The 52,500-nt window shown below is 44.0% G+C and overlaps 3 protein-coding genes across 4 annotated transcripts in view; 1 reads left to right on the top strand and 2 right to left on the bottom strand.

Moving 5' to 3' along the window:
* Nucleotides 1-4,579, bottom strand: part of CLIC2 (chloride intracellular channel 2) — a 10,837-nt gene extending 6,258 nt beyond the window's left edge. Inside the window, exon 1 of the mRNA XM_063313791.1 lies at nucleotides 4,101-4,579. Coding sequence (XP_063169861.1) covers nucleotides 4,101-4,157 — 57 coding nt within the window. The 5' untranslated portion in view covers nucleotides 4,158-4,579. The remainder of the gene's footprint in view (nucleotides 1-4,100) is intronic.
* A 3,782-nt stretch (nucleotides 4,580-8,361) lies between these two features.
* Nucleotides 8,362-23,152, top strand: LOC134504533 (protein eva-1 homolog C-like). Of its 2 annotated transcripts, XM_063313789.1 has the most exons (8): nucleotides 8,362-8,505; nucleotides 9,526-9,725; nucleotides 12,488-12,611; nucleotides 13,560-13,712; nucleotides 16,054-16,197; nucleotides 17,021-17,095; nucleotides 19,184-19,276; nucleotides 21,632-23,151. In XM_063313789.1, exons 1-8 carry the CDS (start codon nucleotides 8,406-8,408, stop codon nucleotides 22,015-22,017), a joined length of 1,275 nt encoding a protein of 424 aa, XP_063169859.1. In that variant the 5' UTR covers nucleotides 8,362-8,405; the 3' UTR covers nucleotides 22,018-23,151. The 2 variants fall into 2 exon arrangements, with proteins under 2 accessions (XP_063169859.1, XP_063169860.1); XM_063313790.1 differs by lacking the exon at nucleotides 19,184-19,276 and having other exon boundaries at nucleotides 21,632-23,152.
* Nucleotides 23,153-35,236: 12,084 nt separating this feature from the next.
* Nucleotides 35,237-49,081, bottom strand: NHSL2 (NHS like 2). Its single transcript, XM_063313760.1, has 7 exons — nucleotides 48,772-49,081; nucleotides 45,102-45,238; nucleotides 43,541-43,736; nucleotides 41,334-41,465; nucleotides 38,793-41,036; nucleotides 37,952-38,084; nucleotides 35,237-36,084 (listed from the first exon to the last, which is right to left on the bottom strand). Exons 1-7 carry the CDS (start codon nucleotides 49,079-49,081, stop codon nucleotides 35,781-35,783), a joined length of 3,456 nt encoding a protein of 1,151 aa, XP_063169830.1. The 3' UTR covers nucleotides 35,237-35,780.
* Between the last annotated feature and the right edge of the window lie 3,419 nt (nucleotides 49,082-52,500).

The following is a 52,500-nucleotide window of genomic DNA, read 5'->3' as shown; positions in this document are numbered from 1 at the left end:
CCTGGAGGTTCATGCTAGCATTTCTTTTCTGTTTTAATCAACTCAGCAGAGGGATGACACCTTGAAGATACTGGAGCTCTCTCCTCCGTTGAGAATGCTTGGACATTTGAAACACTGAAAAAAAAAACAATCCTTCCTGCAGGTGTTTGTTTACTAGGCGAGATAACATCATCAATGCATGGGGGAGTGGGGTCTGCTGCTGTTTATACATGACCGCTTGTCCCACCTGCCTTAATTAACTTGATGGAGAAGTGGAATTTTCTAAAAAAAAAAAAGGGGGGGGGGCAGAAAAAGCAAGTACATTCATCTGCATTCCCTGCTATGCCTTAAGAGCATTTCCCCATCTCGTCCTGGGTACAACTTCAGAAGGCTGGTGGGACAAGCTACCATCTATAAACAGCCAGCAAAGGCCACTGTCCCTCGCACTGATGTTGCTACCTAACCTGGTAATGGAGAAAGACAAGTCAAAAAACACCAAGAACCCAACAATTCAACCCTGAGATACATATTGTAAGTATACAAAACAAACCCTGGATGGGAATTAAGACACCAGTGAGACTCCATATTTCATACCTCCTTTGGTCAGCTGGAGAGTTCATTCTGTCAGCCCCTCTAGGTAGACCAGATCAAGAAAGAGATGCCACGTAGGTCTAACACTATTTTTATTAGAATGGCTAAAGTAACAGAATCTTGCAAGTCTGAACATGCTTCCCCTCCTCCCTCTTTTATCTTCATTAAGGGGGCACCTGTCAGGCATTTTCGTAAATCTCTTTCTTCATATGGGTTTAAACCATGTTTAGCTGTTTGTTGCCTTGGTAATGGATCTTCCCTCTCTCCTTCAAGGCCATCCTCTATATCCGTGTTTCTCAACCTCGGCAACTTTAAGATGTTGTCATGAGTAAGGATGGCGAGCAGGGGGCTCCCATACAGGCTGTAAAGCGCATGCGTAGCACTGAGGAATTAGGTAGCCATTCCAAGAGACACCGATCGGGCCCGCCTTAACCTTTGGGGTTTATATGTCTGGGTTTTTCCCACGCTTCTTCAGTTTGTTAGGATTTCCCTGTTATGTAGCAACAATAAAACACTAGAGACCTGTTCCTTGTCTCAGCGTGGTTCCTGGCTGTTAGGACAGATGTGTGGACTTCAGCTCCCAGAATTCCACACAAGTCCACAGGTCTTAAAGTTGCCCAGATTGAGAAACACTGCTCTATATTCTCTACACATTTGTTGCTGCATTTCAGGGATGTTAGCAGTAAGAATGTCCATGGGCTGGCTTGAACCTACTTCTGAGGTTTGGGAGCAAAAGTTATGGCAATGTATAAGGGACTGAAGCCTCAGCTATTTTCTAGCACACAGTGGTAGGCTCAGGGATCTGGGGGCTAATGGTTTCCCTAACTGGTAGATTGGAGTTGGCTCACTGAAGAACAAAGCACCATTCTCTGGCATCATTTCCATCCCCTGAAATACCTCTGGTCCTGTAAAAAAAAAATGCTGGGTGATGGACCCTGGTCCTGAGAGTCCACCCACCTACCCAGAAACAACTGTGGGCAGGGAACATCTCAGGTATTAGAAAAAAACAGTAAGACGCAACCTCACCAGTTTCCTGATTCATAAGTAGATGCTTTGTGATGGCCACACCCATGAGGGCAGCCGTTTTATGAATCAGGAAGCCCTCCCCCCTCAAAAACAGGGCAGCTATTGTGTGACAGTCCCCCCCCCCCCCACAACAGTTACCAGCCCTCCAAAGAACCCCACAGCACCAGAAGATTGTGAAGCTTGGGACGGTGAAGATCTGTGGAGGAAGGAGATATGATGGCTGTGTCCTTGACAAGGGAAGCCCTACAGGGGGCCATAAAAAGACTCACTCAGGAGAACATGAAATCTAGGTTTCAAATGACCCAATTGTACCCTTGAAGGTGAGAGCTGGATTAGGGACTTCTCACTCCTCTCTTGCTCCTGCATTGCCCCTCCTGCAGAGGGTTGGGCCAGCCCTGTTTTCAGGCCAACCCCTGCTGCTGGAAAAGACCCTTCCTAGCTGGACACAAACACGATTGTTTTGTTTTGTTTTGTTTTCAAATAGCACACAGTTTCCATTTCCTTAGGCGTGGGCTGGATCAGAGGTGAAAGCAATACCGAAAACTCCCACTGTGGCTTGCCAGCCTATTGTAGCCATCTTCATCTTTGGGGTCTACAGTTGTGAGTTGTTCAGGAAATGAGATAAAGGATTGCTGAGCACAGGCGGTCCTCCCAGTTGGGAACCTTAGATGTAACACAGAGTGCTGCTGTTGTTGGCTTGCAGCAAAGTGGGGGGGGGGGACGACCCCAGAAGGAAATACACAAATGTTTTCCCTAAGAGTCATTGGAGACTTCCTTAATTCTTTTCCTTTCTATTCCTTTTGATTAGATCTTTATAAGGAAGCTGGGTTTAACTAATCAGAATTTTCCATGAATATCCCCTTAAACTCTGAAAATACGATGTGGAAAGAACTTCTCACAAGCTTGCTTATTTCCCTTTCTCTTCCCTGTACAACCCTGAGTAATAGATGCCTGTTCTAAGGAAAAAGAGAGATTCTCTCCCTGAATAAGGTCCCAGTTTTAGCCACTTAAATCTAGGAAGACTTCAAGTTCCCAAGTCAGTTTTTGTCGCAGAACTGAAAACTGGTCCCCCAGCTAGAGCTGAGCGCAAAGTTGCGGAAAATGGAAGAGAATCAAGGCTCTGAAGGCAGAGTCATTCGTCAAACTGCACACACGAGGAACCATAGATAGTTCGCGCGCTGCGTGAAGCCTTTGTTTGTTGAATGATCTTTTTTTTAAATCAATCACATTCAGCTCAGTGCTCAGACATGCTAAAGCACAGAGCCTGGTTTGCAAGCCATAGTCTGGGTTCACACAAAATGCCATGCCAAAACAGCACGGTCTAGCAGTGTGTTGCAGAAATCCACAGTAGGACGAGCTGCATCGATTTTCTGAACCGGTTGCTCTTTAGATTGGTTGAGGCCAAGTAAACTGCTTAAATATTTCAGTGCAGATTTTGAGTAACAGAAAAATTCCATTGCTACAAATACAGTATCTCCCTGCCCCAAACTCTGATCTAGAAAAAAAGAGGAAGAGGCTGGAGTTGAAGGGAATTTTAGTCCAAGATAACTGATGTCATCAACAGGGTGAAAGGTGAATTATATCACAGCCACAGCTATAGAAAGAATGAAGATGTCTTTAAAAATAAGAGAAAGGATGGAATCTTTTCTCAGCATGATTGGAATACCACCAAATTTACTGTTGCATCAGTTTTTATGGATATGAATTCATTTCATCAGAACCATACTAATGCATGGGATATTGTACTTGCCCACAGTTGTTTTGGGAAGGGAAGAGAGAAAGGAAAGGGAAGAATAACAAAAGAGCATTAGAGAGAGAATTACTTCTTGTTAATCACTAACTCGGGCACACTTGTCCTGTGAGTCGGTTAACACTCAGAGAAAGGAAACACCATCTCTGTTTTTCACCTCCATAAAAGGACAGTGTTAACTTTACTTGTGTAATTCGGTGTTCAGGGTTACTACAATGACACAGCAGTGCAGAGACACTGTTAAGTGTAAAGTGTGAGCTCTGGCAAGATCTCACAGGACTTTCCATCCTACCTCCTCATCTCACCCATGCTTCTTTTACCTTTCTGCAGTAGTGAGAATTAATTCCCATGAGATCCCTAGGGCTCTTCACCCAACCTGTGTTGATGTCCAAAGAAGTATTTTGATCAGCAATTTGAGCATCTGGTCAGCTCTAAGCAAGAGGCTGAGCTCTCAGGCAGGGTTTCTTGAGGGCCACACCCAAGCCCTTAATCAAACAATTGGCGAGATAGAGCTCATTAGAAACCAAATGCCCAGACACCTTAATTTAATCCATCAATATAGTCATATAGTTACATAATTTTAGACTCTAGACTTAGAGGTCTTAGCCACCCACAGTCATGCACATTATGTTTATGATTTCCTGTTGTGGTCTGCCAGTCCTGTGGTATTCTGCCCCACAACCTGCTTATTCTGCTGAACGAGGCCCCTGACATCTGCCCCCAAGTCCTATCCTTGCAATGAATAGGAACTGACCTTGACAAACAGCTCAATCTCTGGTTCCTTTAGGGGATTCCGAAGCCAACTTGCCATCCTGTCTTTAGCTGGCCACCAGCTGTTGCTGAGAACTTTCTTCCACCACAGTCTGTTTGCAACCAGCCTTCACCACCAGTGCCCGCCGGTGGATAATTTTTCAGGGCAAGGCCTCTCTAGGAGAGACGGTGGTCCTGCATGGCTGAAAGCCCCTTGGTTGGAAGCGGCTTTGCTTTTCCTGTTTTCTTTCAGGAGGCTAAGTCAGAAGTTGTGGCGAGGTGTGCAGAGCAACCTGCTACAAACGAGAGGGGGATCTCCATAAAGACTTCCCAGCCATGACTCAGCGACACGGTTTATCAGAAAGCCACAGACCACGTTCTTCTCTGGTATATCAAAAGAGCCAGATGTCTAATTCTCAGAGAAACAAACCAGAATAAGTCCTTCGCTGGAGTGCCACCCCACAGCTGCCAGAGTTTCCATAACAGGAAGTGAGCCGGGAAGCATCTCATACCTCAGTAGATAGAGTGGTCGCTAACTTAATATATTCCTGCTGCATGAGAATTCCTCCACCCTGGGACATCCTACATTTTACTTACAAACTCATTTCCCATATAATGAACTTTTATGTAGCCAAATGGCACTGTCCATATATCAAAGGAATGATGTGACAGACCTGGGGCAATTCCAAACTTTGCAGAAATAAAGAATATAATTTGGGGGTAGAGATCTCTGTTGAGACGAGCTGCCAAATGATCCCATTTCCCAACCAATTATAATCATGCTCTGGGAAAAGAGAAGTTGGACTGTTGAACTAGAAGTGGTAGAATGGTGTTCCCAGGAAGAGAGCATGACTGGATATCTTTCTGAGTAAAGGTTTATAGGTTTATTCTATAGCATTCTGTTACTATTTGCACATGCACAATTGGATGGATGCATGGATGGAGGGGTGGGTGGGTGGGTGTCCAGGTAGGTATGTAGGTGGATGGGGGGATGGATGGATGGATGGATGGATGGGGGGATGGATATAGATGACAGTCAGACAGATAGATAGACAGACAGACAGACCTGAGGGGAGGGGGGATGGATTGGACCCTGAAAGGGAGTATAGCTTCCTGACTGGCTGACATTCTCTATACCACTTGTCAATTCACTAAGTCAATTTACTGCACTGTTTGTGTGTGTGTGTGTGTGTGTGCATGTGTTTTAAAACTCAAATACAGCAAAATCTTTCCCTTTCCTTTGAAAAGGCAGAGCTTTCCTTCTGAAGCAATTTAATAGAGCACATACATTGGAGGAAATCATGCTGCTGGTGCTGTTTTTTTTTTCTTCCCCCTTTTCTTTTCCAGAGCAAACCACGAGGAAGAGCTGGTGATATTTGTCCCTTTGCTTTGCATTTGGAGATAATAGCCTTCTTTCACAGCTCTGCCTAAAGAGCAGCATTGGCTCTCTTCTGAGAATCATTTGCCTCTTGTTTTTTTGTCCTTGTTGATCTCAGTTTCTTCACTGAACAGAGTCAGGGAGAGGGGGCAGCTAAGACAGTACCTTCAACTATAGTGCATTGGCCCAATATATTTATTTGCTGCTGAAAAGTTCAACTTTTTACCTGTCCATTGTACTTTCAAACTCTGTATCGCTTTGCACATTATTAAAGAACTGACACGTCTGTGTTTTGCTATAGTGGAGTCTTTCCACTTTAAATCATTCCTTTTTGCAGGTAATCTCTATTTTAATTTTCATTTTTTGGATGATGATTGAAGAATACAGTCATTTAAGTAAAAAGGAAAATATAGAATTAATAGATGCTCTACTAGAGGCATCTGTGGCTTTCAGATGTTGCTGAATTTCAACTTCCAGCTCCTCTAGGAAGCAAGAGCAGTGGTGCAGGATCTTGGGAATTGTCTTGCAGCAACATCATGCCTTTCTCTGCTCAGCTGGAAATAGAAAAGTGCCACCGTCAGGAAATAGAACCAGTTTGATTAAGGAATACCCAAAGAGGGATGTTACCATATGTGTGAATAGGAATGATCTAATTAATGGGGTAAATGCTGTTGTTTAAAAAAGGGTAAAAACAGTTAATTAAAATAACAGTTGCAGGAAGAAATTGGGTCTCAGCTAAATGAGCTTTTACTACTGAGCAAGAATAAAATAGGATTTTGCTGGTAGTGATGGGCATTTCTGGATTTTTAATGGAAAGAGCATTGCTATTTTAAGTGCTGCATGGAGCCCCCGTATATGTTCTGCTTCTAGCTGTGGCAGGAAGGCAATGCCTCAAGAGCTCTGAACAGTTTCAATATAGAATCAATGGAAAATACACATCTGGACCCAGCTGGACATCTTCATCCTCAGAAAAGAGCTGGGCTGATAATTGCATTTTGTGCACCTGTTATGGCTCTCCTGGATCAGGAGGCATTGTGCACACTTATACATGTCTTTGTCATCTTATGGCTGGACAATTGCAACTTGTTCTTCACAGAGCTGCCCTTGAAGACCATCTGGAAGTTTCAACTGGTGCAGCATATGGTGGCCAAGGAATTATGGTTCACTAGTATAGCATCTCTACTGTGGGACATCCACTGGCTGCCAGTTAGCTTCTGGGTGCAATTAAAGTTGCTGCTTATCCCTCTAAAGCCCTTCACGTTTCAGGGCTTGGATATCTCTGAGATTGCCTTCTCTGGATTGAATCTGCATGTCTGGTAGGAACTGGGAGAGAAGTCTTGTTAAGAGTCTCCTCGCTAAGAGAACACTATCTATGGAGACCTCCTAGATGTACTTTTTCAGTGATGGTCCCTCTTTGATGGAACAACTTTCCCTAGATATTTCAACTGCCTCTTCCCAGCTGGGCTTCCAAACAGCTGGGAAGACAGCTGTTCAGGAAAGTGCTTGGGCCAATGTGGATCACTCTACTGCTGTTGGGTAGCACTGTCAGTGAATTGTTACTATAGTTGTGGTGTCTACTGTTTTTAACCCATGTTACTGCTGATATGCTACTCAAAACCTTTGGGAATTGAACAGCTTAGAGCAGTGTTCCTCAACCTTGGCAACCTTAAGATGTGTGGACTTCAATTCCCAGAATTCCCCAGCCAGCCATGTATATTTGCTATTTCATATGCTGAGAAGCCCAGCACTAACCTGAATGGCCAGATGCAGGCCCCATCTCTTCCAACTCTGAGACTGAAGACTTGGACCTGTAACTAGACACAGGTTCCCAATCCTTGAGAAAGAGATGGTGACGGGTGAGAATCCAGAAGATAGCCAGGCAAAGAAGCAGCTACCTACTGCAGAAGGTGTCCAATGAGAGCTGAAGCTTTGTAGGACTGAATGTAATAAAACCAAAGCTGCATAGCCTCAGCTGCATCTGGGTAGGGAATATGAAGGAGACATTATTAAGCCTGCCCAGAAGGTAGATGCCTAGCTAGGATAATGTTGGCAAAGGTGTTTTCTTGGAGATGAGAACAGCTTGCCAGTTGCCACGACTGTTTGGTTGGATAATCTACTGGCTGGAACCTCGGAAACTGCTTGCAAGCTGCTACTGCCTCTTATGTCCTTGACAAAGACTAGCAACAAATTGATAACTTTTTGACTTAATCTGATTGAAAGTGGACTCATGCCCCAGTCAACTCCTGTAGCGGGCAGAGAGCTCCCTGCCAGGGTTTTGTTAGGTTGTGAAAAAAACATGGATTGGGCACAGTTGCATTAGGGGTCACACTGCCAAGGATTGACTCAAAACGAATTCCAGAAGGGGAGAAACACCGTTTTTCAGACTTCATGTCCAACCTCAATTTTTGTGTGCCATTAAAAAGAAGTGTGGGGAGAGAGGGCGGAAGTGGTTTTGCATAGTATACTAAACTAGTCTGAAAAAGGGTTGGATAGTGTGTTGTTCAGCGTGTTGTAGGAGATGCAGACATTGCCTTAGCAGGCTATGTGGACCAAGCCATTGCATTAAGCCATAGTATGATTTATTTCTTCGGGCAATGCATGGTAGGTGAACACAGGAATGGTGGTTTGTCAACCTGAACTCAGCCAGAAAGAAAAAGTGTATACACCAGTGGAATGACAAACATTATTTTGATTTTTAATTTTGGGCACGATGATGTCTAAAGCCTGCACCAGGTTTAGTGCAGGAACTCTTTTAGTTAGCTAGGCACACACACACACGCACACACCAAACACATACGGCTAGCCATGTAGAGAACTAGCTCATTGTTAATGGACAATAGGAGTGTTTACTTTCCAGCAGCAGAAGGAGATGAGAGATACCAACAAATTGCGCTGGAGCCTGGGCTACACCAAGGCTGAGTATACAATGCAATGTCTGGATCTTGGCTGATGGGTTGGCTTTGGCTTGTTGGAACTGTGGTGAGCTTGTCCTGCTTTCCAGCATTACTGGAGGCAGCTCCTGAGTTTTCAGGTAAGCTTGTGAGATGAGCTAAAACTGGGACAAAGGAGTGTCCTGCTTCAACATCGACAGTTGCTATCTTCTGATTGGTGGTGGCTGAGGATGAGAGATGACCAGTTGTAACTCACGTTCTTAAACTTCTCTTATTCCTGCAGGGAAAACTGGGGAGATCAAAAGAAAGCAAGATCATTCTGAGAGAGATAGGGGGAATGACAAATAAAGGACTGTGTGTGTGTATGTTGGTGTGTGTGTCTTCTTTTGAACGGCGACTCCAAACTTTAAAAAAATCAAGGGGATATTTTGATTGTCCATTGACTTGAATTCACGTTACCCTAACAGAAATATTTCTATTTTAGAATTGCTTGCCAATAATGCTTGTGTTGCTTCTATTTATTTATCTGGCTATGCATTATATTGTCAGATCTAGTAGTATTTGTAGGAGTATATCTAGTAGTATCTTGTAGGACTCCTACAAATACAATAGATCAAATCTATAGTATTTGTAGGACTCAAATCATTCCCACAACGAAGGCTGTGCTACTACATCAGTAGAAACAGCAGCAACTTAGAAAATTACTTCCCTGCAATTAAAAATGCAAAGCTACACTAGGGTCTGTCAAGTAGCGACTGATACCTTCATCCGAAATGTTCAGTGCTGTCCAACTGGTTTTTTACTTGGTGACCTTAAGCCAAAGCCCACAATATTTAATAGTAAATTTGTGCTGGAATAGACTAGTCCTAATGAAATCCCACATGATGCTGGCACTTTCTGTAGAACACCTTGAAAATTCACATTTGCTTGCGTAAAGGAAGACTTCAGAACCTGCCACATTCTAGAACAGGGAATAATGGGAATGCTAGTGAGTGTTTGGCTGGAAAAGATGTCTCAACTTTCCTAAATATCAGTCCTCCTGATCTTTTGGGACTTGGGTTCTAGAGTCTACAGTCCTAGGTAGTTACCCGTACATCTAATGTCAAGTGCAACTAAGACTTCCAAGGTTTCTGATGTCTATTCCCTTCTTCTTTCACAAGGTTATTTGCGGAAGATTTTGAAGAATCACACTATCCATGCCTGTGATGGGGAGCAGCTAACAATACTCTGTCCCCACAAGACCTCCATTAGCATACTTTCTGCTTTTTATGGGCGCAGGGTACCCAGCCCGAACCTCTGTCCATCCTCAGGAGAATTCTTCTTGGAAAACATTGATTGTTCGTCTGCCACAGCCCATCAGGTAAGAGGCTCTAACACAGAGAAGAATGTTTTCTGCATCACAAACCTAAGCGTTGGTACTATTTTGGTCTTTTCTTTAAAAAAAAAAAGCCACAGTCTATTCATAACTTTACTGATGACTTAATCTCATAAAACAAGAAGGATCCACTGCCACCCAGCTTACGCCATGGAAATTTGGTGGTAGAATATTTTGCAAATGTTTCTCACCCAGATTTCAACCTTGTCATCTCTGAAGACATTATTACATTGTCATTGCACCTTCTATGATGGCTCATGCACATAAAATTGCTCTCCTGCACCACATGATCTGTGCTATAAGATTCTTAATGTACAGTCTGGAAATTACAGTAGTGAAAATGAAAGTCAATGCAGAACAAACATGACCAGAATGAAGGGTATTTTCCGAATCCAAAGCCAGACTTCCCCCAACCTGGATCCCTTTACATATCTTGGCTTTCCAATACCCAACATTCCTGGAAATGCTGGCCATGGATGATGAGAGCTGAAGTCCAATATATTTGGAGAGCAGCAAGTTAGGGAATGCCTCCATTAATGAGGTTGAATTATGGTTTATCTAAACAAGTCAACTTCCTACCCTACTTTTAAGCTCTTTTTCCCTTTTAAGTGTGGAATCATTAAGCAAATAAACCAAAAGACAGAACTGAAAAGAGCATCAGAAAGATGCTGCTGCTCCTGAAAGTCTTCCATGCTGCAGGACCAACAGCTTCTTTGAGAGCAAAGGAAGAGCAACAGAGATTGAGGAAGGGACGTTCTGGTGTAAGCCTTCGCAACGTGGGGCAACTCAGGCAGAAGGCAGCCTCTACCAGTCACAGCTGGAAAGCCCATTTGGGCTACCTAACTCTACAGGTGACAGCTAGGGTGTTGTCAGACAGCACGTTCCCTGATTTGGCTGTTGAGTTGTGTCAGCCAAGAAGCAAGACAAATTCCCAGCTAGGAGGCTTTCGGGAAGGATACCTTGCCATCTAGTGGCTAGCGAAGGGATGCATTTGGATGCTGCCCAAAGACTGGTTGGTGTTGAGATTTCTCCTGTAGGTGGATTGAAAGATCCAGGAAGGAATGTGCTGGAAAAGTATTTTCCTGACTTTTTCCACAAAGAGCCAAACCAGACTTAGGGCACATCTAGCTAGCTGGTTTAATGTGCTTTCTCCACAGTCTATGAAACAGCACAAACGTTTGCTGGGATAAGTTGCTCTGGATATGTACAGCTAGTCCTTGACTTATGACCGTTCGTTTAACAATGATCCGAAGTTACAACAACCTCAGAATAGGTGCTTTATGGCCTGTAAAGCACTTCTGAGCATCACAAAACATCACACCACCCCCACAGTCACATGATTGCATTTCAGGCGCTTCGCATTTACGACCAGTTGCAGTGTCTTGTGGTCATGTGATCGCTTTTTACAATGTTTTTTGCCATTTTCTGGCAAAAAACCAGCACATTGGGGAAGCTAGATTCACTCTAATGACTGCAATGATTTCCTTAACAACTGCTGTAAAAATGGTTGTAAAATCGGGTCCGGTCACATGGTGACTCAACTTACGACCACAACGACTTATGATGAAAATTCTGGTCCCAACTGTGATTGTAAGTCGAGGACTACCTGTGGCTGGTAATGAGGCTAAGGTACTGTCCTAAGCAATTAAACAATTGATGGCTATCCCTGCAGGGGGATAAACATCCACCAACTGATCCCTCTAAGATGAGCTGGGGGAACAGGTGAGTTTGGGCAGATACCAGAACCTTCAAATGTAAGTCCTGCTTGAGCAACCTGCTTGCCAGACCTTTGTAGCCACAAATGTCCCCCAAAGCAGACCACATGGTAAGTGTTGCAGTGCTCCACAAAGCACCTTTCCTACCTCAGTGTTTGTTCCTTCAGGAGTCTGAAGGACATGTCACTTTAGATCTAACAGTTTCTCCAGAAACCTTGGAACTGCTGTTCCTCTCCCGATGTCATGTCAATCCAGCAGCACAAGCCCGAATGGCTGGGGAGTGCAGTTAGCAGCAGCTGGAGAGAAGGGGGCATTCACCCAGCAACCCAAGGCAGCCAATAGGAGTTAGGCAGATCCCAGCCCTTGCCACCACTTTGCCTCTGCTGCTGCCGAAGTGATGCAAAGCATGCGTGACACCAAGGTTGTGGCAGGAGAAGGCAAAAGCATTATTTCTGCAGTAGACCAGAAAGATGCAGAGTTGGCCTTCGCTGTGGATAATGAGATGGAGGCAGCATTAAGGAGGCATCAGTTGGGGAATGTTTCAATGTACCCTTAGGACAGCTTCGCATTCAACACATGGAGTTTTTTTTTAATGCAGCTGTGGAGAAGATTGATCACAGCAACTAATCATTTAACTGTTTCTTGTCTTCTTGGGTCTTGTAAACCACATTCTCATCTGAAGTGGTTACTTGGTTTGCAAGAAAATTGGAGATCTACAGTCCCTTGGTGCATTGCATTTACAAGTGATCTTTGTCTACTTCACTTAAAACCTATTAGGAGTTTCAAGACAAAAAATGAAACAGGTTGGGAAGAAACAAAGGGGGGACATGAAGCCTGCTTTTTCTATCCTGGCCTTCACCAGACTTTCCATCCATCCAGCTGGCCACAGTTTAACTGGGAAAAATGAAGCTTGTGGTCACAAAATTCTACAGATTGCTGGGTTGGGGAAAACTGGTTTACACACTTCTGGGGACTAGTTATGGTCTTTTTAAATAAGACTGGGCTACACTCAATGCTTGTCCTTTCCACCAGAAAATGATGGACGAGTGCCAGGACCAACGATGGTGCCATTTCCTTGTCCACAGCCATGTGTTTGGGCCTGATCCATGCCCAGGAACACACAAATACTTGGTGGTTTCGTACAAATGCAGACCTGGTGAGTGAGTTCAGCAAGGCATTAATGCAGAAGAGGACAAGACTTGTAGGATCAACTCCACCCTGTGGTCTTCTGGAGAGCTGCAGGAGGCCATCCAGAGCTGCTATAACATCATTGGTGGAGGCATGGTCAAAAGTTTCAATCTCTCTGGAGGGCTTTGGGGAAGGGAGCAGTGAAAGCTGGTGGTGGGGATTGGAGACCTCCCAGAGGAAAGCTGAATAATTGCATCCACTCTAGGATTCCTGCCAACCTAGCAGTTCGAAAACATGCAAATGTAAGTAGATCAATAGGTACTGCTTCGGCGGGAAGGAAACGGCGTTCCGTGTCGTCATGCCGGCCACATGACCCGGAAGTGTCTATGACAACGCCGGCTCTAAGGCTTAGAAACGGAGATGAGCACCGCCCCCTAGAGTCGGACACGACTGGACTTTACGTCAAGGGAAACCTAGGATTCCTCAGAGATTCGTCAACAGTCCATTTGTTAACATAATAAGAAGTGACCTGTCCTTGTTTGCATACCACTAGGTTTATCTGATCACCTCTTAAATTGCAGCTGAAAGCACATTTCAAATGAGGAGAGGTGACTTTGAAGCTTTATCTGGAAGCACCTAGAGATGAAAACAAAAGCAGTTGACTAAAACTTTTGGGGCTAAATCATACTAAGCTGTAGTTTGACTAACTGTAGTTATTGAATTATTGAATAAACCACAGTTGCCCCAGTCTATCCAACACTTACAACCATTAATGGCTGGGCTAAGCCCAACAGAATTCTTCTTCAGGTTTAGCATGTTGTTGAACTCATTCTGAGAGCCAAACTTGTACTGATAGTCCCTTACCTCAAGTATGGCGCTAATAAAAGGAAGAGAGATTTTAAAACTTAAGGTTTCAAAATATTATGGGGGAGGGAAAGGGCAGGGACTACAAGGAATGATTTTGCTTCTTTCCCAGCCAATTATCGTCTCAAGACTGTGTGCGAAAATGACAAGATGAGACTGCAGTGTCGGAGCAAATCAGTTCTAGCTATTTATTCTTCAATCTATGGACAACCGTTGCGAGGGAAGTTGGAGTGCAGTTCTATGAATGGGACAGGACCTGAAATAGGTACACAGCAAGCCAGCATCTGCTAAGGAAATCCTAAGCATTTCTGCACTTTGTGAGGCTGTGGGCACTTCCACATCAGGATTTGGCGCTAGTTTGAAGGCAGCTCTGGACCGCTATGTTTCCATTATGGCAGCTGGTTGGAGAAGTTTCCCCATGGAAACTTGCCTCCCTCCCCAACAAGCTCACAGGTCCTGAAAGGGGAATGCTAGTTGGTTGGTTCTGCAGCTTCCTCTAAGCAGCCCAGCTCAAGCTAATGAAGGTGAAATGAACCAGAGTCCTATCAGTTTGTCACAGGGTGGTGTGTAAAATGCCACACTACTCTTTCTTTCCCCTTCTTTTCTTTCTTTCCTTTGGGTTGAACTGGAGATGAGGTGACCTTTGTTGCTGCAGAACCAGTCGTGATGGGTTTCAGCCTTTTGAAACGCTGGGGTGGCCTTCAAAGGAGAAGGAAAACCTGAAGATTGGAGAGGAAAAATGGTGGTGCAGAAGTGTTGTAAGGGAAAGAGATCCATTTTTAGTGTCACCTCCTTCAGACACCCAGTCCTGGTTCCTCTTCCTTTTGGGATAACTCATGGATGTAACTAGTTCTGAGCTGGGGATCCATTGTTGTTTATTCGTTTAGTTGCTTCCGACTCTTCGTGACTTCATGGACCAGCCCATGCCAGAACTTCCTGTTGGTTGTCAACACCCCCAGCTCCCCCAGGGATGAGTCCGTCACCTCTAGAATATCATCCATCCATCTTGCCCTTGGTCGGCCCCTCTTCCTTTTGCCTTCCATTCTCCCTAGGGATCCATTACTGGACTCAAAAAGTCAGCAATTGGTATATCTGGGCAACTGCCAAGAGGCACACTCCAGCAAGGGCTGATGCCAACTTCTGTTGTCCTAATGACCTGCAGCTCCTTTTGTTATTGCCTGTTGTTGCCTGCTCAACTCTGGCCCTTTCCCCACTACTCAGGTATAGTACTGCCTGTACACCCAGCAGAAACCAACATTGGCCTGAAATGTGCTCTCCACATGACCAACCACTATTCTCCCTTCATTATTAATTTCAGTTGAAAGCTGGACAAGAGAGATGTTAAGCTCAAAAGCAGTACCCTTCACAATGACACTGTTGTGAAAGTCAAATGTAAGGAGTTTGGGCATTGTCCAGGAATATTCTTTAGAGCAGTTTTTTTCCCCCCAACTGTGTTCTGCAGGGTTCCCAGAGAGACTAAGGACAGAAAAGAGAAAAATGCATCCAGGGGCATCCATGATTAGAAATAGTGGATTTGTTTTCCTGCAAAAGAAACAAAAAATAAAACCACGTCTGCCATTTTGTGGGTTCTGTTTTTCGTTTTTTTGTTTTAAACTAAAAGCTTCCATGGCCTGGAAAAGCATGAAAGCCCCTTCTCGAGGGCAGCAAATATAGTGAACTGGTTCTCTCCAGATCATCATCATGTTTATTGCAGCCCTAAGGCCAGACACAATGAAACTAAACAATAGCAACAATCTTGCATTAATACATATATATAAAAACAGCATGACATGTATGACTCTCCATGTATATGTATATACATATATATTCAATAATATATCCATTATTGAAGAAATGTCCAGGCAGGGAGAGTGACTTCTATCTAATGCTACTTCTTTTGGACAAGGACCCAAAAATATCCTCCCAGGTTGCCCAGTTTTGTGCTACCATCTGCACAATACGCCGCACCATCACTTAGATTTTGAATTTCTTAAGATAGTATTTTATTTCAATTCATTCTAGTATTTTCATTCTTAATTAATTTTGGATCATAGTATATTAATTGCTTCTGTTTTTGTATGTATGTATGTATGTATGTATTAATGTAAGATTGTTGCTGCTGTATAGTTTTATTGTGTCTGGCCTTAGGGCTGTGATAAATGTGATGATTCTCTCCAGATATTTTAAACTCCAGATCCCATAAGCCTTGAGACCATTGGCCATGCTGATGTGATCTCTTGAGCAACGTGGTCTAAAATATCTGGAGCGTCTCTTGATGAACAGCTGTTTTTGCTTTCAGCATCTTGACAGGATGGAACAGATTCACCCATGCAAGGCTTGCATTTTACAAATGAAATGAAATGAAATGAAAGCCATTTCCAAATGGGCTGCACCAGGCTGGTCTCTAACTCTTCTCTGGGAAATATTGTGACTCAGCTCTAACAAAATTGGTGGTCACCCATTTGAGAAAGGCTGTGGTAGGCACTCTACCTTTGGGGTCTTTTTGGAAAGTTCACAACTGAGCCAACATCCAGAATCTGCCATTCCTCCACACACACACACACACACCCTGGACTGACTGTGTTGTGCATGTGTGTGATTTGTAGAATGCATAGCTCCTGATGCCTTGAGGAGAGTGTCCCAGAGGTGCCACAAGAAGGAGAATTGCACCATTGTTGCTAACAAGGCTACATTCGGAGATCCTTGCTTCCCTGGAGTGAAGAAACAATTGAGAGTATCCTATACTTGTGGTAAGCAGAATAGCAAAATAACCTGCTGACATCTGCATTTGAGGCGGGAAGGACAAGGAACAGACAAGCTAAGTGATCAGGGGTTGACTTCTCCATTCCAAGTTAAACATGTTTGGGACTTTGGCATATCTTCTATAAACTAAGAAAAAAGCTTGTGTCTGTTTGATACTTTGTAACCTTTAACTGGGCAAAACGGTGCATCATAGGGCAATAGTTTTTGAACCAATGCACCTCAAATGGGCTAACTTACAGAATGTGTCCAAAATCCAGGACACATGACTCCCCTGGAATTGAAATTTGGCAAATTTTTTAAAACACTTTATGACATAAAACAAAATGCCATAAAACATTTCCTGTGGTCAGCTCCTGAGGTTTGACTGTGCTATACAGTTCAACATCAGCTACTTTCAAAGCAGATACACCTCTGAACATCTCCCTGAATTTTTAAGAACTTTTCCAGTGAAGGCAGTACTTTAGAAGCTCTGCAGTTGTTGAAGGCATTGCGGAATCTGGTAAGGAAATATCTCTGAAACGATGACCCAACGGGTCATGGGTTGTCTAGTATGAAAAAAAATCCTTGTCAAATCAAAGCCACTGCTTAACTAGCCTGGCATTTCCCCGCCCCTTAATTGTTGAACCAGTGATCTTCCCCAGGACCAAGCCCTCTCTTAGTGCTTGTATAACCGATGGCCTCATTTTAGCAATTCTGTTTTTCGTGTACATTAACCACAAAGCAAACATTGCCCCTGGAAACGGTAACTGTTAAACCAGCCTTTGTTTGCCTCTGCCCACCACCTGCAAAGCTTTCCTGTTTGTTTTTCAGTGCCAAGGCAGTTGCTAGAGGAGGCGACCCGTGACTCCCGAGAAGATCCCTTCTCAATCTCGGATTACACGCATGGTAAATATTCTGCCTTTATTTTAATCCACAGGACTTCTCTGGATTGAGAAGTAGCTGGGAAAAGACCTGCCCCCCATCATTCTCCTATCTCAGGTGGTGTGGGGGTGACAGTCCTTGTATTTGCAAATGCCAGGAGTGGGTGCCAGGAGACCTGGGGCCATGACATGGCTGCAGAGAAAGAGGAGAGAACAGCAGTGTGTACATGGAGCCCCAAAGTTTGCGACAAGGAGTTAAACCCCCATGTCCAAGAAACAGTTCCATAAGGACTGAGCTGGGCAAGTAGCCACCCAAGGCAAAACAAGAGTTGGATATGAACAATAGAACATTTAGGGAAAGGGAGTGGAAAAGAAATCCTTGAATGACACGAATGACTGGCTGGAAGCATGAACAGGATCAATTGGTGTCCAGAGGGATGATATTCCTGTGATACTTTTCCACAGGTCCAGTTGGACTATCAAGTTTTCTAATGACAGGCCGAGTTTTCACAGCCTGTTTTGCACATGGAATGGAAAGTTGTTTCTGTGGGTACCCTTGGGATGGAAGTGGCTTTTCCCAAAGGGATGCATTGTTGGAATTCATCGTGCATGTTGTTTGGGAATGCTGGGACTCAAACTCCCAGCCTAGCAGAGAGGATGTCAGCTTCGGCAAAAGTTGCTCTGGAGGAAAACCTGGAGGCAAACTCAAGGGAAGGAGGGAAGATGCTTCCTTGTGCCTCTTCCACAGGGCTTCTCATCTGTTTTTCACACCCTCTAAAGAACATCAGCCACCCTCCAGATGTTACCATGTTACACCTCTCAACGTCAGTTGGACTGAACCAGAGTGAGGGATTCTGGGATTTGTAGCTCAGCAATATCTGAGGGATCTTGGGTTCTCCACCCTTGGTCTGCAAGATGGAGGGAGGCCTTCCACCATGGCAGCACAGAGTGTAAGAGCATACAGGCAGCATATTGTGTTCTCCCTCTGTGACATCCATACTTCAGCTTTTGAATCTGGCATCTCTTTTGCCTCAGTTGTACTGGGCGCCTCTGCCTGGAAGAGAACAGGTCTCCCAGTGGGAATCCATTCCCCCTCAGCGGCTCTTTTCTGATTTCCCTCCTGGCGCAAGGTCTCAGCTGGGCTCCCCAAGGGGAAAAATGCATTTCCTTGAGACGCCAGTTGTGCTTCCCTAGATAATAAACTTGTAGCAGCCTGTAGGACTGACATAGCTCCCTTCAATTGTAACTCAATCCTTTCCCAAGGATTTTGCTACTGAAACTTGGTGGCACATTGCCAAATAATAGCAAGATGATTTCCTGCTGACCTCTGATGAGAAAGATGTTTGTGAATTCACACAAGATAATACGCTTGGTTAAGGGGTTTTGTTCTTTTGTTGTTGATAGATAGCACGTTGCACAAACCAAACTATTTGGTTAAATACATTGTGCCAAGCCAGAAATGCATCAATTTGGCAACCAACTGAAGCATATCATGTCAACGTGGCTGTTATGATGGTGAATAAACATAGCAGGGTGTGTTGCCTGAGGCCGCCTGCAGTCCATCTGTGGGCATAGAGTCATGAATATCTCTTCCATTTTTGCATGGTTTGGAAAGTTGGGGTGGGTGGGATAAGAAACAAAATGGATGCCTTAATCTTTCCTCACTCCCTCAATAGGACCTGGCTCCACCCACTTTTGAAGCAGTCCTTCTCCTACCCTCAAGCTGACCAAAGTTGTGTATTTCTGGCAACATGCATGTAGAAAACCTTGTATGAGGTCATGCACAACATGACACCATCATGAAAACTGCATGATGTCATTTGCATGATGATGTCATAAGCAAGAACCCTTACCTCCCTGTCTGATGCCATTTCGCCTCCCTCTTCAGCCCTTGACCACGGAATCTAGTGGCACAGAGGAAGGCATTGCTTTTGGTTGTCAAAAGTCACTGACCCCCATGGGAGAGATGTGGCCTTCAAAAGATGCATGAGCCAGTGAGTTTGTGCTTCTCCCTTAAGCGATCCAAACTAACCTGGCCTGAGAAAAGGAACTGTCTTCTCATGGTTCTGGAAGCTTCATCAGTAAGACCATCCTATCCCCTTATTTGCTACAGGTGGCTGGTACACCGGGCCGAGGCTGTCCAGGCGGTTCCAAGAAAATCTGATGATATTTACTAGCTCTCTGGAAACATTAGCCCATATCTGGGGTACGTGTGATCATCCTTGGCCCTACAGGAGTGGATGGTGTGACAGGAGATCAGAAAAGACAGCTGTGCTTAGGACTGAAGTGATCGTAATATGGCAAAATGTCCCAACATTTTACAATGCAACCACTGTGGGGTGGAGCGTAGATACAAATCTTCCCATTTCCATTTCCTCTTGCCTCTCATTTTTTACCCATAAGTTACATTTTTTCTCCCTGTCAAGCTTGGTTTCAAAGTTTGCACTAAGCTTTGTCTTTGGGTTCTTTTTGCCAGTTTTCCCTGCAGGTACATCCTTTTCCATTCCCAAATTTGTCTAATGCACCATGTGGCAAATTGTTTCTCCGGTAATTTATCCATTTATTAGATTTGTATCCCACCTTCCATACAGGGGGTCAAGGGGGTGTATGCCGTGCTTCCTCCTCCTATTTTGCCCCAAAACATCAAACGTATTTTGTACATCAGCCTCATTCGTTCAGACTTTTCCCTGATAGGTTGTTGGTTTTTTAGAAAAAGAAAGGGATTTTCTGGAAAATTTGCGAAGTGAAAATTTCAAAAGGATAACTTTTTTGTTGGTGTACACCATACTTGTAGAACTTGACATCTGGTGACTTCATGGACAAATACAGGTTGTTTCCTTGGGAATAATAGGGAACTGGTCTCCCCAGAGTGCCCCTAGAATGACAACAACAAATTAAATGTGTATGCTGCCCAATTCTCAACAACTCTGGGCAGCTCAGAACAATTTTTGTTGACTTCTCAATCTAGTCTACTGGTTTGAAAAATCCAAATCAGATGCATTTGGGTTCAAGGCAACAATCCTTGATAAAACACAAACTGCTCAGCAGCTTTGGAAGGAGATCTAGAACCCAGGGTTTTTCAAACGGTGTTCTGTAGAACTCTGGGGTTCCGTGAGAATTTGATGGGGGTTCTACAACAGACTACATGCAAATTTTTTTTTAAAAAAAGTTCACCCGAAAACAGTTTTCTATTACTAGAACTTTGCCTCTTGCTCAGGAGTTCTGGGATGTTTTTTCTTTTTTAGCTAACAGGCACCTTGCAGCCTGAAAAAGTTTGAAAATGCCTGCCCTGAACTAAGAAAATTATGGAGGAGAAATAAAGATATATTCCTCCATCTGATATGGAAGAGAGCACCAATAGAAGAGAATCTCTGTAGCTCAGGGCTGAACTGTGGAGTCCTTGGTGCTCTCTGAGCTTGGTTGTTTGCTTACAGATGCTTCATTTCTGGACCGGGCAACGAAGTTTTTAAAGTATTTTAAAAATGAACAGTGTACTAAAGAATCTCATGTTTTGTTTCTCGGGGCCCAAATGGTGGGTGCATCTTTTTGGTTCAGGACCCTGCAAAAACGGGAGGCTCATAAACTAAGCTAAACTGGAGGACTTGGTTCCTCCCCTTCCTTTGAAAGTTTTAGCGCAATGCTGAGAGCACCGGGTGGGCGGAAGGTAGTTGCCCAGATGCTGGGATCGGTTTCCTTGAATGCAGCAAGTTGAGGTGATCCTCTTTGGTGAGAGGAGCTGAAAATTAGAGTTGTGTTCTTTCTGCCACTGAAAGCAAAACCAAATTAAATGTTGTGTGATGGTGAAAATTCAACTGTTAAGCTGGAATCAATGGTTTGGATCCGTTTGCAGCAGGAGTTCATGCTGTTTCGCTGCTTAAGGCAAAGGATGAGAAGACCCCTAGTATTCTACAGATGACAAAAGACTCCTAGATGAACCTTATACATGGCATTTGGTGTCAGGACAGCTTTCTTCGCCCCATCTGATATCAGGGAGCTAGCCGAGGGGTCTCAAGGAAAATAATCTCACCCCCAGGATCTGTGACCTCTGGTCATCATCTCACCCTTCCCAATAGCAGGGCCAGCCCTGATTTTCATACTACATTTTCATAATCCTTCAGGGTTCTACTAGTCCTGTGACTCCTCCATCTCTCTCCCACCACTGAGAATTTAGGGCAAGTTTATATACAGCCTCTAGACCAGAAAGTTATTTAACTTTTTGTCTTCAGGATTTATGGAGTGAAGGTTTGCGTAAGGACGTGGTTCATATCTCATGCAAAGCCATACTATGTTGGGTGAACTTCAGTGGAGAACAAACAGGCTAACTGTACTTAATTCTCATTCAATGTAAGAGAAATTAAATCAAACTTATTTTTTCTCCTGGCCTCACTAGTTGCTTTTTTGGACTCCAGGACACGGCAGGCCATTCTAAAGCCAAGTACAGCCCTCTACCTGGACATACACTGCACATTCCAGGCCATTGTGATTGGTTCAGTAAACCAGGGTTGAACAAGCCATGGCTTGTTGTGGTTTGTGAATTGAGCATCATCTTCTCTCTTCACAGGTGTTCCTGAGAAGGCGGGCTTTTATTTCCTATGTGGGGTATCTGGAGGGCTGGTGTTTCTCCTCCTCTTCTTTGCCCCCAAAACATCCTTCTTACATGACCTCAAAGAGGCCTTCAAAAAGGCACAGTTGACTGACACCATACAGCTGGAGACAACCAAGTTGCAGGATGACCAGGATGAAGAAAATCGGGAGGACAGCTCATCCGAATTCTCTTTCGGCCATCTTACCCACAATTACCGGAACACCACCAACATCTTTGGGCCAGAACTGACTGCGGCCTTGGAGGGGGCAGCTGATCAAAGAGGTCATGAAGGAGATGAGATTTGGATCCCCAAGGAATCCAGCCCGTATGCCATCCACAAAATTAAGTCGGCCACCAAATGAGAAGGTGGAAGCTGGGAAGAGTGAGCTGCAATGGGTGAATATGTGAACTTCAGGTTTGTGTGGATGGAGGATAGCTTGTTACACCACTCCTCCTGAAAGGCTTGGGTGGGGGGAGGTTACATCAGGGATGGGGTACCTGCTGTACCCTGTAGGCATCCTGCAGATCCAGGGCCAGTTCCTTTGGCCATGATTATAGAAAACTGATGGCACTGTTTCCTGCCATTTTGAGATGGGAATCAGATGGGCATACTGTATTACAGTGAGAAATTGGAGACCCCAGGCCATGGGAGTGATGAGGCTACCAACCACTTTGAGACTCTGTACTTCTTCCTTTGCCCCTCAAAATTAAATGCACCCCATGTTCACCCTTGAGGTTGATTGTTAATAAGGTAACATTAAGAGATTCAAGGGAAGGTAGGTTTCAGCCTGGAAATTACTAAGTTGCTGGGGGTTGGAGGGGAAATCATGTGAACTATCTCCTTCCAAATGAGGTCAACCCTGTAGGAAAACCTTGACTTCCAGATGTGGGCATCTTTAAATCCTGAAATTATGCTGATGGAAAAAAAAAAACAGAAGTTGACCTGCCACCCATCAGGAGTTACCAAAGTTAGAATGTTACTTACAGATCCTCTTGCTTATTCTGCTGAGCGAGCCCTGGATGTCTGCCTCAAAACCTTACCCTGATACCACCAGGGATGGGTGATTTGAACAAATCTTTTAGGCATTCAGAAGCCAGTGGTTCTTGTATTCTGCATATTTCACTAGTGCGGTTTGTGTGTATTAAATTTCTTGCATTCATAACCTGACCTAAAGCCATAATGTGTGAATTCACATACAAATAACAAACAAATTGATGTTTAAGCTGTGTGCAAATCATATTCTTTCACAACTGGGTTTTTAGAGGCATTGTTGTTTGCCGCGCACAGTTCTGAATTCAGAACTTGGACAAATTCACAATGGAGTTGGTTTAGTTCTGCTGATCCTGGGCATATTATAGTTTATTAAATTAACCAGCTAATTGTGGTTTATTCAATTAGACTCAGGTTAAGCAAGCCATGGGTTAGCACAGCAGTAGCCCTTTTTGTTACTCAGGCCAATCATTGTTATATAAAATATAACATAAAAGTATGATTTTAGTGGGGACGCGGTGGCGCTGCGGGTTAAACCGCTGAGCTGTCGATCGGAAGGTCGGCGGTTCGAAACCGCGCGGCGGGGTGAGCTCCCGTTGCTCGTCCCAGCTTCTGCACACCAAGCAGTTCGAAAACATGCAAATGTGAGTAGATTAATTGGTACCGCTTCGGCGGGAAGGTAACGGCGTTCCGTGAGTCATGCTGGCCCCATGACCCGGAAGTGTCCCTAGGGACAATGCCGGCTCCAAGTCTTTGAAACGGAGATGAGCACCGCCCCCTAGAGTCGGACACGACTGGACTTTACGTCAAGGGAAACCTTTACCTTTACCTATGATTTTAGTGACGAGAAAGTGGGCCAAAGGCTGCCATTTTTTTAAAAAAATCTTCCAATTGTATTTTAAACATCATTTGCCAGCTACGCTTATAAAACAAGCCAGTTGCATCAGCTCCCATTTCTAGACTCATTTGACAGGGCTAAGGGTTCAAAGGACTCTATAAAGTAGACATGAAAATACAAGGTTTTACACAAAATATGAACCTGGGCCCCATGGATTTTAGTGTGCAGTGCTATGAAACTTGGTACCTTCAAATTTAGTGATGTTGTCAGTGTAACACCCAGGCAAAGACAACCTGGTGTTCTCCAAGTATCTCAGATAACTGCTCCCAGTTTCCCTTTTTGGAGGGTCGCTGACCATGGTGGTGGAAGCAGGTGGAACCTGCTGTCAAAATATCTAGGACACAAGATGAACATCGCTAGGTTACTGTTCCTTTCATCATGGTCTGTGAAACTTATCTGAATGGGCAGCAAATGGTCCTCCAGATGGGGCTGTCTTCAGGGCTTTATATAGCCTATGATCTGGATTGATGGGAGTTCAGTCCAAAGACATCTGGAGGGTCATACATGCCATGCTGATTTTAGGAAGCCATCCTGATAAGAGTTTAGCCCATTTCCTCACCTCTTTCAAAAATGGGGAGAATTCTACAAATGGATTTTCAAAGGATATAACAACATTTGCCCTGCTTCTCCTCCACTTAATTTCAGTGGAGTGAAATCTATTTAATGGACCAGGTGGGGAGAGGGAGAGTCCATTACTGCCAAATGTTCATTAAATTACGAAGTGTTGTTGGTGGTTTATGTCATTGGAATCCATCGGTGTCATTCATATAAGGCCATTATGCAAATGAAAATAGCTGCAATTGATGTAAAATTTATGTAAATTAATGGGCGTTGTATGCAAGGACTCATATTCAGATGGAAATTTGGCCTCTTGCATCTGAAGTCTGTTAAAAGAGGTGTCTCAAAACAAGACTTCCCTGTGCATCTTTTCTCACCCCATTTTTGCTCCTTATTACTATTAATGGTTTCCTTGAACAGCCGGTCACAGGTCTCTTCCCTTGTATAGTTAATATGTGGAAAGAGAGCAGAGGTCATTTTGATGTATAGGTGGCTTTTCAAATGGAGGGGCACCATATGTATGCAAAGGATTGAAATGTTGGTGCCACAAAAAGAGAAGTGGTAGATAGATGGGCACTGGCTTCACCCCCAAACTTCTGAAGTGGTTTTGTACTGCCTACAAATGTCTTCTTTGTGGCTGTCCTCACCAGGCAGAGCTCAAAGCTCTTCATCAAATGCCCAGCCAACCATTTACTGAACTGCAATCCAGCATCCAGAATGTCTCTTGGTTTGCCCTCAAAGTCTCCTGCAAGGCCAAACTGTTCCTCCCGCACTGCGTCTCGGCATTAATTGCCTTACTTACACTCCACCCCACCTCGCCCGTGTCAAGGAGGACAAGAGGAACATGTTGACAAGCCTGGGCTGCTACAAATGCTGCATGTGGGGAGGACCTGCATTAATGAGGCCAAGGATACTTTCTAGCCCTCCTTCTGACCTGTCTCTTTCAGCATCCCTAACATTAAGACATGCTGATGAGGCTGGAAGGAATTTAGAAACCATCAGAGGGTCCCTGCTCCCTCCCTCCTGAACAAATTAATCTGCAAATCCAACCTTCCCCAACTAAGTGGGACGTCCAGCCTTCGAATAAAAAAAATGTGTACATTTGCAACCAACTGCAGGAGATTGAATGAGCCCGAATCTCAAAACACTCCATCTGCTTGGAAACCTCTGCCATGACTCCTGTTTCTTCTTCTCGATGAAGGCAATTGACACTTGGGACTGCTCACGACCAACCCCTCCCTCCCACTTTATGGCCAGCTGGTTCCAGGAAATTTCATCACACTTACTCAATCTTTTAAGACATTTAGATAATGTATTTACCAAGCTTGCAAGGAGTAAAAAGTACAACATTCAGAAATATAAAAAAGTCTCTCTTATGCATTTCTGGATACTGTACAAGGGCAAGAATTAGAATTCAAAAGTAGATGTATACCCTGTGTTTCAAATTTGCAACACCACGCATCACGGAATTAAAAAAAAAAGACTTCTGTCCGTCTTGCAAGTGGCCGATGGCAAGACCAACTAGTACAAATACAGTGCCAGCTGGATTTTAATATAGGTAGGAGACTTAGGTTACCTTGACTGTACATAAGCTTCTCAGGGAAAACAAGTTGTTTAAATCCATCTAGGTGTACAAGGAACGAAAATGAATTTCTGAGGGTTACAAGAGGGTGTAAGGAAATCTAATATACTGAAAAAGTATTAGAGAAGCAAAGCGCTGACATCTTCTAGCAAAAGGAAAGATTTGGTTCTTTTACAGACAGGTTGCTAACATCAATATTGTATTATCTAGGGGAGTGTTTCTCAACCGTGGCAACTTGAAGATGTGTGGACTTCAACTCCCAGAATTCCCCAGCCACCCGGCCACCCGGCTGGGGAATTCTGGGAGTTGAAGTCCACACATCTTCAAGTTGCCACGGTTGAGAAACATTGGTTTAGGCCAACCTTAACCATGTAGACTTGTGAATCCAGTGGAGTTCAGTAGGATCAGATCTTTGACAAGCCTGGTTAGAATGTAGTTTAAAAATTACTTCTGGAGGAGACCAAAAAGAGGTTCTGAAGTGCTTATCTACATAGAAACCACTGTGCAAAGTCTCTTGCTAGCGTGAATTTGCCAGTTGAAACATAACCATAATCAAATTCAGGTGACTCAATGACTAACGTCTTAGTTTCATTTTGTTTTTTTTTGAGTAGCCCTATGCAATAACATACAAGCTTTAATGACTCATTTTTAATTCTTCTTGGCCACATACCCATACAATGGTTTCTCTCTGATACATCCTGGGAAAGAGCCAGGAATGCCTTTCAATTCACCTTGGATCATTTGACAAAAGGCAGATTACGTCTCCTTGCCATTCAGGGCTGGGTGAATGCACCTGGCCAAGATATATTTGTAGGATTCATCGTCATGGTCAATTAAAGTGCTTCCTTAAAGTCTGTGGTGGGAAATCATAATCAGTGGCTTGAGGACATCCCCTCCTTCTTATGATGCAGTGATGATAGAGTTAGAAGAAAAGGATTTCAGGATTTCAAAATACCCTCAGTTAGCCAAAAGTGTGTGTTTTTTTAATACTGAAAGGGAAAGAAAAGTAGGATTTGGGGTGGGGTACATTCATTTGGGTCAGTTGTGAGCTCTGATACATTCATACATTGCAGCAATTAACCAAAAAGCCAATCAGCTACCCAACTCATCATCTCCTCCATCCACACCTCCAAACTTCTGATATTATTTATTATAGCATCTTGGGCAAGGCTTGAGTCAAGAAGCCAATTTTTTTAAACAAGTCTAATAGGGAAATGGAAGAAGTAGAAGAAAGACTATGAAGGCTAACAAAAATTGGCTTTTGTCTGTTGAATGTTTGTTCATCGCTTCCTCCCCCAGCTAAGACCCAAAGAATTCATGAACAGCCAGCTAAGAAAGGAGTTCATTGTATCAAATTCTAACCAATTTTCCAGGTCACAGAGAGAATTCAGACCTAGCTACTGCCCAAGGATATTTTATCTGTCCTGAAGATGAAACATCATCTAACATTTTGGAAGTCAGTCTTGCTTGTCTACAAAAAAAGTTTCAGATTTGGCCTTGAGGTTGAAACAAACAAAACCAACAGTGACATTTTATAAATGAAAAACAAACAAACAAACATGCAAGTCCCATAGATGTCTACTTGGAAGGAAGTCTCCTTATGATTGGCGAAGCCTATTGGCTGATAAATGAGTCCAGGATTATAACTTTAGTTCTTTAGGTTCATCAGAAAGAACTGATTACATTAGGCTTTACGTTGCCAAACTGAATGCGTTTGAACTCTTTTAAGTCTAACGGGGGCTACAGTAAGGAATTTCTACATTCACATTTTGCCAGGCAAATCTGAGCCATCTATCTATTTCTCTACAGCCAGCAAGGCACAAGTGAAGAACAGTTTGCCATTTTCTACCCCAGGCTTCTGCTGTGCATTTGTTCTGGAAAGAATTCAGGGGATTTGGGATTGCAATCACTGATACCTCAGCCAATTCCTGAGCTTTCCTAGGGGCAGACTTTTCTGACCTACACACAGTAATTCCCCCCAAATTCACTTGCTCCTCCTTCTACCTCATACCTGAATGAAGAGGAAGAAAAACCCTGTCTCCTTTGCAGTTGATAGTTGTCCCTTCTGTCCCCTTCTGAGAAAGGATAACAATAATAATTTTAATTCTATTTTCTGAAATATGCATTGGGATTGCAGGGATCCTGGAGTATGGCAGTTAGGAGTTCCTCTCTTTCTCCAAGATTTGCCTCCAAAATGCAAAAACCAAGCACGTAGCATTGCAAGGATCCTCTTGATAAAGAAGGCTAAAGACACTGAGATGAAAGAGGGAAGTGCTGACAATCTGCACTCTGGCTCCTGTTTGTTCATTCCCAATTCTGTCTATGAGTGGGTGGGATGCAGAGCAACAAACAATAGCCAGAAAATTTTGAGTGGGATCAATGGAGCTGATTATATAAATGTTTTTCCTGGGTTACACATTTAGCTGTTCCACAAAGCAGAGATTCTCCAAACTAAACAATGGGCGCTACTAACAAGTAAAATGAAGGCAACGTCTTCCATGTCCTTTCTCAAAGGGAGGAACACACATCGTCCCTTCCATCTTCATAGCTCTATGGTCACTGTTCCTATCCCAAGCCCCCTTCACAAGTTCTCTTCTGGAGATGGCCGTGTTGTAGGAGAGAAGGCAGCCTTACTTCTCCTAACGGTCTACAGCTATGTTTGGACCACAGGGTTTCATGGTGGATTCTAGGCATCATAACCTCAACATAACTGAGGGATACCCTGGATACCCACCTAGTTGGGATAATTAGTAATGTTTGTTATACTGTATACTCAAACAAATTCAGAATTGGTGCTGGGTCACTCTGCAGCAAAGAATTTAAAAAGCCAGTCATGTTGATAAGACAGATGAAAAGATGGATCTCTTCCATCAGGACCTCTTTCCAATCTGAGAAGAACAGTGGCAAAGGGAAAACAACCCCCCCAAAAGGGGGGGGGTGTTGCAAGAACCTGTCACGATCAGCAAAGCACAATATATATTTTTTCTCAACTTCTCAGCCAGGACGTTAATTACAACCTCGATTGCGCAAATCCATGGCAACGGATTGAGGAATGTGTAATTAAAGCCCAACAAGCAGGGAGCCAAATGCCTTTTTGAGCAAATTTTGGTTCATCTAAGCAGAAGGGATAGGAGATGATTCCATCCTGGATACAAAGGAGTATTAATAGAAGCATGGCTGGTTTGAAGTATGATAATGTTGCAGAAGTATTCCACATAGGAAGGAGAGAGACTTTGCAGAGGAACAGAAGGACCAGCATCTATCTCCCTGTGGCCTTGGCTTGAATAAAGCTCATGAAGACATTTTTAGAAACATTCTAACATAAAGTAGAAGAAAAAGGAGGTGCCTCCCAAAAGAATGAAGTAGGAGAAAAGTAAAAACTCTTGTAACATTTGGCATTGCAGAACAGATTCAATTTTATTTCGTTAATGATGCATCACAAGAAACCTTCATTCCCACGTGTGATACTCCATTACTTCTAATATCAGACCTGTTTGAGATGAACCCTCAGCACTGCTTTCCCCATCCAGAGTATTTCTCAGAGATGTGGATTTCTGATTTCCAAAACTACCTATAAAGCATGGTCACTATTGAGAATTGAGCAACCATGGTGCCTTTAGATCAGTTGAGGAGGCAAGTCCAAGGTGTTGAGGCAAATGTTAAACTTGGTTGGGGAAAAGAGTTCATACAAGTCCATCACCTGATCTTGTGTCACTGGATGATCCTCAAGAGACTGTGTGAACAACTGTCCCTAACCAGGAGGACTTCACACAGAAGAATAACCAGTTGATATGGTTGCCAAACAAGTGGATATGCATGTGCAATCACTCACAACTTGCTGGTCTGGGCCACGGTTAGCAAAAACAGAATGCAAGATAGGGCTCCAAATTAATCAAGAATACAAAAGTTCAAGAATCCCTTTAGTATTCCTTCTGTCCTGGATGAGTACACTCAATCCAAGGATTGAACATAATCTTCCTGCTAAGTATTACTTCATCAACTGACTCACACTTTACAACATAAATGAAAATCTATAGAAGAAGAAAGAGGGACTGAGAAGATCATAAAGGAACTGTAATTCTCCTTAATGGGAAGGACAAATGAAGGACCGCCCAAGGTCATATACAGTAGATAACTTGATGTGATTTCCAGATCTAGAAGAGTTTTATGCATTTAACTAAAGCTGCCAGCAGCAAAGGGCGCAACTTATCAGCATCAGTGCAGTACACAAACTCTTGCACATTTTGGGGCTCCTTTGATTGGTCTTAATAAAGGTATCACCCAATTATTTGAAAGGGGACATGCTCAGTTTTTGTGTGTTTTTTCCCCACTATGAACTAATATGACTGATTGCTTTTTATGGTTTTATGTGGGACACGGAAGAATAAAGCCATAACAAAACAACGGGCATCCACCACTAGATGGTTGTCAACTATTGTAACCCAGGAGATTCTCAAGGGTTACAAGGAATATAAAGGGGAACTGAGTGGAGGAAGAAGTTGAATGAGGAGAAAAGTTAATCTTAGGTCAGGTCAAGACAAGGCCAACAAATTGGTCTACCGTAAGAAATAAGCTAAGTCAGCAACCTTTTGGTGGCAAAACCATTGAGAAATTTCCTCCAGGCTTTTAGAAGGATGAGGATGACAGCCAGCAGGTTGATGATTCAAAGCAGGCAATCCAAGTTGTAAAGCGGACAGTCAGGCTGGGTTGAATCCATAACTTTAATAGAACAGATCTTCTGAGTACACATTCTAGATGACAAAATCTCATTTGGCTGATCTCCTTCTACTGGGCTTTGATTCACCTGGCATCTGTCAGTAGGACTATTATGGCATTCTCCAACCCAGGTGACCTTGAACAGTGCTGACTCAATAGGTAACTATTATGGGCACGTACCTGGTGGGAATTGGAGCAGACCCTACATCCTGAAAGCTAGAAACTCTCATTTTTCTAGGGGAGGTTACAGAGCATTTAGTGGACTTATGCAAAAGAAGAAAAAGAACAAGAGGGAGAGAGCTTACTAAGAACCAGCTAATCTCTGGCCAAGAATAAATAAAAACCAGCAGCGTTTGCCAAATTCTGGAGTAATCCTAGGCCTTCGTTTTCATTTACAAGCAAAAATGTAGCCAGCTTCTTTTAGACTGCAAGCTTAATAGTTGCAGTGGGAGCAGGATGTCTGTGCATCACCTGTGATACTCCCCCCACCCCCACCCCAGAAAATAGGAATTTACAGGAAGAATAATAAAACACATATCTGCAATAATGGGCATGCCTAGTCCCTAAACTCTATAATGGTATTTTGCTGCTTTGTTTTTTGAAGAAAATGAAAGAATGATGGAGCAGCAGGGTTAGCTAGCCACAGCTGGCCGTGGTGTTCCCACATCAGTCCCTATTTTGAGACCACACGTGCGCTGTTACTCTGAACCCCGTTTCTCTCTGCTTGATCATGTGGGGGTTCCCTTGGCCACAGGGCTCTAGACATCTGCTCTCCCTTCTTGCTCTCAACGCATCTCCCGCCATGTGGCAGCCCAAGGAAAATCTTCCATAGAAACTTCCAAAGACAGCAGCTCAGATATTCACAAGCCCAAAGGGAAGCCATCTATACTGCCCCTGGCTCTCCAACGGCATAATAAATCAATCACCAATGTTATGGGTGTAAATCGGTCCAATAAAAGGAAGAAAGACCATCTCTATACATTGGAGGTGGTGGATTTGCATGTTACATTCCCCTCTCAAATTATTTAAAACCTCAAGCTTTCTGACCAAGAGAAAAATTGTAAGCCCCAATCCTCTCCTTGATAAGCTATGTTTGCTTTGAAGTAGGTAAACAGTCCCTTCTTTGCAGCCGCCAGTGGTCTAGACTTGGGTTTTACATATGTATGCATGATACGCTCTGTTTTCAGTAGGGGTTACTACTGAAGCCCAATTACAATGAGTACAGTTTTCCATTATGAGTTTTAGCACTTGGCGATATTCCTGAGTTTTCTGTATGGGTATGCACAAATGTGTATGTACGTAGGTATGTATTCTTTTCTTAATTCCTAAGGAAAATGCAACCCTTCTCAGCCTTGTAATCCCATTGCTCTGTTTTTCTAATCCACATCTCAGTCGACTGCAGTAACACAATTCCATCCCAATTCTTCAAGACCCCGAAGACTAGGGTTTTGTTAAATGTTAAGCATCATCCTTTAAAAAGCTCATACACATCTATTCTGCCTCCTTCTCTCCATCCCTTAATAGTGTGACATCATCGGGGCAGGGACAGTTCTGCAGAGAGAGCAAGTCTATTGAGGCACAGCAGATGCCTGGGGAAGCATTTAGGCCTGGCTAACTTTTTATGCAGATAACTCCTCCCCACCCCCCAAAAAACCCACAACCCAGACAAAGAAAATAAAGTCCTGATGCAATCCAGAAATAAATTGAATATGCTCAGGCAGGATATGTTGAATTTCATACAAGCAGGTAAGATACAGCAGGATTCATAGAAAACTAAGCTTTGAATACATATATTTCTATATACATCTATATTAAACAAAGTCACCCTGTTTCACTCTGCATATGTGACAAATTGCTGTTGGCTCCTCATAGCAAGTTGCTAAAGGTTCTACCCTGTTTCATTAGGGGCACTTTTTGGTAACAAGGAAGTCGGAGGCTGCATCCACAGACCATGCTTAACTGAGTTACAGGAAATAACCCATTCTTTGGGTTTGCACAATATACTCATTAACTAAACTGGGTTTGCACCACACAAAGCCACATCAACCCTTCCACACGCTTAACCAAGGTTAACACAAACCAAGCTCAGCAAGTTATGTGAATGCAACCACTTGGCCTTTAACTGACATGGTTCAGCGGGATAACGAAATGCAATGTCTTCTAAATGTGTTAGATTAAAACCCCAGAAGCACCACCAAGCAGGAAAGTCAGCTGGAGTTTTGGGAATAGAAAGTGTGGAAATTCTCAGCAAGCAACACTCAGGATTCTTGGGAAAATCTATGATAAAGCGTTAATAAAACGAATGTTTGCAGTGAGGACAGTGTTAGGTACAGCTGTTGTCTAACTCTAACTAGTTCTGCAATTGTAGAACCACTCTTATAAAGAGCATCACATTTAGGAAGATTATTTTTTAGGCAAAAGAATGCTAAGGCCCGTAAGCTATACATCAATATTATATCTGCTAAAACGAATGTCATGTTCATTTAACTGTCATGGCTCCAGACCAAAGAACCAAGGAGCTTTGGAACTGTCATTTTGTAAACAAAATTCAGGAATAAGGGAGGTGGGGGAATGACCCATTTTTTTTAGTAGTCTCCTGCATCTACAATTTCCAGGGTGGTAACAGGAGTTTAACACTCATTTCAACCTATCTAAAATTTGCTGTGCAAAATCTATCCTTCTGAAACTTCCCACAAAAAAATCCCTTTGGCAAATCATCTTTGCCCAATATGGCCATGCAAATTTGAAGAGTCTTGAATTTTGTTCTAATATTTTGGCGGAAAGGGGCTATGTTCCTTCAAAGGTAGAAGAGTCATCCTGTGTTAAAATTATAAAGATAGAACATAAGGGGATATGGACCCTTCTGAGGAGGGTCATGTCCCCACTAGTGATTTATAGTGTCTTCTAGAGTCATTCATTGTTGTGCCAAAATAATAGTAATGAGGACAGGTTTTATATCACTCAATGATGGCAGCGTGATGCTATGAAGACCTTTTAAATGACTAGAGCGGAATATTTTAGCTATTGTTTTTAGAGGTTTCCCCCTGTTTCTGCGGTAATTAGACCACTCAACTTATTTTGGTATTTGCTACACAAGAAAACATCCTGGGGAAATAGCTTTGAATTAATAAGGTTTCGTTTTGCAGGTCCCTGGTTTGAACTTTGATTCATTCCAGAATAAACTGGCAAGATAGATAGATAGATAGATAGATAGATAGATAGATAGATAGATAGATAGATAGATAGATAGATAGATAGATAGATAGAAAGATAGATACGTCAGTCTGCCAGTGAGCTCAGAATATCAGTCGTGAGCATCAGAAGAAACCAGATACTGGATTTATTCAAAACGCACATTGGAAATATTGTGTGTATTGCCCTAATCCTCCAAGTTGTGCTACCCTCACAGAATCTGTGAAGAAAGGGATCCTGGAACATAGAGGAAATGCATTAATACATGGATTGGGGGTACCAAATGTGTATGTCCTGGATGCTGGTAGCATTGCCCATTAGAGGGCAGCACAGAAAGCAGGAAAAGCTACATCATTTCATAGCAGTAATGCTGGGTATTTCTAGTGATTGTCTTTGCATCTAAACTCTTCATCAAGTGTTTTGTTTCTGCTGCCTCTAACACACTTGCTGAGGGAGTAGAAAATGAAGCCCTAAGCAAAGAATAAGAAATGCAAATCATGGTCCAATGGAAGAGATCACAACTCAACAGGAAGGCTGAGGGATATGGCCCAACCAATTGGTTTCTGCATGCATCCGATTCAGTGGACTGGTTAAAGAAAGCTGATGCTGTAATTAACTAGTTTATTTTCAAGCTGCTATGGGAAACTGGCTTGAATCCAAATCTGGTTAGGGCAAGAACAGGTCCACTGAAATCAAGGGGACAAGCTGGCCAAACAAAGAACATTCAATAGGACTTCTTCACCCAACTATGTTGGATGCAATTACTAACAGCCTGAGATGCTTTGTTTTCCAAGGCCCACTGGCTACATTTTCCAAGCCCAGCAAAGGCAGGGGACAGGCTGTCCTTATAGGGTGACAAAGTGGTTTTCTAAACATGGATAGCCATTTTTAGCAGAGTTTTATGCCTCCAAACAGAGCCATTAGCTTTGTATTTCAACGTTTTGCATTTGCAACAAATGAACCTTGAAAATAGAGTGTCTCTCTTTTTTCATAAATCATATATTGACGTATGCAAAGTGCACTGATCTGTTGGCAGGATGTATTTTTTTAGGCCAGTGAGGAGGGAGATAAGTACGTGACTTCTTTGCCAGTATTGATCTATGCAGTTTTCCGCAATATACTGTGTTTCTCATGGAGAAACCACGGACTAAGAATATGGAAAATGATAGCCTCTGCATGAACAGGAATGCAGCTTCCACTAACTCACCTAAGAAGATTTAGAAATTCTTGAAACATAACTTCACAAAGGGGAAGAAAGCTACCAATATCTAGCTTCATCTTTTTGCTTACTTCTCTTCAAATAAGATTTAACTTACTAGTGATACCCTGTTAAGCACTTTTCACCCTCTGCGTGGGGGCCTCAAGAGGAGAGCAAGCAGCAAAAGCAGCATTGCACCATTGTGATGCACGCCCTGCCCCTTTTGTACCCGTGTGTGTCACATTTCATCATTTGGACAAAAGTGTTGCATCTTATGGGCAACTCTGTTTTCAGCCTCATCTCTCTAAGTGACCAATTTGCCAAAACTCCTAAAAGCTTTGCGACCCAAACTAATAAAAAAATAAAATAAAATAAAATAAAAGGTCAGATTGTGTGTGTGTGTGTGTGTGTTAAAAAAAAGAAAAGAAAAGCCACAACAGCTACAAGCACTTAAAGTACCACATGTCAAAGAAACTGGACAGTTCCAAGTTAGCTTCGTTGCGGAGAAGAAATCAAAATGGGGAATTCCCAATTTGTACACCTGGAAAAGAAGAGAAGGAAAGAGAGAAGGAGAGAGAGAGAGAGAGAGAGAGAGAGAGAGAGATTTTGTTCCTCATGCAATCAGGGAGGAAAGTGTTAGGCCTAAGTCTGACACCCACCTATGATAGCCCTTTCTAGGAACATCCCTTGTGCAAGTCTTTTTTTCTAACCCAAGAAAGGAACCAACATTTCTGTTCCTTAAATGGAAAGTGTGGGGCAAATTCCACAAGGGATGGGTGTGCTCTTCATTTAAGACCCTTTTCTTGCATACAGAGTCATCTCCCCATCCCACCCCCACCCACCCAGTAAAAATCAGAAAACATTTTGGCTTCAGGAAACACATCAGCCCAGATGCTGAAGCTTCAAGGGGGACAGACTCACTCCTGAAGTCAGATTGGAGGATGATAAAGGTGGTATACTGCAAAGAGATGACCCTGCTCTTAAAAAAGCTCAGGGCTGGATTCTGGAGCTCTGGATTGTCCCATCCACAGCAAACTCGGTCATGACCCTCCGAGCCAAGGGATTGGTGGTCTTGAGAAGTTCAGCTGCAGATGTTCGGATGCCCGAGGCCCCCTTGCCCCCTTTCTTCTGAAGGAGAGCCTTAAAGTCTTCATTTCTGCTTGAGGTTCTGCTTGTGCTGGGAGGGCATTCATTGCTCATTAGCCCCGCGGTGTTCTTGGTGGGCACCTGGGAATTTGGCCGGTTGCCAAAAGAGTCACTGGACTCCTTCCAACCCAGTAGCTTCCGCTTGGATCTGCAAACAAATAGATGATAAGAGAAACTCTGGGAAGAAATAGAGGGATGACCAGTATCACAACCAACACTTGGTACACAGGGAGCCAGCTAGAAGCTAGGGAGGAATTTCTAGTGGTACACAAACTACAAGCTATATTGACTCATCCATCCATCCATCCATCCATCATCTGCAAGAGCTCAAAGTGGTGCACACAGTATTGCCTTCTCGATTTTTCCTTCCACAGCAACAGTTTTCTGAGCTAGGTTGGGCTGAGAGAGAGTGACAGGCTCACAATTATCTAGCAGTCTTCTCTGGCTAAGGTTGAACTTGAACCTAATTTTCCCTGGATCTAGTCCAATCTAACCATTACACCACCCTGGTTCTAGCAAAATGGCAAATGACTTTCCACCTACAGCAGTCCCAAGCAAGGTTACTGTTTGAAATCAGTGCTATAATTCTCCTTCATTTAAATGGTTATTGGGTAAATATTGTAATATTTAGTTGTGTTTTTTTTAAAAAACTGATTTTTTTCCTAAAAATGTGATGAAGAGGATCTATCTGAGAGATAAGAGGAGATGTTTTAGTGGAGGTAAGATTATAGATTGATATTAGTATATTACTTTCTCATCAAGACCATACTTATTTGAAAAGATGGAAAAGTACCACTGAAAACCAGTCACCCCTTTGGTGAGTTTGCTACTATTCCATTATTTCCAAAAATTAAAATGGGGAAATATTCTGGAGAAAACATAGGTCAATGATTAGATGTTACTACATCAGTGTTGTAAAACACAAGGGAATAAATATAATGCCATTTCATCTAATTCTAGAATTATCCTGTGAGTTTTCAGTCTACTCCATTGATGACCCAATATGCACTATATTATGGAAGTGATGCCTACTAAGTGATGCTGGGCACAATCAGTGTGAAAGTTTAACTGGATGGTTCAAGGTATTTTGCAAATCTCAAGACTGCCCACATTTAATTTAAAAATAGGTGTCTCTAGTCCAGTGGTGAATGGCAGAGATTTTTTATCCAAATAAACCAGCATCCTTGCTGAAATCTCGTAACACTGGGGGAAGACATGGTAGTTTTAAAAGGCCAACTAAAGTGGGTGGCGGTAATTTAAGAAGCAAGGAAGCCAATGGAGGAGATGGTGGGGTTTTCCTAACTCCAGGAGTGAGCATCTGGCAGCCCTTCAGATGTTGTTGAATGTCAAATCCTAGTAGCCCTACCAAGCATGGCTAAAGATGTGGAGTGCTGGGAGTTGCAGTCGAACAACATATAGGGAAAACCATCCAGTTGTTCATTCATGGAGATCCTAGATTCTAGACTAGAACCAAACCACAAGGGTTACAAAAGTTTGTGGAGGATTGCAAGAGCTGTACCAGAGATGGGAAGATGCTACCAGAGATGGTGGGGCTGGCATTGTCAGTTCTTTTTTTCAACTTTTGGGGGAGGGAGATAGCTTTCAAAAAAGTAACATGGGAGCTTAATGGAGGCTTACCATGTTTATGTAATTTCTACATTTTTCTAAAGGGGAGATTGTTGTAATCTGGCAGTTTGCCACCGGACTTCACACATGTGATTGTGGGGAAGGGGTCTGGAGCCTGCAAAAAGTAAACAGGAGGAGGGCTGCCTGTGGCTCATAGACTGTCCATTGTGAACGGTTGTAAGATCTGCCAAAAGTATCTGCGGCAGCTGAGCTGAGGAAACACAAGCAGCAATGAACAGGGACAAAACAAAGGAAGAGGAACTGAATCCAGGTCTTTCATCCACTCAAGGCAGACTGTCTGGTGGGAAGGGGAGGTGGCACCAGGGACGTGGGTTGGGCAAGCAGCACAAGACGGTTCCCCAAGAGTTATCTCCTGGGTGAAATCTCACCTGTGAATGACAGTAAACAAATCTTCTGTGGTTCGGGTTGTCACAAAGACATCGTCGTCTTCCTCGGTTATTGACTCAGCTGTTTTGTCGCTTACAAAGCGTTTCTCTTTGCTCCTCAAACCCACAGAGTTCCCTAAGGAAAAGAAAATGAGAATCTCGGGAAAAAACAGGTTGCTTCCTACAAGCAAGATTCAGACAGCAAGTAATACAAGAAACAGGGTATTTCCCAAACCAGAAAACTATACAGAAGTCAGCGATGGGGTTTATCTGTGTATGACGGAAGGGAGAATAAAATAGGCAAACTTTGCTTGGAAGGTGTTGGTTTGAGTCTCTTCCTACCATCTTCAGGAAAACCATCCAGCTGACCACAAAATGGCAGGAAACTGTTTTCTTTCTCTTTGCAGCTATTTAGTGGTTGCCTGGATTTTTGCAACCCAAATCTGTAAGCCCTCCACCAGCTGCACCATAAGTCTCAAATTAGTCTGTGATTACATTAGCAGACGTTAGCTGAGTTTCCTAACCTAGAATTCCAGAGGCCACAAGACCACTGCAGAGAATCCTGAAGTCCATACGTATGGCTAACTGGAAGGCATCCATATTGGGGAAGGCTGTGTTTAGTCATTGTGTGTTTTGTTCTGGCTCAGAGTGTTGTGGAAGTCTCACTACTGTGGTCTGCAAAGGCTATAAAATGCACTGTCATCTGCAGAGGACACATGTGCTTCCAGATTATTTGAACTTCTGTCAACTCTCAAGAAGGACACAGTAATCAGACATTTACTCCTGAACTGAGCCAAGGTCCCTCCCTCCATCACCCTGGAGTAGGAGAAGCAAGAATGCTTACCTGAAACGTCTCCCCATGATACGTCGGCAGCAGGTGGGCTTATAGTCACCTCGTCGGCAACAGGTGACGGCACTCTGTAGGCGGCCAGTTCGGAGTAGGCAGAATCCTCATCTAGCATGATGACTGGGCTAGGAGGCAATCTCTGATCTCCAGGACAAGACCCTGGGTGGAGCGGGGAAGTCACCAACGGCAAATAAAGCACACTAGGCTTCTTTGGGACAGGAGGTGGGACTTTAGTTTTACGGCTCTCTCCCGCAGGCACCCCCTCGTCTAGAAGCTTGGCCTTCATCTGCTCCTCCTCCTCCAAGCTGTCCTCAGAGAGCCTCCGTGAAGTGGAGAAAAATGTCCCTGTGGTGCCTTGTATGGGAGACGTTGCCCCCTCAGCAGAGGGGGATTCTGTGGGGCTCCAGGTGCCTGCATCCCATAAATGGTCAGGCCTCCGGGCCACCATATAAATGCTCTCTGCAGGGACCAACCCCTGTGGTGTCCCTGGAGAAGTGGGAGAGCTCACGGGGGACTCCTCCTGGACTGGTGGCGTTTTGTGCAACAGCATTGGTGGCCTTCGGAAGAGGGGTGGTTTTTCCGCCACCGGGGGCCGGATCTTCTTGCCAGGCTCCTCGACTGGCTCGGGGCTGTCCAGGTTATCCTCGATCTCGGATCGGCTGATGGAACGCAAGCGGACAGAGCGCAGGTCTAGCTGGGTCACCATTGGCATAACCGGCTGCACTGGGCTCAGCTTTGGACCAATCTTGGCTCCAAAGGTAGAATCTGAGTGGTGTCGGCTTACTTTGGCTTTACTCTTGCGTGAGATCTTCAAGCCCGAGAGGTCCAGATGAGTTGGTGGGGCGAACGGCAGGTCGAATGAGAGCCGAGACTTGGGGCTTCGTTCCATGGGGGAGACCGGGGGTAGGGAGGACTTCCTCTCAGGCACCAGGGGCCTTGTCCGCCCACTCTGGTGAGGAACGTGACCCAGAACCATGGATGTTGGAACGGTTGGGGTTGGAGTTTCCGACTGACTGGAGTAGCCACTGGAGGGAGACATTAGCCCTGTCAACCTCCCTGGGGAGGAGGTTTTCAGACTCACATCGGCACAGAGCTGAGATGGTGTGGTGGCCCGGGAGACCGAAGGAGAAGGGAGGGACTCGGAACTACCACATACCTTGGACAGTTCGATCACCGTCGTCCCAGTAGCAGTGCTGGATCCAGACAAGGAGCAATAAGGATCACCAGAATTCCATTCAGGCCCGTAGCACTGCTGGGCGTATGACACGCTCTCCAATTCCCTCCTTGGGTCACCTTGGGCTTTGCTGTGGACCTGCGCATCAGGCAGCAAACACAGACTTTTGGGTCTCTGATCCTGGGGCAGCAACTCGCCACTCGCCTCTGCTGGGCTCGCTTGCCCTTCCTTGATCAAGGAGACGCTGCGGGTGGGAGGGCAGGGTTTCTTCTTTGCCTTCTTGAGAGAGATGCTCTTGGTCCGCTGCCGGCGTTGCTTTCGGGCCTCCTGCTCCACAGCCAGCGAGATGTTGTCCGTACTGGTGCTCCCCTCAGAACTGGCACTGGGATAACTGAGGCCACAGGTCTCGCTGCCCCCAATGTCCACCGAACACAGGGAGGCTGTGTCCGTAGGGACAGACAGCGACCTCTCGCGGAATCTGCACATGATGCGCTCCCTCTCCAGGTGGGAGCATTCCTCTTCACTTGAGTTGACAGGGGCTGCAGGGGCTTTGACTTCGCTGGTTCCACACCTCCAGCCTCCTTCAGCCACCAGTGGAGACTCAGGAGAAGGGCAAAACACCCCACACTCATGGATCCCAGCCACGTTGTCTTTGCTGATGAAGAAGGAAGAAGGCTGGTCTGCCTCTGGAGTATCCCTGGGAGTACAAGGAGACAACGAGGATGCACTCTCTGCTGCCACCTCATTTTGGCTCACCGAAGGGCTTGTGTGGCAGAAGGAAGAAATGCTGCAACCAGGAGAGAAGACAGGGTCCTCTTTGGGGCCATTACACAACGGACTGGCATACATCACCCTGGAGTTCTCGGCATGCCCTGCTTGTACCTGGCAACCTCGTCCATGTAAGACTCCCCCAAGGTCACTGAAAGTCTTTCTCAGCTGTGGCCGGGACTGAGGAGAACGGGCTTGGCGCGTGGAGGTCCTCCCATTGACCACATCAGGGACAAAATTGCAAGAGATGGACTCGGCTATGGTGGCGGGTGGGTTGAGGACGGGACCATTGCTGCTTCCTAGGGAAGAGTCAGAAAGGCAAGGATGAAGCAGAGCAGAGAAGCTCCCTGACTCGAACACATCTCCGCAGCAAAAGAGCTAGCCTTTGATTTAGCTGCACAGCATGGCAGCTAAAGTCATGAAGTAAAGAAACCAGATGCTTCTATTCCATGTTCTACCTCTGGGGAGGGGTCTCCCTGCAACTTCACCCAAAACATACATTCTAAATCGACAAATAAAATATATATCTGTATGACAGTCACTGACCAGCAAAAGCCAAAATAGCAAAGGGTGCAGCACCCCCTCCAGTTGGTCACCTGGATCACGTAGAGAGAGGTGCGGGAAGCCAATCACCGTCCGTCTCCGGCGCAGCAAAGACTTGGGATTCATGGCGGTCTCTGTATTAAACAGGGAGTGTCGTGCACTGGCGTGCCTAGCGAATGGTTGCCCTGTAGCCAAGACAGAGAGACTCAACAGTCCAAGTGGAGAAAGGGAAGCCCAGAGATGACTACAGATAGGAGGAGATGGCCTTAACTGAACGGGCCCATCATAGATGGTGGGAACGGTGTCCTTAGACATGGGTTAACCTCCAGATAGGAAAGGGGTGTTGAGCTGGTGCTCCTGAAAATATGGAAAAACTAGAAGCCAATAAATAGTTGAACCAGTGTGGTTTCATTCAAAGAGCTGAAGGAAGGGTCAGTGCTACCTGAAATAAAACAAGTGTGGGGAGAAGGAGAATTGAAGAGATGGAAGCCTTGTTGTTGTTGCTGTTGTTAAACTTTATACCCCAGCCATCTCACTACGGAAGTGACTCTGGATGGCTTACAAATACAAGGTCATAAAAACCATTATAAAAAGTACAAAAAAATACAAGAAATGTAAAGTTAAAAGGGAAAAACTAAAAGGCGGAGAAAGCGTCTTCAAACCACCAACCACCCCAGGGCTGCCAACCACTCTTGGATCCCCAAGCTGGTTGGCAGAACCAGGTCTTGACGCTCTTCCTGAAGGCCAGAAGAGTGGGGTCCAGCCTCACCTCAGGGGGCAAGATGCTCCACAGGGCGGGGTCGACGGCAGAAAAGGCTCTCCTCCTAGACCCCACCAGTTGAAATTCTTTGGCTGAAGGGGTCCATAACATGCCCTTCCTGCCAGACTGGGTGGGATGAGTTGAAGTAATTGGAAAGAGACAGTCCCTCAGGTAGCCTGGCCCCATGCCATGTAGGGCTTTAAAGGTGATAACCAGCACCTTGAATTGGACCTGGAAGCAGACTGGCACCCAATGCAGCTCATGCAGCAGAGGCGTTCCTTGCGCAGAGCTAAAGTACCTGCCCACGCTGCCTTAAAAGGGCAGGAACAGCATTCGTCCAGCATGCATTTTAAGACATTTCACCTAATTAACATGCAAACCAGGTTGGATGCTCATTCAGTTTTCATGCTTCTCTGAATTACAAATAGCTTTCTCATCAAAAACTGTACATGTACAAAAGGGTGAACTTAGGAAAAACACCACCCCTGCAAAATAATACTGTACACTAGGGCCGTAAGATGGATTTCATGTGTAACTAAACTGTAACAAGTGTACAGTTTTTTTGCCAAAAAATGACGAGGTTTTTTCTGTGCAGGGTCTGGAAAGAAACATTAGAGAGCCATGAGGTCAGCAGAATGGAAAGTCCTTGTCCCTGAAAAAATGCAAACAGGATTACAAAGCAAAGTGGAAAGATATATCTACAGCATTCATACATGAGGGAATAGAAAGAATTTAGTCTGTTAAATAAGGATTGTGTTTGCAACACCCTCAACATGCCAGAATGTGGCCAGACCAGGGCAGAGTTTCTCATGCACTTCTCAGGCATGAGGAAGAGGAAGGCACAGAGACAAGAGATGCTTTGTGATGGCAATCAAATAGGGAAAGAGGTGGTTATTTTATTGCACCATACAGGTAGTCCTCACTAAACAACCATTAGTTTAGTGAATGTTTCAGACTTATGACAGTGCTGAAAAAAAACGACTTACAATCAGTACTCACACTTACCAAATGTAGGATAACGTGAGTGTACAGGTAGTCCTCATTTAGTGACCACAATTGGGACCAGCAACTCGGTCATTAAGCAAAGCAGTCACTAAGTGAAACCACGACTGTGTTTATGGTCCTACTTCAGCTTTCTTTTGCTTTACAGACCTGTGAAGGTCATAAATGCGAGGATTGGTCACAAAGTTACTTCTCCATCACCATAACTGCGAATTGTCGCTAAACGAGGCAGTTGTTAAACAAGGGCTACCTGTACATGCACACAAACAAACAAAATACCCAAAAGGGGATGGAAGAAATGTTTGAGAAGCCCCAGTCTAGTGGGGCACACTGAACATTCTCATCCACAGAAGTGCAGATGCAAAGATTCAGTGCAGTTTGCACATTGCTCTCTCCTGAACCAACGTGCTCTTCCTTGTCCTCCCTCCCTCATGGCTCCACCGTTTAGTTTTCGAAAACTGCCCTTCAGCAGACACCAACACATATGATCTACCCTACCTGAGATGTTGATGGGGACAACCTTTGCTTGGGTGGAACAGGGCTGTTGTAATCTCGTTTCCTCCAGAGCAGGCAGAGGGGATCCGTGGGTCCAGGCTGGGTGCTTGTCCGGCGTAGCAGGCAAGCTAAGCGAAGGCTCCACCACTCTTACCCCCAGCGTTGTCGCTTCATTCTCCTTCACTTGCTGGCTTGTGGGCTGTCAGAAAGTGGTGGTGATGGGGAGAAGAATCAGCTAAACCCACGGTGGGACTTCACCCATCGCACTATCCTATTAGGGCATTGGCTATTTTTTGCTTAGTGTGTTAGGCGAAGCATAGGTTTTGCAAATTACTGTTTATAGCTCAGGATGTGAATCCAGCCAATGATGGTTTACTTGTTAACTCTGGTTAAACAAATCATGGCTTAGTGCTCTGTGTAAACTTAGCCAGAGCGTGTGTGAGAAAGAGTGAAGAGAGGATTTTGAGATTATCTGAAGTCTGAAAAGGGATCTTGCTCCAATGGAGGTCTCATCTTTCAGGGACTGTCTCTATTACCCATGATCAATACCTCTCCATCGCATATTGCAAGCCACCTTGTTCAAAATATATTCTGGGCCAGAATGAGTCAAATACATTGGCTCCACCCCATAGCTTTCTTCTTTGCACATATGGCACCGCGCAAATTTTCTGGGGACAGATAAGAACACAGCACTGCCCCTGTGACAGATGACCAGTCCCAACTTCTTTCCAGATGCACCAGACTGCCCAGGTGCATTTCAGCCTATCTTCAGAGCTAGAACACTGCTGGAATCTATAAAGCAAAGATGCAACAGTGAATGAATTTGATGGCTGCACTCTTAGACTGCGAACCAGTTTGGTGTAGTTTAAGGTGCTGGGCTAGCAACCAGGAGACTGTAAATTCTAGTCCTGGTACAAAACCAGCTGGGTGACTCTGGGCCAATCATTCTCTCTCAGACCTGGGAAGCAGACAACAGCAAACCACTTCCAAAGAATGTGGCCAAGAAAACTATGGACTTGTCCATCTAGCTGCTAGGAGTCAGCACTGCCTCAAGGCACGTGCACGCACACACACTTGAATCAGCAACATCTGGACTTGAATAGTGCAAAATCTCCAAGACCTCTTGAATTACTGCCGTTCTGGCAAAATGTGGCTGGATGGAGTTAATGTGTCTCTGCCAGAGGTTGGTCATGTGATGCTCACCAATGCCAGTTTCCATCACCCCATCTTTTCCCCAAATTTCAGTGATATGTCCAAGAGTACCAAACTCCTGCGAGATTTCAACATTCTCCCATATGATTTTGTGGTTTCTCGGGATGGGATCATTGCATTTTAGGATGAATGGAGTTTTTGGCTTGCCTCTTGCCCTTCAGCCATTGCATGAGAGCGACCAGAATTTGACAAGGCCACTGACCTTGCTGGGAGGCTCCCAATTGTTCCTGTTTGTTGCCTCTTTGCCCCAACCACCTGCAGGTGGCCAACTAGATCTGGGCGCCTTAGAGGCTTTGAGTTAAGGAACCCCTTCCAACATTTCCCTTAATAACCTATGAAGCATCAGACTCACCATGAAGACAAACTCCATGCGTTTGGTGGGTGGAGGGCGAGGACTGCACTCAAGATGCCTATCCACTGAAGGAGAGCTGGCATAGCGGAAAGTCTGACCACTGATCTTGGCTTCAGAATACGGTTCCTCATACTCTTCTGGAAGGAAGGAAGGAAGGAAGGAAGGAAGGAAGGAAGGAAGGAAGGAAGGAAGGAAGGAAGGAGGTTCAGCTTGGTCACAATCCATTCCTTGCCTATGCTATGGGCAAGGGCACTTTCATTTTCACGTTTGAAACATTCAGTTTTCCAACCTATCACCTGAGTCGCAACCTTTTCAAAAGGTCCTTGCTTCTTCCCCGTATTTTCTTTTTTTTTTTTTAAGCCATAACCACTTATCTGATGAGATGCTCTGAAGAAACTGGAAGCTGCAAGTTTGGAATTCTTTATGTCCTTTCATTTGGGTTTTGTAAAAGGATAACTAGCAATGGCTTTTTCCCCCTCCTTTCCAAAATGTGGTATTACAAACATTGCCTTTTTCTGTCTCCCCAAAATGACATTCTCTGACAGTAAAAACCCTTAGAAGAATATCCCTAAAATGTTTCAAAACTTGGGTGATGGCCAATGGAAAACCCAGGGGGTTGGGATAATTTTGTCATGGTGGGGCATGTTCCTTCAGCAACCAATCTAAGTCAGGTGGAAAAACTCCCTGTTTCTCTTTAGATTTTGTGGAGAGAACACAGCTCAGTGGGAAAGCATGAAACCTTCATTTCCTGGGTTGAAATTAAGGTTTCTTCACTTCAGGAATATCAGGTCCAAACCCCTAAGAAAAAGCCCTTTCAGCCTCAGCCCATCCAAGGTTGGGTGGACAAATAGCCCAGCATGGATGCTACAGCTATCCGTTTCTTGTTGGGTTCTTGGTATTCTCTGAGCTTAGTTGGTTTTCTGAAGACTTTTCATTACCAGATGTGGTAACAACATCAGTTCATGGAAGCCTGGAGTTTGTGTAATGACTGCCAATTCAAATCAACAACCAGACTCACATAGAGATCTATGGAAATCTAATTTAATGGTGAATGGTATGCAGAATCACAGGCAAAGCTGAGAATACCAAAAGCGCGGGATTTCTCCCAATTAAACCACAAGTGATCCCAGACTCCTCCCCCCATTGTCAGTGCAACTCCATTCCTCTGCAGGTGTTCAAAACGGTTGCTGGCAATCTCCGGGTAATGACCTTGGCCAGGCAAGATAGCCCAAGTATGAATTCCTTTGCACTCGCATCATCTGTCTCTCTGCCTGGTACGAACTAATAGCAGCCCCCTCCTGTTCAGCAACACGTGTCAGGCATGGCATGGAGACTTGTTACGATGTTTCAGGAACATTGGAACAGGAACCATGACAGTTTGCTTGATGAAGGAAGGAAGAGGGGGGAACCACACCTCAACCAATATATATATTAACGGCCAGCAAACCCCACTCTCTCATGCACTGACACTGTTACCTAGCTGGGTAATGAAATGTCTGCAGGAAAGCCACCAAGCTCAGAGAACCCTAAGAACCAACAAGTCAAACCTGAGCTGTGTGTGTGTGTGTGTCTGTGTGTGTATTCTCTCCTATTGCCACCAGCTTCTTCTCTATGCAAGAAATTTCCTCCAGCAATATATCTACAGATCTGAGTTCCTGTACTCAGTTCTAGTCCTAGAGGTGTGTTTTTCAGCCAAAGGATTCCAAGGTTAACAGATAAGAGGTTCCACTGCCCCAGCCACCTTGGATCTATCTTGGTCCTAGTTGATCTATCTGCCAATCAGAACCACAGATGGTATGCCTCCCTTCCTTTCCATGCTCAACATGAGCTCCGAGTCTTGGATAGTTTTTCCTTCTCCTCCCTCTCCATTCTTCATCCTTATGAGTCACCTGTTCCTTCCACAGGGAGATCTGTCTCAGTTTTGCTCTTTTTAAGGAACTTTTTAAGGAAAAATGCTTTATGTCAGGGGTGTATGGGCTAATGTCTGCATTTGCCCTTTGGGCAAAATTAAATTAAATTTCAAATAATTAAGTACATATTCAAACGAAAGAAGCAAACAGGATTACTAAAAACATAATGTGCAATGTAAATTGTTTAACAATTTATCATGCAGTCCTTCTCTTTGTGAATATTACAGACATATCCTTCCTCTCTGTCCAACTTTTAACATCTAGGTTTGTATAGTCATCAATTTTAATTAATTGTAGTTTCAGTTGAGAGAGCCAGTTTGGTATAGTGGTTAAGGCACCAGCTAGAAACAAGGCGACTGGGAGTTCTAGTCCTGTTTTAGGGTAAGAAGCCAGCTGGGTGACCTTGGGCCAGTCACTCTCTCTCAGCCCTGGGAAGCAGGCAAGGGCAAACCACTTCTGAAATTTGCCAAGAAAACTGCAGGGATTAGAACTGCAGGCAGTCTTCAGGAGTCAAGAGTGACTTGAAGGTGTGGGGGGGAGGAGGAGGAAGAGGAGGAGGATTGAGGCATCTAAATACTTTCAGTATTGTTATTTGCAGCACATCTTGAGATAACAATATAAGCAGTGGTACTCAAATAGATTAAATAAATAAACAACCCCCCCCCCCCATATATCAAGCCCCCTGCTGCTGGGCAAGACCAAGGAAGCAAGAACTACAGTTTTTTGGAATGTATCTTTAACTTTAGTTTGCAACAAATGCAGAGGATTGGAAACTGTAAGAGGAGTTTATAGTGAGATAATCCAGGCCGAATCTTGAGATAAGCTGCCAACAGACTTGCTTGCAGTCTCTTGTTTATGTCTGCGTTCTCTTCCATTCCTTTCCCAGTGCCCACAATCTCTCACACCATCTCATAAAAATGTACAACCCAGCAGCAACTTCTAAAAAGAGTTCTTCGGTGGTAATCCATGGTTTCAACCCTCCCATGTCTTTAGGTGAGTAGAAAGGTTGGGTATATATTTAATCGTTATAAATGAAATGAGAAACCACAGCTCAGCCAGTTGTTTCCTAACCCTTCAAAAGGCTCAGCCAGTATTAGAAGAATCAGGGATAAGATTTTGAATCTAGGAAGACCAGAGTTTGTTCTTACCCACTGAGTTCTGGGTAACTGGGTTAGACACTCTGTCCACTCAACTTACTTCACAGTATCATTGTGAAGATACAATTAGGGGAGCCCCCCACCACCGAGGAAAAAGCAGGATATAAAAGCAGTCAATAAACAGATAATAATCCTACTGGGTTTTATGGACAAGGAATGAGAAAAGAAATTTGGGAAATTAATGTTGAACGGTGAAGTTGACTAGTCTGACCAGAGAAAAAACAACAAAGACTTTTCTGAAAGACTGGAAACTTTATATGGACTTTTTGTTGAAAGAAGAAAAGATCAAACTGATGATTTCTGGATTTGGGAATTAAAAAGGGAAGAAGAGGATGGGGAAAAGATTAAGATGATAATTACTTGACAGAAAGAAGGACAGAAGGCATAATTGTATATTTTCTTCTTTTAATTTCCTTCCCTTTTCTTTTTTTCCCCTATTTCCTATCTTTGTTTCTTTTGCATACTTTCATTGCATTGAAAAGTTCTTAAACACACACACACATTTGTATGTGTATGTGCATATGTACACACACACACACATACACACAGATAACAATCTTCCAGAAGGAGCATCTCCTACCCCATCTACTTTCTTTTCAGTACCTTGCAGCAAGCTCTGGAGATTAAGCTCAGCTTCATGGTGCAGGTCCTCCACACCAACAGGTCGAGCCAAAAATATGTTCACCGGCTGATGCCATAACAGCTTGGGTGGGGTAGGCTTCTTCACATCCAGGTCTAAGTTGGAAGTAGCTAGGGAGAAAAAACAGAGAGGAAGAAAAAGAACAAAGTTTGCATTAGGGTTGCAGAGACCCAGAGAGGTCTTCGGATGTCTCTGCACAACGGAACTTGATCCCCTTTTGAAGTACTTAGCTCTTGCCGTTTGCAATAATTTTTTAGCAGCAGACTGATACATTAAGCCTATATGAATCCAGCAAGATCAGTTCAGTTTGAAACCATTGATCTGATTTAATTCAACCATTCAAACTGATTCAATCAATCTGATTAACTATCAAATCATCAAATTTTATTTGGCAGACACCATATCTACTCCTGGACAGAACTGTCCAAATCAGTTTGTTGGTATCCAGCTCAACCATTTAATTTCTGTTTCATTCAACTTGCTTATAAACTGAATATTCCCTCAGAATTGACTATTTGCACAGCAATTTCCCAAACAGTGTATACAACCTCCTATCCCCCTCTTCCCCACACCCCTTCAGATTGGTGGATCTTCTGGAAAGGGCTGACCTGGAACAATTTTCTATGGCTTTAGCTCAACTTGAGGTCAGGTTTAGTATGCTTGCTTGACTTTTATTTAATAAACAAAACGTTCAATACTGAATTGGTTTATTAAACAACTGAAGACTTTTCCTCTCTTTTGTAATACTGTTACCTCAATAGGATGCATAAACACCGCTGCTGGAAGGATATGAATTGAAATGCTTGAGTAGGAAAAAAATAAATACATAGATACATTACCTCCTGAGAGTCAACATGATAGATAAATGTGCAAAGAATTACAACTGAAGTGGCTGTAGGAGACTCTCTTCCCCCCTCCCTTCCTCGATCTTATGTTACATTCCTTCCTTCTTTCCTAAAAACGCTTGATTTTTGAGTGGGAAGCTGGATTTCCTTGCATATTTCTTTCTCTCCAAAACAATAATTCGTCTCTGCTTTCAGTAGGTGGGAAATTAGTCAGACTGGAGTTCTACAGGAAGAAGAGGGCTGCTATTAAGTGATCCATCAGGTTCAAGACTGCCTCTGTCCTGAACCACCCCTGCAATTCTCCTTTTGGAGGCCTATCCCACCAAGAAGGACACCCATCACAGTCCATTTTCACCAAAGGCACAGTTCACACAACATGGGAGACAAGGCTACAACAGTCTTTTATGATTCATAAGGTTGCGTGAACCATCCATGGTATTAACCTGAACCTCCTATCTGCCATGATGTAGCTGACTTCTGCGGGCGCAGCATGTTCCACACACACAGCGCTAACATTACAGTTGCAAATACTGATATTGTCTTGGATTAGAACCACGGTTTTCAAAGGGTGGTCTGGGGACCCCAGGAGGACCTGAGATCTTTTCAGGGGTCCATGAAGTCAAATGAATAAATATTTTAAAACGTCTCAGTTTTAATTTCTAACACAGTAAATGTCAAGAGATATAACCCACATAAACCACAGCTCTTTGAGGTCCTCAGTCATGTATAAGATTGTAAAAGGGCCCTGAGACCAAAATGTTTGAGAACTGCTGGATTAGAAGTATGTGTGAACCCAGCCAGGGAACACTTTACAAGGATTCTGAGGTTTGGGAGATAAACAAGGTACTTTCTGATATACTTTGTTGGTAGAACTCCCTATGCAAGAGGAAAACTTCCCTGATCATGCCTCCTCCAGGACAGCTTTCATGATCCCTAAATTTCAAACATACAAAAGTGTTTTCCTTGGAAATAATTTACTATGGAATGCTTATTGATGTTTTAAGACCAGATTGCTCAATAGCCTTCAGTTGCATTGCATTTTTTAAAGTTCAACAGGGGAGAAGGAATGAACAGACTGAAAAATGGCTAATATATTAATTTTAGCACGCAGTGGTACACACGCTGCCAGGAGTTGAAATTCAGTTGATAGCATACAAAACTGACGAATAAATAAAGGCGCGCCCCAAGGCAAAGGATGCTGCAAAAAGTTAATTACAACTTGGGTTTCTCCGTTCCAGTTGCTCAAGTTGATTTACATTGTATTCGTCTAATTATGCTGCTACTAATTCGTTTTAGGCAAAAACGTCTCTCTAATAATAAGGGGAGGGGGAAATTCACCGGAAAATCTATCAGAGAAAAAAAAAATGCATCTTCATCTTCCTATCTATGGTGATTCCAAACCAGATCACAGGAAAACCCTAGGATAGCAATTCCATCAAGTAATTAAGGATCTCTAATTGAAACAGTTTGGGTTCCTTAGAAAAGTAGAATATACAAGCTTGTTGGCAGGTATGAATGTGTGTCTGGGGTGGGCTGAATATTTAAACCTAGCCAGACTAAAAGATAAGGCAGAGATGGAAGACCGCCATTGCTTTCTCCCCCAGAAAAATCAATACACAGAAAACAACATTGTAGAGGCTAAAAGAGAAGGAACTGAGCTGAGATCATCAAGCTGTAGAGAACTGACGGAGGGGTCCTAAAGCATTAAGTAGTTCCTTCAAGTTGAACTCCACTTTTGTGACTACACAGTCATGTCCCAGTCTGGCCTTCAAACCTGGAATATCCTTGTGGTCCCCCATCTAAGTGCTCTGATCTTGCATAGTTTTTTGGAGATCAGCCCAAGCCCTCTAGATTCTGCCAGCTGAGTTCAAAACAAACATCTAAACCTTTATATCCAGGTTCTTCTCCCTCAAGAGAAACACTTTTCATTGAATGCCAAATGGTTTGTGCCAAAAATGTAGGAAATTTGCTTGAGAATCTGATTACAAGACAGTGGAGTGGCCTTATCCCCAAAGGACAATCTCCATTAGCACATATGCAGACCACCCCCTCCATATGCTCACCCCTCTGAACTTTCCCTTCTTCTAGACTTCACTTGCCCATGTGAGATCCTCAGAAAGTCTCTGGATGTACCAGCTGGGACCCAGGGATATTCTGGGGACTGAAGATGGCAGGTGACTGGAAGGCATGGCCTCGTTCCCTCTCCTCGCACTCCCCAAAGCTTCAATTGGAAAACGAAATCAATTCAATTTTAGGAAAATTCTAAAGAACCCCAGGCAAGTAAATCCAGAGAGAGGATTTTGTGGAGGCAGGAGGGCCATGCCGACAGCACACGTTGTCTGCTTTTTTTAAGGTCGCAGAATCACATCTCTTTTTCAATTCTCCCACTATTCATCTGGAAACTTGGCTGCTGCAACCGTCCAGTGAAAGCTGGGCAGATTGACTCCCCCGACCCAGGTCCTCTTTGTCTCTTCCTTCTGCTATTGTCTGTTCACATTGTTTAGGCATGAAACAAATCTTCCATTCTTCACCATGCATGCAAGCCAGTCCTGAGTGAAGGATCACAGGACCTGGATAGCCTGTTCAGAGAGAAGAGGTACAGCCGTTCTGCACATGTCTCAACATTGGCTTTTCTACACAGGGAGCACTACGGGCGTGAGCATAAAGTCTTTCAAGCAAGTTTGGATTTTACAGCTCTGCAAGCAGATCCTACCTGTGTGTTCCCTGCATAACCAGTAGATGGCAAAATTAACTATTCAGGGGTGACCTTTCTTCGCAGATCAACCCCTAATTTCTTAGCAAAATCTCCAGCTTTGACCAATGGTAGAAGGGTGTCAGAGACAGCCT

Source organism: Candoia aspera, chromosome 12 (assembly GCF_035149785.1).
Source record: "Candoia aspera isolate rCanAsp1 chromosome 12, rCanAsp1.hap2, whole genome shotgun sequence".
NCBI classification, from domain to species: Eukaryota; Metazoa; Chordata; class Lepidosauria; order Squamata; family Boidae; genus Candoia; species Candoia aspera.
Note: the sequence above shows the minus strand (reverse complement) of the source record. Positions and strands in the feature narration are given on the sequence as shown.

Excerpts from the sequence above, each read along its gene's own strand:
- NHSL2 (XM_063313760.1), bottom strand. The coding sequence starts at position 49,081 with ATGTATCAGTCTGCTGCTAAAAAATTATTGCAAACGGCAAGAGCTAAG. Across the intron at positions 38,085-38,792 it reads ATCATGGGGAGACGTTTCAG|GGAACTCTGTGGGTTTGAGG; the intron begins GTAAGCATTCTT and ends TCTTTTCCTTAG. Across the intron at positions 36,085-37,951 it reads TTGTTTACTGTCATTCACAG|ATCCAAGCGGAAGCTACTGG; the intron begins GTGAGATTTCAC and ends ATTTGTTTGCAG.
- LOC134504533 (XM_063313789.1), top strand. The coding sequence starts at position 8,406 with ATGTCTGGATCTTGGCTGATGGGTTGGCTTTGGCTTGTTGGAACTGTG. Across the intron at positions 8,506-9,525 it reads GGCAGCTCCTGAGTTTTCAG|GTTATTTGCGGAAGATTTTG; the intron begins GTAAGCTTGTGA and ends TTCTTTCACAAG. Across the intron at positions 9,726-12,487 it reads CGTCTGCCACAGCCCATCAG|AAAATGATGGACGAGTGCCA; the intron begins GTAAGAGGCTCT and ends CCTTTCCACCAG.